Source organism: Numida meleagris, chromosome 17 (assembly GCF_002078875.1).
Source record: "Numida meleagris isolate 19003 breed g44 Domestic line chromosome 17, NumMel1.0, whole genome shotgun sequence".
Taxonomy (NCBI): Eukaryota; Metazoa; Chordata; class Aves; order Galliformes; family Numididae; genus Numida; species Numida meleagris.
The window spans coordinates 3,132,828-3,191,554 of NC_034425.1; the positions used below are offsets into that span (position 1 = coordinate 3,132,828).

General features: G+C 45.6%; 3 protein-coding genes and 1 long non-coding RNA gene across 8 annotated transcripts in view; 3 read left to right on the forward strand and 1 right to left on the reverse strand.

The window, feature by feature from the left end:
- On the forward strand, positions 685–8,700 carry LOC110407425. Of its 4 annotated transcripts, none has more exons than XM_021415133.1 (7): positions 685–1,094; positions 3,712–3,893; positions 4,702–5,013; positions 5,131–5,295; positions 5,985–6,122; positions 6,404–6,436; positions 6,915–8,700. In XM_021415133.1, the coding sequence occupies exons 2-7, from the start codon at positions 3,830–3,832 to the stop codon at positions 6,929–6,931; spliced, it is 729 nt and encodes a 242-aa protein (XP_021270808.1). In that variant the 5' UTR covers positions 685–1,094; positions 3,712–3,829; the 3' UTR covers positions 6,932–8,700. The 4 variants fall into 4 exon arrangements, with proteins under 4 accessions (XP_021270808.1, XP_021270810.1, XP_021270807.1 ...); XM_021415135.1 differs by having other exon boundaries at positions 3,760–3,893; positions 7,295–8,700; XM_021415132.1 differs by having other exon boundaries at positions 686–1,094; positions 3,760–3,893.
- LOC110407428 lies at positions 8,927–32,624 on the forward strand. Its single transcript, XM_021415140.1, has 6 exons — positions 8,927–9,954; positions 11,828–12,175; positions 13,406–13,750; positions 15,086–15,195; positions 16,044–18,932; positions 31,697–32,624. Exons 1-5 carry the CDS (start codon positions 9,882–9,884, stop codon positions 16,152–16,154), a joined length of 987 nt encoding a protein of 328 aa, XP_021270815.1. The 5' UTR covers positions 8,927–9,881; the 3' UTR covers positions 16,155–18,932; positions 31,697–32,624.
- On the reverse strand, positions 43,105–43,960 carry LOC110407170. Its single transcript, XR_002443762.1, has 2 exons — positions 43,848–43,960; positions 43,105–43,753 (listed from the first exon to the last, which is right to left on the reverse strand). It is a non-coding gene; the product is annotated as an uncharacterized LOC110407170 (long non-coding RNA).
- SEPT9 (septin 9) overlaps positions 44,021–58,727 on the forward strand; it is a 95,989-nt gene continuing 81,282 nt past the window's right edge. For both annotated transcript variants that reach the window (XM_021414531.1, XM_021414534.1), the window contains exon 1: positions 44,021–44,286. In XM_021414531.1, coding sequence (XP_021270206.1) covers positions 44,265–44,286 — 22 coding nt within the window. In that variant the 5' untranslated portion in view covers positions 44,021–44,264. The remainder of the gene's footprint in view (positions 44,287–58,727) is intronic.

Sequence of the window (58,727 nt, forward strand, 5' to 3'; positions counted from 1 at the left end):
ATTTAAAGATGCTGTATGGACTCTAGTCAAGCGCAAGTATATCGTGCTCTTCCTACTTATCTTCTATAAAAAACTTCTTCCTTATCTCCAATATAAACCTGCCCTTTTTTAGTTTGAAACCACTTCCCCTTGTCCTATCACACAGACCCTGCTCAAGAGTCTGTTCCTCTCTCTTACAGTCTCCCCTGAGGTACTGAGAGGCCGCTAATGTGGAGGGCATTGTCATATTTCTGCTTATTCCTCTTTGCAAGGACAACTGTGGCTGAGGCATTATACTGGACTCAATGTCATTCCCCTTTTCCAGTACACAGCAGATTGATTCACTGGACCTGTTCAAAAGTAAATTCTTGTCATGTCAAAACAAGAGAGGCTTTATGGAAACACAGTACAGTCTGTGCAGACAGAACGTGGGACATCACGTGGAGACTTATATCTGGCACGAGAAGGCAACTAAAATGGTTCACATGAGAGGAAGTCTGGAACAGCCTGGGCAAGAAAATTCTCCTGGTATTTGAGAGCAGGTCATGCTTTGCAAAGTGTAATGAGCCTTGTTTTACCTGAGTTGCAATGACTGGGAATTAGGGAGGTCTCTAATGGACAGAGGGCTGTGCAGACTCACTGCCCTCCCTCTGCTCCCAGCAGTGTGGCTGCAGTGCCTGGCAGTGTGACAACCACGAGCTGGGCACTGCATCAGGTGGGCTTTGCTGGGTGCCTTTCAGCCCTGACCCTGCCAGGGATGCACTGCCCCAGCCCAGCTCCGTGCATCGCTACTGCTGTGCACAGAGCCAGTGTGCAGGGGGCACACCTCACAGGCAGATTTTGGGCAGTGATTTGCCCTGCTGTGGGTGTTATCCCGTTTCTTTCATCTCACGATGCCTGCTGGCATCGCTCCCAGTAACCACGACCTTTTTCCTACAAGAGCGAAAGCGAAAATCGAGTTGCTTTTAAAGGCAAGGAAAGCCAGCAGCCCTGCCTCTGCCTCCCCGCTCTGATCGATGTCTCCTGCTGGGCTCTGGATGTGGAGCTGCATGTCCTGAGCACACAGACGCTGCTCAGGCACCGGAGGGCTTCCCTGGACTCTCACATCCTTCAAGGTACTTACGTGGTGCTCTTCTTTGAGAGGTCCTGTCCTACAGCTGCTCTTCTGCTCCTTTCCCTTACAAACTGTTGATTCCTTCCTTTTTAAGGAGGCATTCCAGAGCAGGCACTTAAAGCATTGAAGTGGGGGGGAAGCAATCAGTGTGGTTTGTGTGTTCTCTGTGCACGGCTCAGTGTATGAGACTTCAGCAACCGCATTGTTCTTGTCACTGCAAAAACATAACAGCTTCATTAACGAATGCAAAGTTGTGCAAGTGACTGCAGGAGTTACAGAATAAACCTACCACAGCATTTCTTTCTTTGCAGGACTCCCAGGTAATTTTTCCCATGTGCAGACAACCATTATTTCTTGTCCTCAAAGCTTCTTAGCGATTTTTTTCCTAATACTCATTTTCCAAAATTGCCATCCTGTTGCCTTTTGATGGGTGGGTTTTGCAGCAGACGCCTTTGCAACTCTGCCTCTTTTCAGCAAGAAGTGGCCACGAATGCTGCTGTCCCTGCACCCCAAAAGGGACATGGGGGACCCCGGTGGCTTTGGCCACTAAACAAAGCAGAACCAAAACAGAAAGCAGCAGGCGATAAGGATGTTGGTTTTAATTTTACAGAACTGAAAGCAGGGAGAGAGCTCATTCTGCTCATCCCCGTGTGCTGCATACAGTAGAAATTCTCAGTAGTGTTTCCCAGTGGTTGATTGTGAAAGAGTTTTGTAAGAGGGATTCCGAAGAAGTATCCTCATTGCTTGTTGGAGCTGAGGGGAGCAGATAGTACTTGCAGACTAGCTGTGGCAATAGCTGCTTTGCCTCTTTCCCTGATTTTCTCTTGTTTTTAATTTGTTGCAAAGGTTTGCTGGGAGTGGCATTCAGCAGATAAACCAATGAAGCTGGTACTGAAAGCAATACTGCAATTCTTTCGTGTAAAGTCAGCTCCTTTTCCAGGAAGGAGCTTCAAGTTAAAAGAAAAAACATATAGCATCTACGGAAGTCCTGTTTTTGCTGTGGTTGCTTTGCTTCTTTCAGCTCTATTGTTTTCTGCAAACTGCTGGAAACTTAAATCCTCTCTCATGGGATACTAAGAGAGCACATATGTCCTTTCTGATACTTCCAGTAACACATACATCTTTTCTATATTCCATTACATCACTAAAACAGTTCCACCTGACTGCATGACCATATAATCATTAAGCCATAAAACTCCGGGTTGTGTGCCCACGTGGAAGAGTGAGGAGAGGCAAGGACACAGTGTTTACTGCTGGAAGAGAGCACGGTGATGTAATCAGTTGCAGGGGGAAGCACGGGGCAGCAGACCTGCTTCTATGGGGAACATCCCTAGCCTTGTGAACGTACGGGAGAAGGAGAAGTGGGAGAGTTTCAGGTAGTGCATTGCAGTAGCTCCTTTCTGAAACAAAACCAGAATGCCTCGTTAGGGCTCTACTCACAGCAGATACTTGGCTCTTGAGGCTAAAACTGATACTGTAGTGCTTGGGGCTGTTCTGCATTTAGGATTTGTCATTGCTTTGTTACAGCTCTGCGGTCAACATGAGCAGTTCTTAAAGAGAGAATTCATACTGTCTTGAAAACAAAGGCGAGCAGAAAAAAAAAAAAACTCAATGAAAAATGTTTTCTGACCAAAGCAAATGTTTTGTTTTACATTTGAGTGATTTATTGCTGGCGAAGTTTAAAACTGATGGCAGGAGGTGGCCAAGAGAACTGCAAACTCTCAGCCAACTGCCAAAAGTGACACCAAGGGAGGAGGCAGAGAGAGCTGTGTGCTTTAGAAATAAAGAGAGGAGGAGAAGGAAGGAATCTTGCTGGAGGAAAAAGAATGGGAGACGTGCTGTGAGCAGCACAGGAGGAAAGGAGAAAGGAGGAGGCTACAAAGAGCGAGAGAAAACAGAATGAAGAACAGAATGCACAAACCTGGGACTGAAAACTTCTGGGGAGCTAAAATGTTGTTTGTTTTCAAATCTGCTGGCACATAACTGGTGGTCTGTGAGCTGAGTAAACATTCCAGGGACAAAGTTGGTGACAGCCCCGTGGAGCCTGCAGAGCAGGAGGAGGCAGCTGTAGCCAGTTCATGCTTTGCAGAAGGAGGACTCAGGGAGAGCTGTGTGAACTGGCTTTGAATGATCTGGTTTCTGTGCTTGTTTGGTGCTCTGGTGCTGGTACCTGTGGGGCCAAGAGCAGTCCCTGTAGATGGTGCAGTTGTGGAGCAGTGCTGTGTTACGTGGAGGATTTGGTTCCTTATGTTGTGTTGAGTGGGACTGGTTGGTCTGGTGGGGCTGCATTGTCTGCTGGCAGCTGTAGGGGCTCCTTTGGGGCTGGGATGTCTCTGGCCCCATCTGCTTGTGGGGTCGGAGCACCGCTCTGCGGCTCTCACCCAGCACAGGGCGAGGGAGGTGAGGGGTTATTAAGGAGGGATTTCTCCTCTTCTGCAGAAAGACCTTGTGGCTTCTGCTGCTGCAATGGATCCAGGGCTGCAAAGGAGTGTCTGTTCAGTGTTCCTTGCAGGGGGCAATAACAGCTGAGCAGCTCGAGCGTTCCTCTGCCTGAATTCCAGCTTTCTCAGCTTGAAGCTTCCCAGCCTTTATCTGGAGATTGTTTCCTTTTTGACTAGGGAAAGATAAAGAAGAGATGTAACAGCTGCTATTTGATGCCCACACAGGGAGATAACCCAGGGCAGGGTCTGGTGACCCTGGTTGGATCACGGAGGTCCACCAGCGCCCGGCAGCCAGATGGGTTCTGCCTGCGTCCCTTGGCTGTGCCTCCTGCTGCTGGCCCTGCCCACCTCACACGCAGGTGAGTGTCCTTGCTGGGGTCATTGCTCTTCACTGTGCTGTAGTAGCTAGCAGTTAGAAACATTCAAACTGTTGTTAGAAAGCTCAGCTGAAATTGAGACTGTGGAACAACTAAGATGAGGTAAGAAGTTAAGAAGGGGAAGGTGGCTCCCTGTTGCAATTGCTTAACGTGGGAAGAATGGGTCTTTGAATCCATCTGAAGTCAGATGAGATTAGTCCTTTCTTAAAGGACTGGTTCTTTACCAAGAGAGCCTGAAGGAATCAAACTCCTCTGCCAGCTCTCAATGCCCAGCACACTTCAGCACTTCAGCCAGGCTGCTGGTGTCTGCTGCTTGTCTGTGGAAGTGTTGCCTGTGGGAACGCCAAACTGAATCTGTAGCACTGACTGTGGGGCACCACATCCAGTCTGCCAGCTCAGCTGTCAGCATAGTCCTGGGACAATGATATCTGCTGGAGATAGATCTTGGCAAGGGTTTGTGGAAACAAAGAAAATAAGGGGTGACTCATCTGAGCCCTCCTGAGCAGACGACCTCTTAGCTTAGGAAGAGAGATGTCTCTCAACTCACTTCCCAAGCAACCAGCTTCCTACTTCAAACCCTAATGGCAGCAGGAGAGAGTAGTATCCTATCCCTACTCCAAAAATTATTTGGGGAACTGGATCCAGTGCCTCATAAAAATTTCCCATTGGCAGACAGTGTCTTCTAAGCCACAAGTGGGTTTGTCCACCAGAACTCAACTCCCATTCTCTAACTCTAGAAGTCTGGGAGAAAACTGGTAGGAAATGTCTTTTTCTTTGTTTTCTCCTGTAGGTATTGCTGTGCCCAGAGCTAACCTTGCTGAGGAGGCAAATGGCTCTTCCATCATCAAAACCACTGTGACAGTCTACTACTGTAAAAACTATGGAGGAGAAGAATGCAAAACATCTGATTACACAGGCTTTGAAATAATTGGCAAAACAGAAAATGAGACATTTTCGAATGAAAATATTAGTCTGGTGACCAGTGAAATGCACATTACTATGTGTTTTCAGCAAGAAAACATGTGTCGTGATGGAGCTTATGTCATTTTCTGGGAGAAGGCCGGGGGAGTAGGAGATCCGCGTGGCATCTTGAAGTGTGAAGGTAAACTCAGCTGGGAGCCTTTGTGGTACACCAAGAATCTCTGGTTTTGGCTTGTAACCCTTCATTAAAGATCTTAGAAATGACCCATATTTATAATTAACACTTCTTATCTTTCAGCTCCCCTTGAAGATAGGAGACATAGCATCATAGAGGAGGGGAAAATCTGCTGTGAGACAGAGACCGATCATGCAAACCCTCACAGTGTCCTGAAGTGCTACATTGGAAGGACAGATGAGAAAAATACAAACACAATGGATGGCATCAATTATTATGGGGATCTGGGTCAGTCTTTTCATCACGTTTGTCTGCCTTTAGTTTTGAGATAGTTTTGCTCAGACAGCTTGCTGTGACCAGTATTAAAATAACTGTTCCAGAGCAGCATATGCTTAGGTTCATATCTACTGAGGTGTTTGGAATACTGATCAAACTTCATGTCCTTAGTGGCCTTTGAACTCATTGTTGACGTAGCTGAACTTCTTGTCCTTATCAAATTCCTGTGTCTGAAACACACGCTATCCAGAACCACGCTGCTTTGAAAAATGTTTTTCCAGCGTTTGCTTTCTACATCTGTTTTTTAGCAAAACAACCAACCAACCAAACAAGCAAAACTGCCCAACAATAAGATCGCTGGAAGACTTCACAAAGCTCTTCCTCACATTTTCAGTGCACAAGCTCTTGTACCTATTGTGTTTGGTTGTTTTGGATGATAGACATATCTGTCCTGGCTGGAAGTCAAGAGTCTGTTTTGAATGCTGATAGTCATTCTTTTGTTACAAGTATCTTCGTTAAGGTATCCGAAGCCATGGGCTTTTTGTTCTCTCCTTCATCAGTTCCATTTCCCATACCAGCCCTTGTGGGCTGCATTTGCTGGAGCACTAGCCCCAGTTCCTCCCAGCAGATGCTTATGAGGCGGGTTCCTATCCTGGCACACTTGTCTAATTCGTTTGGATTCATTTTCTTCTGCTCCACAGGTAATCATCAATATTTAGTCGGTGAAAACAACCAAACCGGCCTCACTGCCACACTCCTCGTTGTCGGGATCTGTGCAGGAGCAGCAGCACTGCTGTCCATGTATTGTTATTACAAGAGGCGGACCCGGAAACATCAAGGTATGGTCTGACAAAACATTATGTTCCTGTGGGTAACAAGCCTTCAGAAGCAGCCCTGGGAGTGGAAAAGGAAGCATACAGGGTTTTATTTCTGGATCTTATTTTCAAAATAATTGTTTATGAAGTTGCCAAGTGATGCTCATCATGAAAGGGATGCTTGGTCAGCCAGTGGCACAAAAAATAGGGAATAAAAGGGGAAAAACAACTGCAAGCCTGTTAGTTTTAATTCTTCCAAGTACATCTTTGCTAATGCTGGTACTTAATTACTGTTGTTTTCCTAGGACCTATCATATTGCTCGCTCAGACTCATCCAGGTAAGCATTGGCTGTTTTTGGTTTAATTATGGTAACTGTTGAGATCCCATTGCTACAGTGGGAGGAGGGTGCTCAGTGAAGGACTAGGCGTGTTCACTAGGACCACATTCAGTGCGTGCCTGTTTCCTCCCTGTATCAAAGCTACATCAGTAGACTTTAATCCCATAGCTCTGACCCTATACCCTCATGTGTCCCTGCAGTGGTTTTAATACTCGTGTGTTGATCATTTACACAGTTCTGCAGACACACCTTTACCCTGACCTACATCCTGGACCCACCTTGGCTCCAGTGTTTGCGGGAGCCTATGTACTGCCAGCAGCTGACATGGCTCCTCTCAGTTACTGAACTGCCCCATCCTTCTTTAGAACCAAATGCTCCTGTTGGCATTGCCATGGTAGTTCGCAAGATATTTGTTTAAGGTTAACTCGGTTAGAAGGTATCTATAGCCTAAGCCTTTTATCTTGTGCTCCCTTTCTAGTGAGTGGAGAGAAATAGCTGTCTTGAAGGTGATCTGTCTTACCTGTGACGGTGCCTGTTTCTCTGACTACAAGGGCAGCCAATGATAACAAGCTGAGACTGTTGAATATCTGCAGATAGATAAAACACAAGTTGATCTGTGAAAAATGTGAGTTACACAAGTGCTTGCAAAACTTAGTAAGGATAGTGCAATGCTGGTATCACTGTAGTCATGTTACTAAGACATAGAAATAAACATACTGCTGGGATATGCAAAAAATATACACCTAGGGGCTCTCTTGAGGTCCTGCTGTCTGGTGTTACGCTCACTTATGATTCTCACTGAAATCAACCTGCGCCTTTGGCCTCACAGATATTTTTCCTTCAATTCTTACCTGCTAGATTAATCAAACAAGTTTCTGAAAGCAAAAACCTCACAGCTATTTGAAATACCATCTACGAAAGAGAAAAGCTGGGCCTTTAGGCCAGCAGCAAACCCCTCAGCAATGAAGCACAGCCATCAACTGAAGAAACACTTGTCATTTTCGTAAATGTGCTTCCATCACTCCCAAGCATTCCTTGAGGACTGAGATTGCCAAAGATGTCCAGCGCCAGGTCTTCACCAGCAATGCCAGAAGATTGCTGGAGCTCCTGTCCTCTCCTGGTGCTTGGCTGAGGGCCACCATCATCACAAAACCAGTGGCTGGCTCAGCAGCACAGGCCTAGAGCAGCCCACTCCTCTCGGTGGACGAACTGACAGAATCAACCACTCAAACCAAAGTTCTTCGGAGAACTGCATCTGTACTCAGGAGAAGTGTGTGTCGAACCCTGCGACAGACGTTCTATATAAGTTTTCCATGTCACAGTGCAGTAGCATGGCTGTGGTTCTTCATCCTTTAGCTCCCAGGTGGTCTCTGCATTTACACAGGAAGGCATTTAGTGAGGTGACTGATTTGTTTAGGGAAAGAGGCTTGGCCTTCAAAGCAGATGTCCAAAACCTAAATTGAAAAGTTAATTGTGTATGACAACAAAATATATGTTAATAATTAAATTTAGAAATACAGAAAAGTCTTTGTTCTTCTATTTCACTCTTATTTGACAGAACAGTCTAGTACTTCCCACAACCCCAGCCATAGCAGTGGGGGCTTTACCTTCCTGCTGACCTAAAGTAATCTTAACTCAGCTCTCTAATGTGGTCTTCTAATGGAAAAAAAAATGTCTGCATATATATATCTTCATGTTCTTATGTACAGTGTTCAAATTGATGGTTGATGCTGTGCTTTTTTTTTGGAGACTCTCTTTTTTGTATACCCTCAGGTTCTGCATTCTTTGGGAAAGGGACAAGAAGACATTTGAGAACTTACGTTGTATAAACTTGAGCGATTCAGATTTGATAATGAGCAGATTTAATTTCTAATCTTTAACACTAGTTGGAGCCAGAGAGCGGGTCAAGTCTCGAGAATCAAGGTTACCTGCACGATTCTGCCCAGTGGCAATTGTTCAGCTGTCACGAGATGCCATCACAAGCTGGTCTTTGTGGCTCACCCAGGCACCTTCCTTTCCATTTCTTCTGCCTTTCTGCTAGCTATTATGCAGCTGTGATACTGAGAGGTGTCACTACCAGTTTTGTGGCTCCTGGGCTCTTTTTTCCTGGTAACACCAATTATCCAATGTGTTGGAAAAAAATAGCTTTAATGATCTATGCTTCTTGCTCTGAGCAAATGATTTATGCTGCTTTATGTGAGCTTTTACAAATCAACATATGCATGCAAATATACATTTCTTAAATAAAGATTGATTGAAGATACCGGGCAGATTGACTCAGTAAATGGCATAATTTGAGAACTGTAATTTTATTTTCAAGAATGTTGTGTTCTTATAGAATTGTAAAGGTTGGAGAAGACCTCTAGATCATCTAGTCCAACCATCCACCTACCACCAGTATTGCCCACGAAACCACATCCCTCAGTGCCACATCTCCATGGTTCCTGAACACCTCCAGGGATGGTGACTCCACCTCCTCCCTGGGCAGCCTGTGCCAATGCCTGACCACTCTTTCAGAGAATAAGTTTTTCCTAATATCCAAGCTGAACCTCCTGTGGCTGAATACTCATGACAATACAATGTCAGCTTAAAAACTGGCTACTCACTGGTAACCCTGTGTTGATCATATTGCGTTTTGGCTTGTTCATCTCATTGCATTCCCACCTGAATCTGGGTTTCTTTATGATAACTGATGAAAATTTCTCAGTTTTTGAGCATTCAAGAATTCTTTGGGAACACATTTGTCCCCTATCCACTCGCAGAGACAACTGTACTGCAAGAAGCGCTTTTCATCATTATCAGGGACAGAGCAGGAGCAAGCTGTATCTGAGATTTCCTTTTGCTGATGGTTAGCAGCTACAGAATGACATTCAGTGGGAAGCCAGAGCCACATGAGAACGACATAGCGTAGAAGCATAGAATACCCTCAGATGGAAGAGACCCACAAGAATCATCAAGTGCCACCCTGGCTCCGCACACTACCACCAAAATTTAAACCCTGTGTCTGAGAGCAATGTCCCAATGCACCTTAGTCACACTGCTACGGCAGTGGGAGCACTGATTGTCTGTATCCATTGTGCTGAGTGCCCACGCTTCCAGCAAGGCTACCATGTGTGATAACATCCTTGACATGGCAGGGTGAGGAGCAGCTCTGAGAGCACCTTTCCTCAGTTGACTGCAGTGAGACGTGGGTGCTTCTATTCACAGGTTAGGGTTTGTTCAGCTGCAAGAAACTGTGGGCGTTACATGTGTGAAGTCAAAACCTCTGTTTATAAATCTTTCCCCCCTCCCTTAAGTTGCTGGGGAGAGGGAGCTACTTTCATTTAGTAAACTGCTGGTGTAGCTGGAAGACAACAGGCCAAGTTGAGGCACAAGGCACTTTCTTTGGGTCTTTAACTCATCAGTCAAGTTAAATTGAGAAGATCAGCTAAAAAGACCTTTGAAGATGCAGAAGACGTCCCCTCTCCCATTCGTGCATCTCTTTCTTCTGCTTCTCCCATTCTTCCCTGGCCAAAATGGTACGTACAACATAGCTGCTCTTACATTTTGCAAGATTAAGTATTTTCTTCTCCTTTCTTCCTTTCTTCCTTTCCTTCTTTCCTTTTCTCCTTAGTTTACCGTCTGGATAATTCACCACTAGCAAAACCAGGTGGAACTCTGAAAAAACAAGCTCTGAAATTTTAGAATACATTTTTAGAAAAAAAAGCAGAAAAATATTCTACTTTGAAGTTCGGTTTCCTAAACAGAAATAACCCTCCGTAGAAACAGTGGAAGTTGTTTTCCTAGTAATTCAGTGTGAATTGTATCTGTATTTCAAAGCTGACATGTAGAGCCTACTACTGGATAGAAATGAACATTGATATTTGGTATGGATGTGATCATGGAAAGTGTAATAAAGCCTTACTAGAAAAATCAGATGTTGTGTATTGTAGCTATTGAGAGCACAAGCTGGAGGCACACATGGGGAAAACAGGATGTCTGAGGGGAAGAGATGGAGGAAAAAGATGCCTCTAAACAGCCAGATAGCTCTTTTTTTTTCCCCCCATGATCTCAAGTCTGTTTTCATTGATAATAAGTGGAAAGGATGGTGACCTGCTAAAAAAATCTTTTCCGCAAATCAGCATATTTGAAACGAAGATGCTTTGAAACTGATGGTAATATTTAGAGTGGTTTTGTCATTCTTTAGCTGCCTGTTGTTAAGGAATTCATACTGATTTCTGCAAATATAATTTAATTCTTGAACTTCTTTTTTTAAAACTCTAATTTTTTAGAGAAAATGATTGATTGACTGTGGCTGCTGCCATTAACTACCTGGGTTATTACATCACATAAATGGGATTCAGCTTAGAAGTGCTGATTTTAGGCTGATGGGGATGAGTTCCTGAGCTTTCTTTCCCAGGTTGTTAAGTCGGAACACTCTGCATTTCTCCAGCCTTCTCCATTGCCCAGTTTCTCTGCTACTTTGGAAAGTAATTGCTGATGACTCATGGATTGCTTTAACTCTCTAAACATAGGATGCAGAATGTCCTTTGATCTGGGCAGATTGGATTAACTTAGTGTATCTAAATACAGATGATGGATGATGTCGTCTATCTGTGTTTGACTTCTGTGATTGTTCCCTTATTAAAGTAAGTTGTTTTAAGTATGTAGGGTACTTCAATCAGCTTATAAACACTGAACACTCAAGTCCTTCTATACAATATGCAATACACTCTATTTCATTTTTCTCTTCTTGCTTGTAATGCAACTTTCTTTACAAGTTTGCCATTTGACCTCTATTTCTCACTGTTCACTCTGTAAGCACTTCTTGTTCAGTTTCTTGTTATTTTCAGGTCATTAGAGAACTTAAATGGACTCCTTATGTGTATTTATACCTTTGTTTCTTAATATAGTCTGTAGTATTATACCTTCTGCTGCTCTCTTCCTGACAGGCTACATTATCGAGTTTCCTGATTTCCTGCTAAAGCTTAATTTTTCTTTGAAATCCAAAGTTTTCTTCTATTCTCTGCTATTTTGTCATCCCTTTGAACTCCAGATTTAGATCCTCAGCCACCTCCCATTACTGAGCTCAGTTCAATGCGCCTTGCATTTTAAGAGCTAATAGTGGGAACCTATATAAAAAAACTAATTTTTTTTGCATGAGTGACAGAAACCATTTTTTGGGGGGCCAAAGTCTTTTAAGCTTTGGGAAGATACTGAGTCGCGCAGGTCAATGGGAACAAAAGGCACTGTAGGGTTTAGGACAGCCAAAAGTCTATATATAGAGAATAGCAAGACTAAAGTTCAGGCTTACAGCTGTTCTGCTGAGAGATGTAGTTATATTTGCAAATTAATATATATGTACATCAATAAATCTGATATTACAATTTCCATTGCGTTTCTTATTTGTAGGTGAAGAAAATAAATATATTGAGTGGTCAACAGACATTATCAGTGTTTGGGAAGGAGACTCCGCTCATATAACTTGTTCAAAGAACAGTTCAGAAGTTGAAGTGGGAACATACTTGAGGACTAGAACGCCGCCAGCCAATATTGTATATGTTTCCAGCACGAATACATCATATATTCATCCGGATTTTGCTAATCGCACCAAGTATTTAAACGAAGAAACAAATCTCAAAATCACTGTGCACAGTGTAAAGAAATCTGATTCAAATATCTACCTATGCACGAACTATATTAAAAAAAATGGCTATCATGTCAGGCGTGAAGGGAAAACAATTATTATGGTCGTGAAAGGTATGATGGTTCACTCTATATTATGAATTAATAAACACAGAGATATATTTTAAATAAAAGATTGGGGAAAAAGCATAGACGGAGGGACAGTCTAACACAGTGTTACAGATGCTTGCTCAGATAATGTCTTGATTTGAAAGAAAGTGTAGATCTGTTCCTTGAAAAGATGAAGAAAACACATCAGATAGAACATTACCAAGAAAGCCCCTAAAACATCAATGTGTGATTAATTTAATCCTTGCTACAGATTTTCACATGAGTCAGAGGCATTACTGCAGAGGTTTGCAAACAGTGAGAACTCATAGCTGTTCTCACAACAGTCTGAAAAATCTGTATGAACAACTGGCAAAGCAATGAACCTTTTTCTGGTAGCAGCCTTTCCAAATCTTTTTTGTTTTTACTATTCCAGCTTGAATGACAAAGCAACAATCAAGAGAAAGCTGATGCTAGGTGCTGGGCAGAGTTTGTGAGCTGAACATCAGTGGATACAGGGATTTGTGTTTTATCTCTTTCTAGAGAAAACTTTCCTGTTCATAGTCATTTCTGGTTAGGAGAAGAATTTTTCTGTCTTTAGAACTTTCTTCTTTTCTTTTCTGCTCTTCTCTTCCCCTTCTCCCTTTTTAAATTTTTTTTTTCATTAAAAGAAATTTTTTTTTCATTAAAAGAGTGTTGAGACTACAATATTCTTCAGAAGATTATTCCCAGATATACCTACACTTCTGGTGAAACCCTCTGACCTGAAATATCTTTACCAAAAATGACAGAGTTTTCTTTCTTTCCAGTCCCCAAAGCATGCAAAAATTAACTTATTGCTGGATCAGTAATGGTCATTTAAATCTACTTATCATGTTCTTCCTTAGCTTCTCTTTTCAGACTTCTTCACTGTGTTTTCTCAAATGAATTCCATCTTGTTGGCTATATACTGTTTCTCCAAATTATGTTCTAAAATTATCTTTTATACCTTTTCGATTCTGAACCTCTTCTCTGAAATGATTGCAACCTTTCCAGAATTATCATTGCACAAAAGTGATGAGTTGTCTTTATTCTCTCATCTACATTGTTAACGATATCATCAAAAGGTGCAGAGTATACTGTAAGCGTGCAGAGATGTAGCCTTAAAAAAAAAACTTTTTATCAAAACTTCTGTGCTTTGTACTTTTCTCTATTTGTTCCCTAGTTAGAATGCAGTGTGTTGTATGTGGTAGCCATTAATCTCTCTTTTGTTTTCAGCTAAAACCAATGGGGTCATTGAACAGTCACCACTATCTGTCAGTACTCGACAAGGGGAGTCTATCAACATTACCTGTGTGCTGAAAAACTCGCAAGAAGATGAAGCGTTCATCTTGCTCAGGAATCACATGCAACATGAAAAAGTGTTGTATGTTTCAAGTCAGAACACTTCTACTATTTTTCCCACTTTTGCTAATCGCTTGGAGTATTCAAAGCAAGAAAAGAAACTAGTGATAACTCTCCACAACCTACAGAAAAATGACACCGACATATATGTATGTGCTGCAACACTGAAAAATTCCTCTGTCTCAGTGAGCGAAAGTGGCACCATGGTGCTGGTTAAAGGTACTGTTTGTTTAATCATAAATAACTGTTGACATGCTAGAAAAGAAAAGGTGGAGTAAAAGCTTGCAGAACTTCAGGCAAAGCTGGCAGAGCACTGCTCCTTGGCCTGACATTCTGGGAAGGTTTGAGGAGAGCACTCAGACTCCTCTGCACCATTGTACTCCAATTCCTAAATAAGCACTGTGCTTCTACCTGCCACTGAACCAAAAGGAGATTTTAAAAGGGGAAACTGACTATCATCACGTATCTTAGCAAAGAAAAACGTCAAAATCAGACAGTAATCACTTCACTGTGTGAAAAGTCTGTCTGTTTTAGAAAATGAATCAGTGCTTTTAGCATCAGTTCTATCACCTTAATGGGACATGAATGTCTTTTAGAAACCATTCACTACATGAAGTCTTTGTGTTTAAAAATAGGTAATGCTAGGAAGTACAGAACGAGCCCTCAGGCATTTACTTAGAGCACCAAAGATAACAAAGATGATCTTGTGCACCCTTATTATATACTGAGCAAACTGTAAGCGTATTTTACAGAGCCAGGTTTTTGATCTGCAGGTTAGTGTTGTAACTATTTTTAAGATGAAAACAGCAGTATAACACTTGATCTTGATGTTACTTGTGCAGTTTATCCCTGTGCACTGGACTTTGATGGGATCTTTGAGCAATTAAACTAAGGTTTACACAGATGCTATGAGTTGTGAAGGATCTATTTGCAGTCTGCAAAAAAAGATTGCGTTCTCATTCTTTGCTGCTGGTCACAATTGTGCAACAACTCAGTAACTCGAATTGGGGAAAATGACAGCTGCTCATCAAAGCAGTGAGATGACCACCAGATGAGATGTTAAGTTATTCTGATATGGATAAATTTAGGTTTTAGAGAACTGTAACCCTTCCCACTCGCACTGTTCTGCACATTGTAAATAATGCAAATCACAATAGCCTCTTTTGTCTGTACCGCTTGCATCTTTCCAAGCTAGCTGTTGTGTAATTCTTACCTACAGTGGTGGAGACCTCTGTATTACTGTGACACTGCAGTAAAACATTTTCTGTTTCCATTATGAGCATGTGGTTCTGCTTATGATCTGTGGTACAGAAGCCATCACCTTCACAGAGTGCTCCTCAGTTGTGGCTCACAGTTATCACTTGCCTCTGGGAGGGAATCAGAGGGAATGACAGTGAGACACTGACAGGGTGACAAATGTGGCTGTGTAGTATGCTGATCCCATCTGATTTCCTGCTGACCAGAGCCACCCCTAGACCTGAATAATTTTTCTATAATAAAAAAAATCTGCCTCTCCTCATATTTATACTACTACTAACACAATTTCACATGCAGGTGAGGAGCAGACAGAATGCAGTATAAGTTCCTTGGCCATCTATGTTCCTACCATCGCGGCAGTGCTGCTGTTATTTGCACTGATATGCTACATCTTGCAACATGTCGATGTAAGTATGCTGTTACCATGCAAAAGCAAAACTGAATCCGTGGTGAGTGAATAGGTGCCTTTTCAATTATAGTCAAAAGTACTGTATTAAATAGCAATTGAGTCAAGCAAACAGTTGATAAACCTAAGGCTTTGTATTGTCTCCTCCTTGCCCTTGTTTAACGTCTGCAAGCTGTAAGCTTTCGAAGGTAAAGAATGTCTTTTTATGTTTCTGCAGCATTTAGTAAACTATGAGATAGTGGTTGCTTTTCACTAGGGAAACTTGGGTAAGTTCTGCAGTCAACAACACAGCCATGCATTTTATGTATTTCCCCAAATGGGGCAACTCTTTATTCTGCTTTGCTTCTCTTTAATTTGTTGTCAGCCATGACAAGAAACTTCATTGGGATTTTTTTTCATCCATTTTTTTTGCAGAAAGTGCCCAGAATTTTACTTTGGTAGGTTCTTATATTCCATAAACAAACAATGTTATCAGAGTAGGATTCACAGGTCAGACTCTTGTCCTGTAGCTTCAGTACAGCTAAAAATGTTAGCATTATATCACTGTGGAAAAGCCAAGGCTGTGGGAACTGATATCTTGTGCAACAAACGTTAATTTACAGATAAGCATTATTTATGTTGGGGCTGCAGTTACATCGAAATCTTGAAGGAACTTTTAGTGGGATTGCATAAGACTGACAATGCAGGGTGAAATGATTAGGTCAGAAGTTTCCACCTAAATCTCTAAGACATCATTGTATTACAAGAGAAATTTAGCAGTATGTTTTTTCACAAGCAACTGGACTACTAGGAGGTAAGCTGGCTCCATTTCAAGCTCTCTTCTGAATGGCTGCTTGCTTTGTTTTGCAGATGAAGAAGTATTTCCAGAAAAAGAAAATAAATGTAGTGTATGAAGATATGTCTTTCAGTTCTAGAAGCAACACCTTAGTCAGAACTAACATGTATGCAACTGACAATTAAGCTGTTGTGAGCTGGGACCACGCGTGGATCGACTGTTACTTTTCAGGTGTCTCTGAGAGCTGCCTTGGCAACTTGATGTGGTAGTTGAACCAGAAATGCTATTAACTACCTTCTTGAGCGGAAGGAAAAAGCTGTCTTATTTCCGAAGCTGTTTTTACTTATTTTGACCACTTGTGATATACCTTTTACTTTTTTATGTATAGAAAAGATGGAGAAATGCATGTAACCTCCATAAGTATTTGCAGCATGGTGTCGAAAGCAGTATTTTTGGAGTGTACATTTGGCTATAGGCAATATATGAGATTGTTTCTTGGACTGATAGATAACCCTTACGGGGAAATTGGGATGGTTTGAGATGTCTGGTTCTGAGCTTTAGTAATTGCTCAGGAAGGCCATAACAGGCTTGATTAAATAATATGTAATAGATCCATGTACAAATGGAGTACATCTTCCTTGCAGATGTACTTCCTTCCATGTGGATCTGCTCAAGAGCTGTGATAGCTAACACTTCTCACAAGTTAAAGCAAATTCTGAAGAGAATTCGCAGACTTGGGAACAGAGTGCATTAGCAGTGAAGGGCTAGAAATGTATGGGTTTAGCTATTCCAAGTTTAGAATGGTCCAATAAAAATGCAATCAAATGTAGCTATTGAATTAGTGACCATGTCGGAGACATGGCATGGGTGGGGTCAGTATCAATATTGTTGACATGCAAAATGATTAGACTTGGCACATCATGGCATTGTAGTAAAGCAGAAATACGTGACAAGATGGTGTTGCCTCAAACTCGAGGTGTCTTAAAAACCACACAGCAGATTGTATTTCTCCAGGCAAGTGACTTTAGATGGTACAATACAGGGTTAACTAATCTGGGATAAAACTAATGCCTGCATTCCAGCCTGGGCATGGCTAAGCCTGATCCAAAATTTCTGTTAAGGGAGAGTTTAGCAAAAACTCTCATCAGCTGTACCTTTTAGTTGGTAATGATTTCAGGTGAGCACAAGTCTCCACAGCTGAGGAAAGGCAACAGCTGCCCCCAGGAGTGTTGGGTTTTGCAGAACTGGGTCAACAGTGGAAAGACAACACTTTACAATTTTGCACGCCCAGAAGAATATCAGTTTGCCTAGTTAAGAGGCAGGATTGACAGGAGTGGCTTATGGCATCTGAGGACACGCTAGAACTGGAGTCTTTCTTCATTGATGTGTCTGTTTATTTTTTGAGGGACTAAGGTTTGTTTGCCATCCATGTGTGTGCTTAGCTGGAGTTGAGCCAGGCACACGAGATCTTCCATGACAAGTCTGCTGCTTGGGAGAAGTCATTTCCTTTCAAACATCACTCGTAAAATGCTGTGCACCAGATCCGAGGGGGAATCTGTTCACCCAAATGGCTGGTGGGTCTGGATTTCCCTTGTCGCAGAGCAGTGTCTGTTGACTGCAGATCCTGCAATTGTCATGTGGCTTCACATGGATAAACTGATACCTGTGATCTGGGCTCTGGGGTTTTACGCAGTTACTTGCTACTTTTGTACGTGTATTAAAGACTGTTTCATGTATCTTGCAAATGAATGCTAGATATTTAATGGACGGTTTTGTGTAGATTATATTTTAAAATGGAGTGAAAAAAGGCTTTTTTTTTTTTTTTTTTTTTGCAAATTACACCTAGCAGCACTTCAAATAAAGCATTACAATCATTTTCCTCTTTACTTACAAAGTCTTTTTTTATTATTTGTTTTAAAAATCACTAAATCGCTCATCACTGAACTAAACACAGAAGAACACTCTGAACGTTGTGTACTCGCGCAGTCCTTTAGTGGCAGGTAAGACAAGGCTCCTAAAATGCCTGAAGAGTCAAATGGTGTTGGGGAGGAAGTGGCACATCCCTTGGACAGCCCGTTGTCATGATGGCCATGGGGCTTGCTAGATGGCTAGAACAGGAGATGGCACCCTGCCACTGTGGGCTCTGTTTAATGTTTGTCTTGTGCCTTTGCCTGCCTTGTTGCAGGATTGCTGAAGGAAATTTCAGAGGAAAACAGGCAAGGTTTGGGAATAAATTTGCTATTCGTGTTCCCACAGTAAGCACCTGAGATGGGTGGCCATTTTGTGAGCTGATGACAGCTGTGGATGAAGGGTGCACAGTGGCTGCCAGCACTGCGCTCGAGGTGGGCACGGCTGTGGGGTCGTGTGGCCAGGCAAGCGCAGCCCCAGTGGGGTCCCGTATCTCCTTGTGGGTTCTAGTGCCCCTCAGTACAATATTGTCCCCAGCCCTGCAGCAGGCCTCGTTTCCATGGCAACAGCACAGGGCCTTGTCCCAGGGACAACTGGAGCCAGGATAGAAAGCCCTGACTCAGGGCTGGAGCAAAGCAAACTCTGAAGGACGAGGGAGGCCTTACAGCCACTTCTTCTGAAAAGAGAGGAGCACCTTGGCGCACCCCAGAGCTGCTTGAAGAGAACCGTCATGGCTGTCAGAGAGGAATGGGTTCCTCCACTTTTGCCTGTCTCTGACAAGCTCAGCTCACATATGGGCGTACATGTTCTACAAATTAGATACTGTATGGGAATTGCTAAGACACGGCCTGAACCAATGATTGAGCACCTGGTGAAGGGACACAGCCAGTCCTGGGAGCACAGGTGAAAGCAATTCATCTGCATGACTGGAAGGAGTGGAACCAGGTTCCAGCCCTCCCTAACCTCATTTAAAAGCTGGCTGCCACAAGGGATGGGTTTCTACCTGAAGGTTCCCTCTTTCTGGAGTGTTTGGTGAGCCCTGATCCTTGGGACAGGTAAGCAAATTTTTCTTTCTTTGTCTGGATTTTGTCCATCACCCTTTTTTGGGGGGTAATACAGAACTGGTTATCTGCCATTGCCCTTTCCTACAGATGCCAATCTGCAAACTAAAGTGCCTATGGTCTGTCATGTTTTGTCACAAAATCTGCAAGCTGTTTTAGGCTGCTTCCTCTAGCTAAGAGTCAAACTAGTGAAATGCCTGAGAATATTCAGAGGGTCTAGTTGATAAGATCTCCAAAATTGCACATGTGAAATGGGATCTAACAGGGCCCTGCTGGAGCCAATGTTAGGGTTATAGAAGAGGCTTTCCTCCAGAGCGTGCCTGCCTGGGAAGGATAATAATGCCTTACCCTGCTGAAGTTTTGAACCCATCTTTGTCTTGTGTGAATGAAAGGCTTTGTACTTCAGGGAAAAAAAAAAAAAGGTAGGGGTTTAGAAGAAAAAGACATTTTGCAGGGCACATTTACAGAAAGGTGCTGTATGAAATTTCAAGATAAACAAAGTGGCATTTAACACCAGGTTTCTGTAGCAATGCTGTAGTGCAAACGTGACCACAAATGTGGAGTGGAAAAAAAGAGCTGTGAAAGAAAACATTGGAGGTGGTTTCTTTGGTTTAGTGTACATAAAACTAAGCAAACCATAGCTGAAGGAAATGAGTGTGATACATAGTGTGACATTTCTTTAGTTCTACTAATGTGAAGAGGTAGAAAAACAAAACACTCAACTTTAACTCAAGCAGTAGTGAATGAAGTGCTCAGAAAGGCCTGCTGGGGAAATAAGCTCAGCAGCAGTCGGAGGACAGGGTTGAGTGTTTGGGTGTTTGAGAGGGTGCCAGGAAGGTGTGCAGATACAGCAAGGACTCAGAGCTTCCCTGGAAGGCAAGAAAAGTATATTTTCCATCTCCAAAGCAGATAACAGTATTCTGGGGTTATCCTGTTGCCTTTATTGTTGTTCAGTATTCTGTCTCTGCTCTGGAGAGGTATATATTTATCAAGGAGAGGCAGCAGATGTGTTACAGAGCTCTGAGACTGTGCCAGTAGCTGCAACATTGAGAATAGTATCAGATTATTAGAGCACTTCTCTGCCACCTTTCTAGGGCTGAAGGACAGAAAGTGCAACTGGGAGCAAAGGAGTTCCAAGAGGCAGAGCAGAGAGCTGCCGGTCTAGTTTGAGTTTACCAAACAGGAATGGAGAAAACAGAGGCAGCTGAGGAAGGTCAGTACATGAGAGGCAGAGAAAACATGACAGGCAAGGCACAGGCCATGTCAGAAGTGACTCAGGGAACTCCATAAGTATGGAGTTGACTGGGCCGAGCTCTCAGGAAGGGGAGGGCTTATCAGAAATAATCCCTGGTTACTCACAAAACTGGAGAGAGCAGCCAGCATGTGTGAATTACTTGTGGAGTTCATAGATTCAGTGAAATTTAACAAAGGAAAGAATTTTAACCTTTTCACTAAAGCTCCTCTGACACACACTTGCTTGAAATCAGATGCCAAGCAAGAGCACGAGGAGGCTGTTAAGCAGGATGAGTGATCTGTGATGGAGAAAAGAGTTGGCTGTCCATATGGCAGAGTCCTGCTCTGTGCTGGGAGCTGATGGATCACCTGCCACTTCCAGGCAACCACAAGGACAAGTAAAGGCCAGCACTGTGCTTTATTACTCCTTTCTGTTAGAAAAGAAGCAGGAGAGCTTTGCTTTTCAGACATACTCTTTCTCTACATATACGGCCTTACAACTCTCAGACAAGCCTTGTGAGACACCACAAAGACCAGTTTAATTGTCTTGGTTTGCATTTGCATTATGTTATCCATGATCAGAGACATGATTGACAGCAAGTTTGTAGGTAAATGACATTTAAAGTATACAAGTATGTTCTTATGTGTTTTTTAAGGATAGATGGTGAGATCATGTGATGTCCAAATGTCCATGAAATAAATGTATTAAGAAATGTGATCTCTGTAGATATCTCTGCTACTCTAATTTGCGTGCATTAGTATGCTCGTAGTGCAAGCTCTTCTAGAGAGCCTCCTAGAAGTGGAAACAGTCGGTGACCAAACTCTTAACAGCCTTTGGGCTATAGCTCCTAATTTGTCAGAGCTAAAATGAAAGCCAGAGGCCTTCCTCAGAGGGGCATTTGTTTCTTCCTTGCAGGAGCTGTTTAGTAAATTTAAGTGTTGCATGCAGAAATAGATGGGAAATAGTGCTACTTCTTTCTTAGCCAAAACAGGAAATAGAGGAGAGTTTCCAGGAAGTTTTCAGCTCACAGAAAACTAAATGCCAAACCAAGGCTTTGCAGCTTGGACTTGTTCAGAATTAGGCAAGCTTGGAGGTATCCATCCTTGAAAGCATCATTTTTTTTAATCATGTTGTCTCTGTTGTCCTGGCTCTTCTTTGTTGGGAAATCTTACTGCTATGATCATGGCAAGTTAACAAATTGTCTTTGTTCGTGTGGCTGGAGGCTGAGATGGGCTGTTCTCCCAGTGCTATTATTCAGTGGCAAGCTCTAACACTTGGACCTGAGGGCAGAATTTTGGTGGGAAAAAAAAAAAGAGGCATAACTGGTTGTAATTAATTATATTCAATAGTGACTTGTCTTCTTCAGCTAGATTCTCTGAAACAACTGTAATGCCTCAAGATAAAGATTGTGGTCTTTGTGGTAAAAATGCAGAAGTCTGGGTGCTGCAGAGATGCTCAAGCTGTTATATTTTACCTGCTGCTTATCGCTGCTACTGGGTGGGCTCTCAGCAGTCTGGCTTGTAATCATCCAGACAGAGAGACTGAATGTTCTGGCCGGACATTGTGGTTCCTGTATATTAGAAAGCTCTCCCATGCTGCTGCAGTGGAACAGAAAAACTGCCCCGCTGACCCCTCTCTGGACTGGGATTGCATCAGTGCTGCCACTGTCTGTGTTCTGCTCTGTGTTACAGCTGGCTGTGGCCATTAGGCTAGTTGATGGAAACAGCCACTTGGAGGGCCAAGGTGTTGCAGACCAGCGCACGTAGAAGATGTTCTCTGTGGCTTAGTGGTGAGCATATGTCACATAATAAAAAAGAACCACATATACACACCTTGATAGGCCTCCCAGGCTTACCATGGCCCCATTCATCTCTACAGCTATTGCAAGCTGGGAACAACTGCAGTCCTACTGGCAGTGGTCAGTGTTTGATCTGCTTGATCTGCTCAGAGTGTTATGCATTCACTAATTAAACTCATTTTCTGTCTTTTCAATTTAAAGAGAAGTTGAGGCACTAGGTAGCTGATGCAACTGGACCCAGGTCCCAAGGCAAGTAAAGTCAGGTGTTAAAGTAGTTTTAATTCCTGCATGTCATGCAAATCTACCAACATAAATAGGCCTTTAATATTTCTTTTCTGTTATTATGTGGAATGATGTAGAGAAGGGTGGTCATAAAGCCACCAAATATTAAGGTTTGATCACCACTGACTGTCCTGTCCAACAATCAACCCATCACTACCATACCACTGAATTGTGTCACTCAATGCCACATCTACCTTTTTCTTGAACACTTCCAGGGACAGTGACTCCACTGCTTTTCTGGACAGCGTGTGCCTGTGCCTCACCACTCTTTCTGAGAATAAATCATCCTAATATCCAACCTGAACATCCTCTAATGCAACTGAAAGCCTCTCTCAGCCTATCAATGTTACCTGGGAGCAGACGCCGACCCTCACCTTGCCACAACCTCCTGTCAGGGAGATGTAGAGAGGAATGAGGTCTCCCCTGAGCCTCCTCTTCTCCAGATTGAACCAGCCCAGTTCCCTCAACCGTTGCCCATAAGACTTGTGCTTCAGATCCTGAACGGCTCCGCTGCCCTTCTCTGGACATGCTCTAGGGCCTCAATGTCTTTTCTGAAGTGAGGGGCCCCACACTGAACACAGCACTGAGGTGCAGCCTCACCAGAGCTGAGTACAGAGGAATGATCCCCTCCTGCTCTGCTGGCTGCACTATTTCTGATACAAGCCAGGATGCCATTGGCCTTTTTGGCCACCTGGGCACAGTGCTGGCTCATGTTCAGCCAGCGTCAGCTAACACCCCCAGATCCTTTTCCTCCACACAGCTTTCCAGCCTCTCTGCCCCAAGCCTGAAGCAATGCCTGCAGCTGTGACAAAATGCAGGGTCCAGCACTCAGTCTTGTTAGTCTTCATCCCATTGTCCTCAGTGCATTGATCCAGCCTGTCCAGATCCCTCTGTAAAGCCTTCCCACCCTCAGACAGATTGACACTTCTTCCTGGCTTGGTGTCATCTGCAAACTTACTGAGGGTGCACTCCATCCCCTCGTCCAGGTTATTAATAGAGATATTAAACTGGGTCAGTGTGATGTGGCAACCAAATTTTTCAGCTGTAAGTTGGCATCACTTCAAGTCCTTTTCATGAAGAAGTTCAGATTTTTAGATTGTTCATCTACCTCCTAGTACGTGACTTAAAGAACCTCCTGAGTTTGCACCGTGCCTTATTTTCTGTGCAGCAGAACTTCTGGCATGTGCCGGTGGAAATGTTTGTGGGTGGCTGTGCTCTGTTCTCAATGGCTGGTGACTGGAACATTTCTGTTCCAGAAACAGGACCTTTGATATTAGAGCAGGGATTTTGCATATGATATTTATCACCACTTGTTACCTCTCCTGTTTAGAGGAAGAGCCTTTCAGTGCTCAGGCTGCAGCACTTTATAAGGGCATTTCTACACTATGCCTGTATGCCTTTCCTCTGCATGTTGCTGGATGGCTGTGGCAGCTTTAACTACCTTCTGAGCTTTGCACTCTGACCACAGTTAGACCACTTCTTAGGTGTCATTATGCTTAGGTCTGGCCTGCATATTGTGAGCGAGGTATTGAAGGGTATCTCAGTATGGAGTTCATGTATGAATGAGCACTGCCCAAAGATTGAGGCAACAGTGTGACCTTTCACAGGGCTATGCATCTGCATAATGTGTTTGATCCTGAGTAAATCCAGAGGCCTCTGCCAGGCACTGAGCACCAGCATGCCCCAGTTACACTGTTGTCAGTGCCTGAGCTTACTTAAAACCATGTGCCTTAACTGCTAAGTAGATGCACTTGCATGACTGAGCTCCCAGTCTGACTGTCGAAAAAGTACAGAGAGGGAAACACCACAGCCTGGAGTACTGAAAATGAAGCTGCTGAAGAAAGAGATTAAATACGAAATCATTATTGCCTGCTCATTTTAAGCAGAGCTATTTTAGTAATTGAAAACTGGTAGCTGGGTGGGAAAAATCATGTTCCTACGTAAATTGCTATCTGCCTGCTAGGATTAAGGAGCTTCAATGGTCATGTTTCCAATGTATTGCTCATACGGGGATATAGCAAAAAGGATATTTGTTGCAGTACTGGGTACTTCCAGGTATGAGCCCATGACTCCATAAACCAATAATTTGAAATGGGAAGGGTTTTCAAATGCTCAGTTGATTTAAAAGCTGTGCAATTACTTTTTGAAGCCACTCGTGCATGGTTCTGCTGTGCATTCTGCCTGCTGGCCCTGGGCTTCTTAACTGAGAGCACACCAGGCACTCTGAGCTGTGATGTGATGGTCGTGCTCTGCTGCTGCGGAATGGCCTGGCTGCCTGAGCATCCCAAGGTTCATGCTATTATGCATTAAAACCATATGAAAGAGGTTGTTCGACTTGAGTCATGTATGAGCCACCGTACAAATTATTTGTATCTGCCTGGGCAATGTACTGCCAGCTCTGAAAAATTCTCTATTGGTGGAAGTTGCTTTTTCAAAATAAATTTTAGGCGTGCTCAGCTATATATCCCATTTCAGAGACTCAGATTTACTTGCATTATACAGCTAGTTATAGAGAACATTTCAGACCAGCAGCAGGCAAGAAATTAATTCCCTACTTAAGGTTCCTTGCAGTTTAAGTGGACAGGCTTTGAGGCACAGCTGAAGCTTCCTAGAGTTCCCAGGGATTCACAATATAAAAGGGAGGCATGGAAGGAAGCAAAGCTGATTTGTTTGAACTGATAGCCATGATTTCCAGTTAAGTATCGCATTTCTCTTGGTGGCTCAAAAGCTGGATAATGCAAGTAATAGAAAAATGTCTTCTGGTTTTGTCCAATACTTCTTTCTTTGCTTTTGGGAGCCTTTCTGGCTATCAAATGCTAGAAGTCCTGGTAGAAATAGCTGCCTTACTGCCTCCTTACAGCAGGCTGTGGTGTTCAGTGGCAGAACTCAATCAGAGAAGTTCATGAAGCTCTGCCATATTCCGGCTGTGGCTTGGACTCAGGAAAACAGTTCAGCTCTGTAAGCTAACCTGCTACACTGAGTCATATACAGAACATGAGCTTGTGCAAGCATCTATACAGAGAATTTTTGGAGCTGAATCAATTGTGATGCATTGTCAATGCAAGGAGGCTCTGGAAAAAGAGGGGATTTTAATAACCTTGAGATGTTTGGAAAAAGCAGCAAGTGAAAGTGCTGCCATGCACCGAGGAAGATTCATCATAGTAGTGCTGAGTGCTAAATAGTGCTGTGCTCATTCACTTGTCAACAGTAAATCCAGCAGCTAGCATTGCTCAGAGCCTATATCATGTGTAACCTGGAAGTGGTCTCAAACCGAACTAGCAAGAGAAGAAGGTGACAGTATCATCTCTTGCAGCTCTGTTTTGTTTTTGATAAAACCTGGCACCCTGCATCTTGCATGACAAGATGTAGCATTCTCTTTATGACTTTCATTTGTTGAACAGGTGTCTGAATTAGCCCCTAAGGTCATTTTATCCCTTTCAATTATACTGCAAAGCCTGGAATCAAAATGGCAGGTAGATGCAGCACTGGGACAGTTCTACATTGTAGAATAAAGTGCTCTGTGAAGCTTATCTTAGCAGTGAGGTGAGTTTGTGGGAGTCAATAGTTGGATCTTTCTCTAGTTGCATCTAGTTTTCCTCTGCCTGCTTTTTTATGTTACCTATTTCCTTTGCAACAAAACAGGAGGTGTCACTAAGAACCACAGCAACAAGAAGTGTTATCTCTGAGCTTCTTCAGTTTGCTACTTGGAACTGAAGTCAGAGCTGCCCTGAGTGCTACCAAAAAGCCTGGCCAACTGGGGAGAAAGGGAAGGAGCATTGTTATGGTGAGATCCCTTACAGCTGGAGGAAAAGGAAATACCAGAGGCTCTTAGAAGGAAATCTGTACTTAATACTCTGTGGTTTCAAATGGTTTAACTGCTTTCACAGATGGGGGGGAAAAAAGCAAGAAAGTTTAAAAGATTTTAAATAAGGAATGCTATAGTAGCTGGCACCACTATTTAACAGGAAAAGCCTTGTTCACATATTGGTGTTTGATTGTGTAAGATTATACATGCTTTTACTCTATCTACACCGCTTGCCACTCCTCCTGGCTTCCTAATTAATGAGGGAGGGAACTGTCTGTGCTTAAAAAAAAAAAGGAAATGGAGAAAGAGACATTAGAACATCACCAAAGACATTTTCAAGGATGCTAGAGCAGTAGTAATAGGCTAGGGCCAGCAAGGAAGGTCATAATGTGGATTTTGAAATGTAGAGCTAGAAAGGAATCAGAGGTGATTCTATCAATGTGTCTGCTATGGAAAATAATTAGAGATACCTAATACCAGGTTTGTCTAACCTGTTCCTGCAGGCTTTGGCTGCTGGTGTAATCCACACAGTCCGTTCTAGAGTTGAATTGTCCCTGTAACTTCTCTGACCTGGCTCTGTGCTGAAAATGTAGTGTGGTTGGATGTGACAGGCAGTGCAGCTATTCTGCAATGTCAGCCGTAGGGTTTGGTGCAGAACAGGGCACTTTGCAGGTGCTGCTGCCTGAGAAGAGACAAACCTGTAACAAAACTTGCGGAGAACTGGTGGGAATGCAAGAGCGGTTGTACGAGTTGAATTAGAGATGTGCAGCTTTCATTTAATAAGACAACATAATTCCTGAAATAATCTAGGATAAAGCAGATAAATGCATTGTGTGGGGGGGGTGATATGCAAATAGGGTTGGGGACAGACCCATCCACCTGCAGGGGACATCACAGTGAGGAGGATGTGCTCCCATGGTTGGACAGTGACAAACAGAAGCTGACATTTGTGCTTTGCCATGTCAATGGCAGTGTTTGAATCTCTGGAGCTTTCCTCATGTACATATAGACACACGTGGATGTGAAGACATGCTCTTCACCTTCCATCCTGCGCCCATTCCTATCAAATATTCATCAGAGGAAGATTTCCATCTGTGCATTTCACATTATTCAGGCTCAGAAGTATTTCAGTGGCTTTCATGTTGCCTACAGGATTTAGATAGCAGGGATAAAACAGAAGTTTCTTTAATTTTGTGCATTTAGGATTTCCGCTTCATTAAAATTCTTCTGAAGATTAGTCTCCATGATAGATCTTTAACTTGCAGTCTTCCTCCCAGGAAAATAATGCCCACAGCAGAAAGCAGATGAACCCACTCCAGAGAAATCTCTGCAGTTCTACCATCGGCCACGGGTAGATAATGTTGGTGGCTGTATTTCTTTTCAATGCTTGCCTTACCCCACAGGGACTGCATTGAACCCCACTGTGCAGTGGAAGCGTGCTGCTTCTGCGTGCTCCTCCAGGATCAAAATATGAGCGCTCTTTTTTGAGTAATTTTCTGAGGTACTGTACAAAAAAAAACCCAGAATATTGAGCAGATTTGACCTGAGTTTTAAACTGCTAGTACTCAGCACTTGTTTTTACATGCAAAACTTTGGTTTATATGTTAGGGGCCTGATTTTTCAGAGACTGCAAAGCACCTGAGTTCTTGCTTAGAGACCAAGGATACTTCTGAAAGGCAGGTGTGTGCTATTTGCTTCCATAGAACTTGAATTCTGATTTGGGGCCAGAAAATATGGCCTCAAACTTACTGAGCAATATGATGATACTGCTACTCTTACTATCATAGAACTACTTGAGTAGGAAGGGACCTTTAAGGTCATCACGTCTAACTCCTCTGCAATGAACAGGGACATCTACAGCCTTCTAGGGGAAAAAAATCTGTAGCACATCATTCTCTGATAGGAAACAGATGGGTGATGAAGTGACTGCATTTTCAAAGCTGCCTTGCTCTGAGGAGCCCCCCTGGCAAAGGCAGGTGGGCTCTCATTGCAGGCTGCTCTGAGGAGCTCTTGGGTTATTTTGTTAGTGCTTAGCAGAATTTTCTTACTCTATCTGCTTATGCTGGATTCTGCTGTGATTGTGTCCTACTGGTTTTGCATTCTCAAATCTTACACTCATTTATCAAAAGTGTAAAAAAAAAAAAGAGCTACTCAAGTGCTTTTAACACTCAGTAGATAATGCAGGTTGTGTTTTTTGATCTGAAGGAAGCAGAAAACTATTAGAGCAATGTTTGTTTTCAAACCACAGGCGAAAGATAGCAGCTTTGTAGGCTGAACTGCGCAGCTTGTGGGCGAGCACCAGACACCAGAGCCTCAGTGACTGTCATTAAATCTCCCCTCACAATGTTCCTAGTCTACCTATGTATTTGCGTGCAGGTTTGGAAGATGGTGTTATGAATATCTGTGTGGATGCAGTAAGATTTTGTCCGTGTTCCTTCAGCCAGGCTGATTTTTTTGGAGCCTGCAGGAGTAGCAGGGTGCTTGCTCCCAATCCCTAGGAGCTGCATGTTGGCTATGGAAGAGCACAGCACTTCCTGCCTGGGCAGCAGTCCCTTTTCCAAGCATTGTTGGAGGAGCTGGAAGCTCCCCAGCAACACTGATGTGTGTGGGAGGGGGTGAAAACAATGCAGCAGCTTCCAATGGCTTGTTCCTATTAGCCTTTTCATGAAAGGACTTCAGTATTCTTTATGCTGAGATTGGAAGAGACTGTTGTTAATTAAACAATTAGCTGTTTAAAATGTATTTATTAAGGCTTAACAGCCAGGCCACAGATATGCATCAGTTACAGAGCCACAATATCTGCAGTAAATGTTTTTCACCCCATAATCAAGTATGGCTTATTAGGCAATGCTGGGAGAACAGTCATAATAAATAGAGTGGGTAAGACTTGCCTTTATAATTGAGATTTAATCAGCCAACTCTTGTATGTTCATTGAGTAATTGATTATTCTACACATTCATCAAGGATTAAAAACGCAGTGGTAGATACGCAAATCCCCTTGCATTAAACACATCTGAAATTCTTGAATAGCATTTAATGCTTATTAGCATTCTGATTCAATCTAAATGACAAACACATTGGAGATCTCACTTCTGGTAGGCTGCTTTATTGCTGTTTATCCTTTTTTTTTTATTTCCCAAGCTAAATTGCTTGTGTTGTTGCTTTGGAAGGAGATGCTTTGTAGGAGATGGACAGAAACATGCCAAAGGGGATCGAACCAGGTAGCTCACTCATTCTGGGAATGTGCAAGATGTCATCCTGGATTGGCTATCAGGAAATGTTTCTGTGCTGGCTGCTAGTGAGCAGACTAAACCGGATGGAGCAGCCAAACAGGCTGGAAGAAGTGGTAAACTCTCCCTAGGTGTCTTAGTGCTCTTCATGATCAAGCAAGCAAGCGAACAAGTCCATGACTTGTCTCTGTAGTTTCTACAAATGTGCATGTGTGCAGCAGGCTCAGGGTTTGCAAGAATCAGCACAAGATGTCCCACTGGCTGCAGTGGTTGCTAGAGAGAAACAACCCTGTGCATACTGGGGGGGACATCTATCTGAGGAAATCAGGTTTCCCTTACTCAAGGCATGCTAGTAGACAGGTTATTTTTGCGAAGGGTTAAATAAGCATGGCATGAGAATGAGAACATGAAACTGTGGGTAGTGATGACAGCTCATTTCTGAAGTGAGAAATATGCCAGACTAATATTCCAATTTAAAGTGAAAGCAAAACTTAAAAAAGCACCCAGGGCTGCACCTTGGTAAATCCACTTTTGCAGCTCATGTAGTGTCACAGGCAGTGCTGGAAGGAAAGTGTAGGGCTGTCACAGGTGGGGAGCACACTGAGCTAGTAGGTTTCTGTAAGAGTTTAGCTGTGTGTAGCAGAGCAATGGTAACAACAGAAATATCAGTATTTCACTTCTATGCCCTGATAGACATCAGTGATGCTTGCTAGATGGTGATGGCAGGAGCCAAGCCTGAATCTCTCAGTGCTAGGCCAATATGCAAAGTTAATTTCTGTACTACCAGAAGTGGTTGTGGAAACAGTACTTTCCAGTTTTTACAACTCGCTGCAGGGCAGGTCCTCTACATCTGCCCTCTGAGCCCCTTGTCCATATCCTGAAAGCCACTTTTCCAAATTCCAAGAGTAGTGAGCCAAATGGCTGCTGTGCAGCTTTTGCAATGCAGGCCGCTTGCTGTATTTTCCTTGTCATGATGAATTTCTTGCTAATTTCAGCTTGGACACAAGAGGGTGATGTTTCTTCAGGAATTTGTTTGCTGTAAGATGTGCAGGCTTCTAGGAGAGCATGGTTCTAGACAGAAAATAACCTCTGCAATTTATTTTTGCAAGTGGTAGGGCTAGCTTTGCACTTGTTTGACATTCATGATTTGCAGCAGGGCTGTGGTGCACCACTGGTGGGTGCTCCAGAGCTGGGTGGACACTAGGACTTGCTGTCCAAGCTGCTGCTCATCTCCAAGTGAATGTGCTTGGGAAGCTGCGAAACCATTAAATTTGATTGCAGTTTTTCCAGGTTTTCCTCATGTGACAGAAACCCTACTGAGGACACCTTTCTTCACATATTGTCGGAGATGTGAGCTGTTGCCATGTTTCTGTGGATTGTGGCAGTTCCCACCTTGTGCACTGCAAGTGAGACACAAGAGCCTGGGTGCTCACAGCTGACTGCTTCTCACATTTAGAGGCAGCACAGTGCCAAATAAACTGTTTCTGCCCCGGGCTGGGATTACAGTTCCTGATTTAGAATGGAGCAATGCTGAGAGAAAAGTTGTCATCAGGATGAGCACATCCTGTTCCTGCACATCCAGTCTCACTTGCAGCCTGCTGGTTTGGGGAGGTAAGGCTGGGGCTGGGGGTAGTGGTGGCTCTGCTGCTCAACTCCAGCCCATTCGTAGGCCTAACTTAGAGAGAGGACTTATGTTCATCTTTGGAAGTGCATATAAATTCCATCTGCTGCCATGAAGCGTATAGGAAGCAAATGGCAAACACCTCTGCCACCCACTTAACTCTTGTTGGCCTGCTCTCAAGCCTTGGATCACATCTCTGTGCTGTTGCTGCAGGTGATCCTTCAAGACTGGTTTGGTTTGGTCCAGCAGGTCTACCTCTGTGCTTAGATTGGAGACCCTGCTTGGCTCAGGAGTAAAAAATAAAAACCTGAGCTTCCCTGGGAGTAACTGAGAGATGCTCAGTTATGGCTGGCTTCTGGACCCTATGTGCATGAACAAATGGAAGGGATGGGATTTCTTAAAAGAAGGTCTGGCATCAGTGACAGCTGTTTGCCTCCCACCATATTTTGCTAAACCATGTGCCTAAAGCCAAACCAACCTTTCCTTATAAACCAGTGGCAGTGAAGGATTCTGAGCTGGAAAAGTGATTTTGGGGTAAATTCTTTAGCCATTTTAAGGACTCTGCAGCATCTCAGATCCTGTACTACAAAGTTCCTCTCATTGTGTCCTGTTCAGGGCATTCATTTTGAAGGATGCAGAAGGACTGCCAGGGGTCCTTGCTGTGCCCACAGAATTGTTCCTCCCTATGTGAACAAGGGTAATGCTAACTCTCACCCAACTCTTCCAGCACAGGCAAACATGGATCTGGGCTGTCTCAGAGTTGCTCTTTGCCTCCTCTGTCCCACAGTTGTGCCCAGGACCAGTAGTGTCTCATCCTCTGACAACAGCATCATGATGAGCTGAATCTCTGAAGCTAGGGACTGCTGGATGCCTCTCTGGATATGTAATCCCTGCACTTGGAACCCGCATGAGCCTATGCAAAGCAAATTACTGCAGACTAAATATATGTTCAGGATGTGTTGGAAGTTGGCAGTTTAGCTGCCTGGGGTAGCCAGGGGAGGAGGAGGGAAATGGTCAGCTTTCTCTTTCTGTTGCACTGGATGATGCACGGAGTCCTTTAAAAGACTTTAACATGGTTTTGGAAAGGAAGAGCTGGAGGAGATTCAGCTGTAAAAAGCTGGATGGAGGCTGAAGGGTGCAACGTGCCTGGGAATTGTGAGACGGGATCAGCAGCCAGCTTTGATCAGAGAAGATGAATTTGAGAGCAGATTCTTTCATAGCAACTCAGAATGGGGATTTGGCACCTCCTGATGAATTGGGAGAGACGGACTTCTGCTGTGACCCGTTCCACGATCACAGTTCACTTGTGATCCTTTGTATGAGTTATGCTGCGTGTTGGCAGCAGTTCGTGTCCTCAGAAGAACACAACCAAAATAAAGATCAGTTGCCTTGCCTTTTTTTACTGTAACTAATTGCTAATGTTGTTACAGTGGAAAGAATACTTTAAAACTGAGTTGGACCTTTGTATTTTAATTGACTTACTTTTGTGTTTCACCTGGCTTGCTCAGAAATTAGAATTGACTTTGCTTACTTTTTCTGTTCAGAATCACTTTCTGGCCCTTTGCCCAGACCAGAAAAGCCCCAGGCTCTCCAATACTGAATGCAGACTAGAAGTGGGGCCAAACTATTCTCTAAAATGTTCTGCTTTGGATAAGGAGATGGCTGTAATTGATTGAACTTTTCTTTTACTCTTCCATAAGCTCAAAAATCTAACCTGATGTCACTGGGGAATCTTGAATTTTTGTCAGTGGGCAGTGATTTTAATGGTGAGTCATGATTAAAAAAAGGGGAATTAAGAATTCTTGTTGGTATTTTGAAAGCAAATGCCCACCTGAACATTTTGTTTCTGCAAAGTTGAGTATGAGCCTCCCATGTTGGGTCTCAAGGTTGAAGTAACTTTTCCAGCTGAGCGCTCTGCCCATGCACAGTGCATTAGAATCACAGAATCATTACAGTGGGGAAAGACCACTCAGATCACCAAGTCCAATCCCAGCCCACCCCCACCATGCCCACCAACCATGTCCCCCAGTGCTACATCTCCACATTTCTTGAACACCACCAGGGACAGTGACTCCACCACCTCCCTGGGCAGCCTGTGTTTGCTTCAACACTCCTTCAGAGAAGAAATCTTTCCCAGTGTTCAAACTGAAAATCATTTCTTTGATGAATCACACTGGTTGTACTCGGCTTTCTCCTGTTACATGAAGAGAGGGTGCTTTGGCTCAGAGCTCATTCATGGAAGAGAAATGTTTGATCACATTTGTCCTCACCCTGTAGGTAGAGAGGGTATGTCAATAGATCTTATTTGAGGGCTTCAAAGATAACGCGCAGCTTCTGGAGCGCTGCTCAGGCTGCCTGCTATGTTCCCTGTAAAGACCACTCTGCAGTTGTACAAAGATCACTTTTGGGCTGTGCTTGTTGGGTATCCTGGAAAAAGGCATCTCGATCACCCCCACCCACTCAAAGCCATACCATCCATAGGCATGGCAACTCCACTGCTAAACCCTCTCTAGAGAGCAGGCATCCAATCATGCTTTGCTGAGTGCAGTGAGAATGTGGAAGCAGCTGTGTATGCTCAACAGACAAATCATGGAGATAGTCTTAAAATACTGTGGGTCAGATGGTATAAATCTTGCAATGTCACAAGAGCTGTTCAGGCTTTATCATCTGAGTCTTGATTTCTGTGTTCACCTGCAAAGTTCCCCAAGGTGACCCTGCTCTGGCTCTGCTGCTGGCTGACCAGGTCTTGTTCCACAGAATATCATGCTGTCTCCATCAATGCACGTATATGCTGGGTTCTGAGGGCACTGTCACATCTGTGCTGTCAGCTTGTCCCCATGCCCTTGCAGAGATGCAGTCCTGGGGCATGGAGGATGCTGTGTGCTGGTCCATGGGGTGGATTTGTGCTGTGCTGCAGGCACGTGGCTCAGCACACTGCAGTAGGCTGGGTCAAGTGTGCTGTAGGTGGTGGTAACAGCAGAGATTGCAATGCTCCTTATGTTACAGCTTTCCTTAGGCTATCAGCCAATTTATCTATAGCTGAATTTATCTGCCTGCTGGAACGCATTGAGCAACTAGTTATAAATGATAGACTTTGCTGATGTTGGCATTTCTTGTGTTGAAATCTTATGCTAGTGCTGTTTTGCTCATGTTGTTGCATGCTCACATATGTGGTTTGGTCTCCTTCATATACGCAAGTTTAACTTCTGAGGGAGGGACACCTCCTGTGTAAATACACACTGCGTTTAAAATGAATGTGTTTTTACAGGGTTAGTTCCCTTTCATAAGTGAACAGGACCACGCTTGCAGCCATAAATAATTTTAGACTTTACTTTGCTTGCACTGTGTAGGATAGAAATAGTAAACTGATATCACACAGTATCTCCCCAGATGGCTAAGGGAGCAACAAGAAACTTTCAAAACCTTAAAAAAAAAAAAAAAATCGTGGTCTTTTAAGAACAGAGCGAAATGGTTAAATAACAAGAGTTCCCCTTGCTCTGAGTGGTGTAGTAACCTAGACACACCACCATGCAGTTCCACCTTCGGCCAGTAGTTTGGGGTGTATAACAGCTTACTAACTTATTTTCTGATTTATCTGGCAGCAATGGATCAATCAGGAAAACTAGAGGGTGGGGGAAGGGCATGAAGATCCCATAGTTGCCGCGTCCCCTGGGTTTTGTTCCCAAGGGCAAGTGCTGATGAGTGTTCCCCATTTTGTTTCTTCCCTGATTAAACTCCAAAATCAAACCAAAGGATGCAGGAGAAAAGGGTTAAAGGATTAGGAGGTGGTCTTTGAACTGCCATGTGGCAAGGTAATGAGGTATGAATTATTAAAATGATTTCAATTATAACTGGCAGCCGCATGCACTGCTTTCTTCCTCTATTTAATAAGATAGGTTTGCAAGTGCTTGTGGCTTCTTGGAAGAGGCATATCCTTCCAGAAATGTTAGGTGTGTGTGTGTGGTGTAATTTGTCATGGGGCAAGCTGCTTCTGTGGTTAGATAAGTTGAAGTGTCAATGAAATGGGCATGGTTCAGCAGCAAGACAAATGTGCTGCTTGAAAACCTACGGGGATGGATTGCTATCATGTTGCTAAAAGGCCACAGGTATTAGCAGCCTCTAAATCAGCATGGTGAGGCACTGGTCATACATTATTATTAATTAAAAAAAAAGTTTTGGCATTAATAGAAGAAGCAGTATTTTCATTTTATGGTTGGGTTGTTGTATTTTTTTTTTTTACTTGTGCATACCTTGCTCTGCTCCTGAGCGCTGGGTGCATTGAATTCAGATTTGTAGGCAGTGACTGGGCTGATTTATGCTCAGCCCTTGTGAAGACAGGCACCACGCTGCTAGCTGCCTTTTCCGTATTTCTTTGTGATCGAAGTGCCTTCAGAAATAGGTGTATTGCCAGCAAGAGCTCCATCTGGCGACTGCTAAAAACTGTGCACTGAAGCCTGTGTTGGAGATGAGAGCGAGCAATCTTAGGCCTGGTGCCTTGGGAGGACCCAGGCAGCCACAGGGCCCAGCCACCACAGGTCAGGTTGCAGGGTTTGCTGCAGCTGGGGGCTGAAGAGATGATAAAACCAGAACTTGCTGAATGTTTCAGAATGATTGATTTACCAGATCTGAAATTGCCTTTGGTACTCATGGATTGCTGGGTGGGAGGGCAGGGAAGAACTGAATCCATGTGAGGCTCAGATCGGCAAGTAGATAGTGAAATCCTGAAGCTGCATCTCTGTGAGCAGTTCAGGTAAACCATTCCTTCCACCACTTCTCTCCGTACCAAGTCTGCTTCTCCTTAGAGTTCAGCTGTACTCTGTCCTGAAAGCTGGCTGCTGAAGACTGTTGCCACATGAACGTATCTCTTGTTACTTTGTGTACTCTCTATCTTAATGGAGAAAGAAAAGTGAAAGCAAGAAAGTAGCGTTTCTACTTTGACTTTGATACACGTGGATCAGGGATCTGAACCCAGTTGGAATCATAGAATGATCTGAGTTGGAAGGGACTCTTAAAGCCATCTGATCCACTTCCCTGCAATGAACATGTACAGCTCAGCCAGGTGCTCAGAGCCCTGGCCGGCCTGACCTTGGGTGTCTCCAGGGATGGGGCATCCTTTGCTCATTACAGAGACTCTGAAGTTCAGTAGTGGCTGTGTTAGTGCATTTCCCTCTGGGGGTCCTTCTGATCTGTAGAGCAGCCTGGAGAGGGCAAGATGACAATGAAATCCTGAGCAAAACTGAATCCTTTGGGCAGGGAAACAATAATAGGAGGCAGCACCGTGCCCGCTGCCAAGGCTGGGAGCAGTATGGGGCTGCAGCCAGGCTGAGCTGGCTGGGCACACCATGAATGAGAGCCCTCTGCGGGCCTGGCTGGTGCCATTGTTCGCAGTCACAGCAGGCAGCCTCCAGCCTGCTCCGCTCGGAAGTATGAGTTATTAAAATGTAACAACAGCAGGAAGGCTTTTGCACTAGCACTTACACAATATTCCTTTTATAGTTCCTGCTCTTTTCCCCTCCTTGGAGCAGAGCTGTTTTCCTTAGCCCCTGGGTGAGATGCGGGCTTGCTGGTGCCATGACCCTGCCGGCAGGTGACCATTTATTTCTGCAGCCTGGGTGGAAATGGAGGCTGGAGCCCCCCAGGGTTCCTGGATGACAACTGACTTTTTCCAACCCGGTTCAGCACAGCCTTGCTTGGAGCTGATGGAGGCACAGAGGGAGAGGAGGGAGCAGCATTCCTTGCTGCTACATTCACGTAGTTCCTGGCAGCAGTGAGCTCCGAGCTCCTCCTGAAACCGCTCCAGACTCTGAAATCATCTCTATTAGGAAACCATTCATGCTCTAGCTGGATGGAGCCCTATGTGACTCTTTAAAGCCCGAAACCCACTGAAATGCTGGTGGTGGTCAGAAGCCTCTGCTGCAAGGCTGCAGGGTCAGGGTTTAGGGCCAGGCCTGCAGCGAGAGCAGAGCCCTCTGTTGTGCTCAGGCAATGGTTTCCCTGCATAAGCCTGTACTTCCTAATGGTTAGTACAGAACTGGAAGCAATCTCCAGCTCTATTTGCTTAGTTACCCTTAATGCTGTCCCTTTCTTGGCTGTGCTTGTTCACTTTATCACTAATGCTGCCATACAGCTCTGAAAGATAAGAATTGCCTGCAAATTATAAGCATCGATGCTCCAAAAATAATTATAATAAAAAGCCAGTTTGTAATGTTTAGGATATTTTCCAAAAATGTAGAAGGTGAAAATAGATATTTAGGCTCCAAGGGGACCTCCTGCAACAGGACTGGGACTGCCAATTGTGGAACTTGGAGGGCCTGGTGCATGATGAGTCTCCTGCTACCCGCAGCCCTGGTATGTGCTCCCTCCTTCTCGAGTCTGTTTCTGAGTCCCTTTGAGAAGGATACGTTATCCCAGTCATGCTGTTACCTGCTGAGCAGCAGCAGGCTTGTTTCAGTGCTAAATTACCTCTCAGCTTGTCTCTCGCAGTGATGATTCACTTTGATTGATCAGCTCAAAGCTGGGTGTGCAGGCAGCCCTTGTGCTTCAGCACTGGCACCACTGTGCTTTGGGTGAAGCTGATTTTCACCCTTAAAGCTACTGCATGTTGCAGCTCTTCTGCCTGTGAGATTTGTTCCTGCCACTGTGACTGGGGAAAATCCCTTAGGCCCTTCTGGGGCTTTCCACGTGTCTTTGTACCCTGCTAGTTTGGAAATCTTGGACTAAGCATGAGCTTAGGGCTTGTTCATGTATGGCTGGAAATGAGTGAACTCGTTTTGAGAGGTTGGTCTGTCCACTGCCTGAAGACTTGTGTGGCTATTTTAGTCACTCATTGCAAAATCAAAATTGTCCTTTTTAATACTGAACTAAAAGACATAGATGGAAGATAAAGAGCAATGGGAAAGAAAGCAATGTCAGTGTAAGAACAGAAAATAACAGTGAAATAGTCCTTAGCAAACATGGAAGAGAAAAGATGTCATTGATAGATAACGCGGGGTGACTGTATCACAGATAAGCCTGCACCGGGTTTCCAGGAATACTGAGTACTATATGATATAATAGTCTAGGACTATCACCATAGGTCTGGGCTAAGCAAGCTGCTTTCTGTAGCTCTTTTCTGCCTCTGTTTTCCCACCTGTGAAGTTGGATAATAGTAATTTCCTCCCAAAAGAGCTGCAAACACTAGCTAGAAGTTGCAGCGCCTTATGGCATCAAGGAAACAGTGGCTATTATTACTCCTTATATTTTTTCAACATTCTGCATAAATAATATTTGTTTGTTTTCATTTTTAAAACTTGGAATCGATGCCTGGACCAAACTAGAGCTGGAAGCTGAGAGGTACGAGGAAAGACATCCAAAAAGCTCAGCTTGCTTTGTATGGGACAGAACTGCTGAGGCTGCATCACTTGCAGCTCTCGAGCTTGGTGCCAGCATACAGAATTCCCTCCTTACAGCTTTTCCATGTTGTGTGCCAAGTATCCCGCTCTTCAGTCTGTTATAAATCTTCCCTAATTCTGTAATTGCTTTGGTAGCGATTATAGGCAGGCTCTTGTTGATCCTTCTGTGGTTTTCCTTTATCCACGTTTTCTGTGGGCTTTTATTTGTTGTTGATTCTCTTTTCCAGTTCCTTTTCTCCCCTTTTCCAGTTCTAGCAGGCCCCATGGCTTTGGTTAAGTGCTTCCCTCCAAGCAACAGGCAGAGCCCCTCTGCATCTGGATCTGCCTCTCCAGAGCAGGGGAAGGGGCACCTTGTGCCTTTACTGCATTTGCAAATATGGAAAGCAAATGTGTGAGTTCATGCACTGAAGAATATGCTGTGAATCAAACTGGGAATTGCATTCAGGGATGGATTTATAAACGATGGCAAGCAGACGATTAAGCACAGCTTTAAGCGTAACTGTACTGTTCTCTAATTGTCTATGGGTGTCTCTAAGCAAAAGCAGTTATGAGAACAGTAAAATGATTGTGCCTCTTTGCTTAGCACAGGCTCGCGTTGGTTACTGCTCTGAGGACAGGTTACAGTAGGTGCTGTGTGGTCCCCTCCCCCTGCAGCAGATTTGCTCCGTGCTTTGTGCCTCCGTGCAGCACAGTGGGAAGAGTCAGCCCAACTCTTCAGAGCTCAGCACTCTGCCTCTGCTCCACTTCTCCCTCCCCAGGGATGCAGGCTCACTTCTGTAAAATGCACTTGTGCAAACAGAGCTGAATTATCCAGCCTGACCCAGTGTAGGCACCGGGCTGAGCCCTTGCCCTTGGGCCAAGCCCCTGCTTTGATTAAAAACCAGTGGTGTTCTCAGTTGGTGGCAAGCGAGATCCAGATCTTTTGTGGGCACGACTGATGCAAAGCTCGGTTCCTGCTTCATTCCTGTAGTTTCAGCTAGAACGCAGACCATAAGAGCCATAAAACTGGGTTGTACATTTGTGACAAATGGATTAAGCTTTGAGGGGTTTGAGAGTTTGACTTTGACCTGTTTTTGTTTTTCAGACTTCCAGCTTGTTCCAGAAGTGCTCAGCTGGCATTTCTGAAAGCAGCCAAGGGATTTCAGAGATCCTTAGGGGGGATGTTCCTGTACGTCAGCTCATGAAGCACTTTCAGGAGCTTTATTTTCAGAGGTGGCTGCTATTCAGAATGCAAAACTCTTATGACCTCTCACTCAGGCTACCAGAGACTTTTCTTCCACTGTATGGGTGCTGACTTCTGCTCCTTTTTGTCTGTTAATAGACCCTTCAGCTTTAATGTGAACCTGAAGTGTTCCCTTCCCTACCCATGGGAGGGGCTGTTCTATGAAATATCCATCTGATGTACCTTGCGGTTGAGCAGATGTTATCTTAGTCAAGGCAGAATTTCATTACCAAGTAATTGGACATTCTTCCTGGTTCCTCATAATTGTGGCAGGAGAAAAGAACAAAACCTGCTGATTTGATATGAGTAATTGCTTCATTAAGTTATTTGCTTCCTCACCATAACCGTCAGCCCAAAGAAGAGAGCAGCATGACTGCCAGACCACATATGACTGTACTGTGACACTGGGGCTTTGTGCTATATTGTCAGATGGAATCACAGGGAAAGGAGTTGGGAAATACCCTGCTAAGTTATATACCTCTCATCCCCGTGCATTTCAGACTGCAGAGAATCTAGCTGTGTCCTAATGGAGTGAATCAGTCCCTAGAAACAGCAGAAAGCTAATGTGTGAGGCTTTAAATCAGCACACTTGCCTTGCTTCCTGTGTCTGAGCACTGTGAATTGATGTTTAGGAGCTGAGCATCTGTGTCCTCTTACTGTGGAGCAGGCAGAAAGAGAGCTGCATTAAACCCTGGTGAAAGTGGCTCAGAACTGGAATATGGCAATATCTGAGCTGTGTTCCCCAGCAGTGGCTCACGTCCCATCTGTTCTTTGCATTTATTCTCCCTAGGCCAATTGATGAACACTGTACCCTGTTCCACAGGACAGGTAGATGGGCTTTGGTCACTTCTTCAGTTACATGGATTTAGCTGAAATGCCAGACGTAGTTTTAACTAAGAGATTCTCCATCCGTGTGGACCTGAGCTCCTCTCAGGCACATCTGGCTGCCCTATCCTCATTATTCATCACCCCAAACACACTTCATAACCCTTTCCCTTAATTTCCTCCTTGCAAGCTTGAGAACCAGGCTTCTGAATGGAGCAGGCACAGGATTTGTGCGTGCCTATGCTTGAAGCCATGGCTCAGAGGTTCTGTGGAAGTGAACTGTGTTGGATTACACCCAGGTGTGGGAGAAGCGAGCAGGGCAGTTCCAGGTCACTGCCCATCAGTCCTTGAGACCTTTGCATGCTGTGCTCTGCAGAGCCCGTATTTTCCAGGAGCGCTATCAGAAACTTTGCTTGTGGAGCTGATTTCTATCACCTCCTCAAAGATCTGGGGAGGTGTGTTGTTGAAGGAGACCAACTCAAAGCTTGGAGCTGACAGGCCCCATTTTCCTCCAGCTGTAATGCTGAATAGTAACAAGTCAGTCCTGAGCTGTAACTCCTGCTTAGATAACCTGAATGCTGTGCTGCTGCCTCCCTGTGCTGGGGAGGATGGGATGCTGGCAGAGAGCAGGGTGGAAAACTTTGCATCCCCTCTCCTAGTCATGCAGCCAGAAAAGAGCAATTGGGCAGGAGAACGTTGCTGGGAGGATCATATATAAAACAAACAGAGCTGGAGGAGATGTGGGTGGTTTATAGCCCTAGCACCTGAGTTTCCACCTCTAAATCACTCAGATACTGTTCCCCAAAGAGAGGCCTCAGCCCTGCTCTGCGCTCACCGCAGGTCTCTGCAGCATAAATTCTGCCTTCTTGTTGCTGGTCACCTGGGGAGCTCTGCTCTGCTGTAGCAGTGCCTTTTGCCTACCAGCAATGCCTGGGAGCCCCAGGGCAGCACTGAGCAATGCTCAGCCTCCCCACACCCTGGGAAAACTCAGCTTTCCTCCCCTTTTGCAAGATGGGAAACTTGATTGAATGAGTCAGTGGGAGAAGTGGCAGTTGCACAGCTCAGCATGCCCTTATGTCTAACTTCATTCTAGTCCACAGGATTCTAATTTTTTTCCCCCAGATGCCCGCTCTTTTCTTCTTTCCGTGCTCCTGGTTGCACTATGCATTGCTTGGTGCTGCTGCCTCCCCCATCTCTCCCTCTCTCTGAATCTTTGCTGAGCTCCTGGCTCGTTGCCCCAGCCCCACCGGCCGGAGCTGGCGGTGCTCGGCTCTCGCTCCTCTGCTCGCTGCATGATGTTTAGCTTGGGAGATTGCATATCTCAGTGCAGGACCCCCACGTGCTGGGGAACGTGCTTGCCTGGAGGATGCTACTGGGGGAGAGGCAGCACATTCTGCTCACAGAAAATGCCTTTTGTGCCTGCTGTGAAGCTACAAACATGTGCTGCAGGCAAAGCCATGAGATGTATCAGCTGGGGAGGGCATCACAGCTGGGGTAGGCTCAGCAGCTGCAGCCTCAGTGGGCAGGGATAGCACATGTGCATGAAGTAGGACATTGCCAGACAGAAATGAATGAGGCTGGTGCATCCTCTGACAACCAGCACCAGCACTGTGCAGTGCAGGAGTGCCAGGGTGGGATGCGTGATCCAGAGCAGGTTCCCACAGAGGCTGGGGCAGGACAGAGGGTGTGAGTTGGCATGTACACCAGCTCAGAGCGGGGTTGTCTTGCAGGGCTGGTGCAGGAGGCTCAGCAGTGCCTGTCTGTGCTGTGGCTGGGCTGAGCCAGCAGCCTGAATCCCTTGCTTTCAGGAACAATAAATTCCCTCACTAATCTTATGAAACAGAAGAAAAGCTACAAATGCCTTACCTATTTGAAGCCTGTGGGCTCTGCATTGTATTAAACATTAACCTGCCCTTCTGAGCTAAGTACTGACTCTCTTGGTAATTCTGGGGCCCAGGCAGCCAAAGAAAAGGATTCTTTGTTGGGCAATATTTCAGGAAAAATCCCTTCAGCCATTTTCTGTCTCATCATGTTTGTTTGGCCCCGCAGCAGAAGGCCGGCTGCACAATTTGCTGTTTGTGTTTGTGCAGCCAGGCTGATCAGATGGCTGTGCCCGCGCTGCAGCTCTGATAGTGGCGCTCGGCAGCGGGCACACGTGTGTGATCATGCACTGAGTTGCTGCATGTGTGCACACATAATCAGACACACATGTGCATACATCCCTATGAAAGAAGAGCAGAAACACTGTCTTTTGGCTTTTTGTAAAATACATCTCCATGAGCACTGAGCGTTAGAAGTAATCACGGTCATCAGAGAGATGTGGGCAACAACAGAGCAGCAGGGTTAGTGCTGGGAGTGGGTTCTGCTCCTGGCTCTGCCCTCGCTTGGTGTGTGAGGTGGGGCAAACTATTGTGCATTGTTTCTCCTCCATAGATTGTGACTAACAATTTCAAAAGAACTTGTGGGAAGAATCATATATTGTTACTATGGGCTTGGATATATGTTTACTTCAGCAACAAAGCTTTGGTTCAAAAGTATTCTTGATGAGAAAGAATTTTCTTAAAATCTCCTTGCTGGACACCACAGTGTTGCAGTGATAAAACAGAATCGCTGCTGTGAAGCCAGGACCAGATGGGTGCTCCTGAGCAGTGTCAGTGCAAAGACTGGGTGCTCAGCACTGATTGCCCTGGTGATTTCAGTTAGTCTTCAAATATTTATTTAAATGACCAAGAGAGGTTCAGATAATCTTTTTTTATGTTGTTTATTTTTTTTGTATGTATTGTAGAGGTGATGATCTACAGGTGAGAATGCTAACAAATACAGATGGGACCATGCCCTCACAGTCCTCCTCACCTGCTCTGTTCCTCTGTCCCTGTGGGATACCAGCATTAGGGCTGGGGCATGAAATGGTTTTTCTCCAACTGCAGAGAAGTCCAGAACCCCAAAAGCAAACAGAAATCCCTTTGTACTGAAATCCTGCCTGAGTCTGGTGAAGTTTCTCATGTGGACGGGACCTGTGCCCGGCACCTTTGTGTGGGTGAGTCATCGAGCAGGCAGTGGAAATCTTGGTTCCAATTGCTCAGTCCTTCCTTCTGCACTTTGGTGTGCTTTCAGTCACAGCAGCTCTTTGCTTTCTCTTCCTGTCTGTGTTCATGATGCCCCCAGCTTTATTGCATTTATGTAACTAGTTGTCTGAGGGGCATTTCCCAGGGGAGTGACCCGGCACATTCCTGCTCTGCTGACAGAGCCACGTGCTGAGCCCCCTCCCCAGTAACAGCCAGGTGACAGGGGGATGCCAGATCCTGGGGCCTTGGGAACAGCCTATTCCAAATGGGGCTCCCATGTAGCTCTCCCCACGAGAGTTTCACTCAACTTGCAGCCTTAAAATGAGTCGTTTACGTCTGGACTGAAAGAGGAAAGAGATGTTTACACTGCCGGGTGCTGCCGGGCCAATAATGCACTTTGAACTAGAATCAGCCAGGCTGCAGAGCGGCACTGACAGGAGCTGTTTTGGCAGCGAAGGGCCGAGTCAAAGCCGTGGGGTGTGCCGGGCTGGAAGCACGAAATTCCCTTTCCTTCCATTGCTGCACTGACTGACAGCAGCGGCTTTTCCAGGGCTGGAGGTTGGCAGCAGTAGCCCACAGCTCCCATTTGTTTTCTGAGGTGATAATGTGCAGCTGCCAGGGAGGCTGTGCCCTGCTCTACCCCTGTCCATGCCAGGAGAGTTGGAACAGCCCAGAACTGTGAGCGAGATTAGGAAAGGTGTGCGCTAATTAATGGGAGTGCTGAGCTGCCCCTCGGCTGCACCCGCACGTGTGGATGTGGCACTGCGTGTCCCCTCCCTGTCCGTGCCCGCACCGACACAAGGACTGAGCTGTGACCACGCTACGTTCCTATGAGCAGCCTGGAGGGACAGCATGAGGAAATCCATGTACTCAGGTGAGCTGCGGCTCTCTCCTCTCGGCTCTCTCCTTTTGTGTCTGGACTGGGAAAAGAACAAGGTTTCAAAATAGAAGTACGACTTGAACCAGCCCATCTCCCTCTGAGCGGTTCTGTAGTGGACAATGGAGCTGGTTTGCTGTATATAAACAGAACCTGCTGACCGGTGGAAAAGGCTTAAAGAGTAGAACAAATCCAGGGTGGCAGCTTGTGCCAGCCTTGGTGGCCTGCAGCTTGTTCGGAGGATACCTGTGCCAGCACAGGGCTGACTCAGTGCTGGGCTGCAGCTTGGAATTAGAACAGGACAGTGGCACTGCTTTGTGACACCAGCTGTGTTCAGGGCAAATCGCCATGCAGAAGAGTCCGGGCCCCAAGCGCTGTGCAGTTCTCCTCTCCCTGCTCCCTGCCCCGGCTTTGCGGTCTTGCCCTGCAGGGTGAGGGCTCCGTGCCTTTGGATTCCACAGGCTCAGGTGGGCTCCTTCCTCCCTAGCTGCTTGGGATTGAGTAACCACAGCTGATAGCTTTTCTCTGAGCTTTTTTTGAAACCTTGCTGGTAGCCTCGAGAGTTGGCTGCTGCATGATGGTGTGAACCCATGCCCTGTGACAGATCCTTCACCCCATGCACTTTGGTGCCCACCGGTGGCTCTCCCAGGTGCAGGATTTGGCTGTGCTTTTTGGCTCCAGCTTCCAGCCCATGACTGCTCCTTAGGTCTGCTTCTGCCCTGGCTCCACTCTGGAAGCTTTGGGGACATGGTGACACCATACTGGCCTCTGTCCTGAGTCACGTGTCTGGGCAGCCTCTGTGCTGAGAGCCCCTGCAGCCATGCAGCAGCCAGTAGGGCTCAGCAGGAGCTGGTGGTTTTCTGTGCTCAGAGAATCCCCCTGCGACGCCAACTGCTTGCTGTTAAATGCATCAGGGGCATCTCTCTTGGGTACACTTCTATTACTAGAGTCACTGACTGGACTGCCAGGGAGGTTTTGTTAGGATGTATATGCTGGGAACAACAGAAGACTTAAAGACATTTTATTAACACATTGTAATAAAGTTGGTGTTAATGGAATTGTGCATAGGGAAGCACATAGTGGCTAAAGAGGCCCTGGAGCAGGCAGAAGCTGTGCAAGAAGAGGTGTGGGATAACTGTGGGCCCTAAGGATCTGAAATTAAGGCTCCCTGCAGATGAGGCTGTGTTGTGTGGTCCTGAAGTGTTCTGTTTGCTTTGGGCGACTGCTGGGGTGAAGGTGTGGCACTGCAAAGCTCCTGAGGTGACTGATGATCTCTGGTCAGTGTCCATCTCCATGTCAGTACAGTGTTGCAGAATTAAGATTGATCAGCGTCTGATCAGTACCTTTAACTCAAAAGGGACTGCAGTTATATTTTGGAAACTCTGTATGGGTTTTGACTGTTATGTAGCAGCCATTTATGGAAAAAATGAAGGGAAGAATTGCATCATTGCACCGTGGCCACCACTAATCTTGGAAAAAGCACACGCAGCCCTTGTGTGCGCTGTGAAGGCTCTGCCTTCAGTCATGCTGAACTGGGCCCTCACCTCTCCTGACTCACAGGGAAGGCAGGCACTGGGTGAGTCACTTACCGCACTGGGAAGGCCTTGGAGAGCAGCCAGTGGCTTGCTGGGCAGAGCCAGCCCTGAGCGTCCTATGCATCTGATGGGGTCTTACTTGGGGGATCAGCAGTGGTGACTTCCTTTGGGAAATTTCATTGGAACCCAAACTACTTTTCTAAGAGATGAGCGTAAAGTGCTGCAGAGCCTCTAGGCTTTCTGCTGATAGAGAAATCCTTGAGGTGACAAATGAGTAACTTGTCAGTTAAAGCCTGCGCTGCTGACAGCCCTTGACAAGCTGGAAGTACAGTGCTTTGCTGAGAAGCTTGTTGCAGTTGGGATAATTAGCTGCTTCTAAACCCTTTTTGAGGGTAGGGAGAGCATCTCTCACATCTTTCATATATTCCAATTTAATATAGAATCGTAGATTGGAAAGGACCCTAAAGGCCACTCCCGGCACTGAGCAGGGACACCCACAGCTCCATCAGTGCTCAGAGCCCATCCCCTGACCTTGGCTGTCTGCAGGGATGGGGCACCACCACCTCTCTGGGCAAAGTATGGTGGAGCAGGTCCCACTGAACCCAGCTGGAAGACTTCACAGGGCTGAAGCCCCAGCTCTGTCCTCTGTTAGCACAACATCACTCTGTTACCGGGTTGTTCCCCACTCCAGGCAAGTTTTCACTTTTCTGAAGACCATTGGAGGAAGTCATTTCCCATCTGCTACAGCTCTTCAGCACATGCCACATAGGCGTGGTTGGGCTGCAGCTTGCCTGCAGATGCCTTACCTCTTCCCAATAAAGGGAGGTTCAGACCTTTGTGCCATAGCTGCAGGCATTGCAGCTCAGCCCGGCAGTGCTGTTTTCCTGGAACTTCCTGGCAGGAGGAGGGCAAAAAGATTTTACATAGCAAGTTAAAAATGAGAAATAACCACTGTTAAAGCCAACTCTTAAATGTTTTCTTTTGGAATGTCTATTATTTCAGATCCTCAAGGAAAGGAGAGTTTCTTCAGAGATATGTTTGTTGTCCTGGAATGCTATTTTAAAAGGCTTTTTGGATTCTCATTTTCCACTTCTTAAGCACGATTATGATGCCAGAGAAGAAACAGTCAGTCAGGATTCATGACATGATTGGTTTATAGGTGTTTTCAAGGGTGGTACAAATTGTTTTGGCCAAAGACTGCTTACAGTTTCAGGTTTGTAAGTTGTTGGCACACGTTGAAATAGGGATTACAGTAATTAGGGTACCTCCAGAGCCATCACGTGTGGTTGTGCCTCGCCTCAACTATGGAATCCTCATGTAGTGCTAAGGCACATACAGAGAAATGACTCGGCATAGATGAGCTAAGCTTATAGGGGAAAAAACTCAAGAGTAGCAGAATGGTGACCTGATTGTTGGATTAGGATCTTTGCCAGGCTGATACCCCTTGAGAGAGGCCCTGCATCATTCCCTCTGTGGCTTTTAACCTCACTGTCATAAAAGCTGTGAGGTGTGGCTGTAGATGACACGGTGTTTGCAGAGCCCCATTGTTGTCCCCTGAGCTGCCTGGCACTCTGTCTGAGCCCTGGTGGAACGTGCAGAGTTGTTCAGGCGGAGTTTTTCCTTAGTTCCCCGGTAAAATGTCAAGAAGAAAAAAACAGAGTTTCAATCCAACAAAAGCATTCATTTAATTAAAATTGTCATTTTTAATGGAAATATGAAATATTTTGTTTTGAGATATGGAAAAATAAAAGAGCTGTTTCCTTGAGCTTGACTCACAGATAGCTCCTGGTCCTCACAACCTGCGTTGCTGGGCGAAGAAGCATCATAAAAATAAATGATTGTCCTGAGGACTCCCAGTGAGTCCCCGGAGCCGGATCCTCAGGCTGTGCCCATTCAAACTTAGTGCTCAAAACCTGCATTCAGCGTGAGCGATGCCTCCACCAGCTCAGAGGCTCTCCCTAAGACTCTGCAAATTCTGCGTTACTTGGTTTTGAGTGGGCATTGTGATTCCTCGTGTTATTGAAGTAACAGGAAGGAAAATAAGGATTACAGAATGAACGTGTTTATTGATAACCCAAGAATAGCAGGAGGCTGGTGCACAAAGGGCTTTGTACCCTATTTCAGGATGCAGGTTGGCTTGCTCAGCTGCGTGGATTAGAAGCCATAAATGTGACCCACATGAAAGCTAGTTGATACCCAATGGCCACAGCCTCCCATCCTTGTATAAATCCCCAAACAAAAGAGAAAACAGGCACGATCCAGTTTCTGTATGGCAAACACTTGCTTATTGTTTCAGGAACTGCATCACCAATTAGTCTATGCCTCACGCTCACATTTTCCAACGAGTAAACAACAGCCCTGGTGCCAGTCATATTTACACATTCTGCCTGCTGGGTTTTCTTTCCCCAGCATCCTTCACTTATTTTTTTGCCACTCGATCCATCACACTGTACCAGTGCCTTCTCTGTCCCTGCTGAGTCACTTTGCTGCATGGCAGTCACGTTTCTGATAGCCCCGGTGACTGACGTAATATCTTCAGGAGGAAGGTTCTCCAGTGGCAGTGCTATGCTGTGGGGGGTGGCAGGATGGGTTGGGTTGGGCGCTCTGCCACTGCCAAATCTGGCTGGCATGTGCAGGCAGTGGCAGAATGTTGCTTCAGGTAGAAAAACATCCCCACATCTAGTAGGAAATCTTCCCATGCCCAATTGGGGTAAGCAAGGCCGAGACATGCAATGTGGTGTGAGGAAACCTTGCGCTCCCCAACTCCCCATCTGCTCCAAGCACAGCTGGGCCATTATCTCCTCCTGGCCATGGGGTTCCAGCTCTGACTGTGCCACCTCTTTCCCTACAGAAGTTGTGTGCTGAGAATAGTGGTGCAGCGGGAGGGAGGTAGTGCTGTTCTGGTGAGTCAGCCTGTTCCCACTCTGCAGTGGCTTTGCAATTACGGCGATGGCTCCAAGCACCCTTTAGAGATGTTATGTTTTAGAGAGGGGATCAGTGCTGCATGGGGCATCTGGATCCTGCACAGGCCCAAAAGGGGGTCCTGGCTTTGTGCTTTTAATGCAATTTTCATGATCACGTACATGAGATAGCCTCTCCCAGAGCTCAGTGGGGTTCCAGACATCTGGAGATGCTTCTAGAGCAGAGGACAGCATCGGTGTATGATGGCACCAGGAGGAGGGGAAAAGTGACTTTGTCTAATGGTGGGAAAGTGGCTGAAGGCTGAGCAGAAGGGGCTTGTTGGGAACTTATTGTTCACCCTTTAATGCTGACCATTTTGTTACAGCAGTCTGAAGTGTGGAACAAACTACCCCTGTGACTTGAACTTTTTGGGGAAGGGCAGCTTCAAATCTGATGCCCAGAGCATGGAATCGTTAAGTTTGGAAAGACCCCTGAGATCATCTAGTCCAACCATCAGCCCGTCCCCACCATAGCACTAAACCACATTGCTCAGTGCAATATGTACCCTATTTGTCAGCACCTCCAGGGATGGTGACCCCACCACCTCCCTGTGCAAATCGTGCCAGTGCTGCATGCAGCTGTTCCCTCTGTTCCCCTCAAGCACTGCGCTGCCTTCAGGGCTCCCTGGTGGAAGTTGAGCTGCAGGGGCTGTTGCAAGCTGGAACCGGCAGCAAAAGGTTTTTCTTATTATGTTTTTTCCTTGTCCATGTCAGATGAGTATTATTTACAGGAAACGGTTTGTGCAGCTTAGAGATTTGTTTAGAGAAGGAGTGCGGAGGGAGGAGTCAAAAGCGTAATGGAAATGAAAAAGGTCACAGTAATGCTGCAGAAAGTCCATAGTTTCCTGGTGTGGGAGTGCTGCTGTTCTGGAGATAGGGGACACAGCAGAACAGACTTGTTCCTCTGGTTCCCAATGGGAATGAGGCTGATCTCAATGGGTGCTGGAGGCTGCGGCCTCCTCAGCATGCCTAGAGCCACGTCCCTTTGCAGGCTGCAGTGGTGATGCCAGGGAACACTGAGTACATACGCTTGGGGAGCAAGTGGGAGTCCTATCCTCCTGAGCAGCCCCTGGGTGCGAGTTTGTTTTTGATGTTATCGAGGGAAATGGGGATCGCCTGTAGCTTTATATAATGCACAGAATAAACAAAGGAAATGAGTACACGGTGCCCTCAGCCATTACTGCTGAATGACTCAGTGGCTGAGCTGCAATGCCTGGACACGTACAGAGGGAGAAGAATAACACATCTTGTAGGGTTACAAGTCAGGACAAGGGACATGCACGCGATAGACCATGGGAGGTTGTGGGGATTTATTCAGGTGGGTTTAAGGCTGATGAAAAGCTGTGAGCCAGCACGGCTGCAGGCTTTGGTTTGCCTACAGGAGAGGTGCATGTGTGGGCATGCAGAGCAAGTGTCCTGCACCAGCACAGCCATGCAGCATTGCCCCCAGTGTCCCCAGGATGCCATGCTCTGGGGCTTTGCTTCCTGATGCTCCGTTTCCATTTTCCTTCCAAGACAATTTCCCATTTTTGAAATTAAACGCAATGTTTTTTTTATTATTTTAAATTAAAGAGAGGATGACACGTTATTCATTGCCCTCATTGAATTTCACTTGCAGCTTGGAAATGTGACGGTCCTCAATTGCCCTCATCCTCTGTGCTCTCTGTTTTGCTTTGGGGAATCTTTCTGTCCTCACTGTTCTTCTGTGCTTTGAGAGTAAAAGGAGTCACGTGTGGTGTATTGCTTTTATCTAAGCTCAATTGCTAGAAGCACCAGGAAACCCTTAAAATCCAACCTCTATGTACTCTTACAGCTCTGTTTGCCATATTGAAGGGGTTTTGCCTTTGGTATCCTGCCTCCATGTGTTTAAGAGGGCAAGTTCTATCAAGCTGGGCATAATACTGACATGTGAGGTTGAGTTGTGCCCAAGCAGCACCAAGCCCACTGCATTCTGCCCTTGGATTTCAAGCACCTATTTTTTGTATTTTTTTCAGTTGATAGCTTACGACTCTTAGAACTGCTGACTATTTACTGAATAGTTCAAGCTCACGCAGCCTGAAGGGCTGACATTACCGGAGCTAATTGTCCCTTGACGCTAATTGTCATTCAGCTACATCTGCATCTGTAAACGATTTCTCAAATTGTTGCACTGACAAGTGAGATGCTTTGGTTGGCAGGTCCCACATCTGGGCAGGGGAAGGTTGCCGGTGCAGTGCGGTTGCGGGGGGATGTCATGGCTTGGGTGGTCTTCCTCTTCCTGCTTGGCAGCTGCAGCACAAGGCTGTGATTTATTTCCTGGAGTGGATTTTTGTCAGATAAACCTCTGAACAGTGATGTGAAGTAAACTGACAGCTGATTTTTGCAGCTCATGTGGGGAGGGATGAGCTCAGCCATTGCGTGTTCGATGCATCTGCAAAGGTTTCAGCCCTCACCATGGGCTCCAGCACGTGCCAGCTGCTGTCCTGGATAGTGGCATTAGCCAGTCAGGCTTTGATATTGATGTAATGCTTTTGAGGACAAGTAATGCTGTTGGGGCAATGTGGGTATGCAGGGAGAGAGGAGAATGACAGAACTATGTTTTTTTGTTTGGTTTTGTTAAATTTATAAGGGTAATAATGGGAAAACAAAAGCCCCTGTGCTTTCTTTGTAGGGGAGAAGCAATAGTAAAAAGTTGTTTCATAATCTGTCTGGAGCCTGGATTAATGCTCAGATCTTACTGAGCCTTTAGTGCCCTTTGGGCCATGATTATAAATACAGGAGTGCCATGGCCTATGGCAAAGTACAGGTGCTTATTATGACAAGCATCTGTTTTAGACCCTTTTACAAACTGCTTCTATTCCCCGGTGGAAAGTTTGCGGGCTGCTGTTGGCACAGTTTGTAACAAAGGAGGGAGAGCTATAGCAGCTCCGTGCACTGGGAGGAAAGGAGCAGTAAGGTTGATCTAAAATGCAGCCACAGCCCCAGGAGGAAAACCCAGCCTTAGTCCTAGATGAAAGTGAAGTGTCCCCATTCTCTGCCCTGTGTAAATATTTGTGTGAAGCCCCCCCATCTATTGTTCTGCAGCGTGCTCTCAACTTGCACTGGAGATAGAGGAGATGGGGTCAGGAACTGAACCGTGGGTTCTGGGGACTTCTGGGCCAAACCTGGTCAGCTCTGCAGCAGGAAAAAGAAGAAGCATGAAATCCTGTAAGGATGCAGGAGAAAACACTGACAGCAAAGGTGAACGATGTCTTCAGAGAGGTGTGCTAGAAATAATGAGAGTAGTCAGAAGTTGTACTGGATCGTACTGAGTGGATGCAGGAAGGGCGGTGGGATTCCCTCTGAGAAGGTTGGGCTGGCAGTTGAACTCAGTGATCTTAGTGATCTTTTCCAACCTTGATGATTCAATGATTCTAAGGTAAGAGCTGTTCAGGTAGCACCCGAATCGTTTTACAGTTTTTTCTTTTTTGTTACAAGTATTACAGATATGCGGGTGGGGTCATTTGTGTTCTCTGGAGCAGCAAAGCATTTATGGATTTCTGCTCTTTGAACTCACTTCACACGGGGTTAAACATCTGCCCAGGAATTCACCTTTCCCACAGATAGCATGGGAGCCGTGAGTGGTTTGTAGGGTTGTCCTCAGAGCTTCCCTTGTGTGGTCAGGTACAGGTAGAGGACACAGGGCTCTTTGTGCTCATCAGCCAGACACCAGCCCCTCTGCATGCTAGCTCTGGTCAGTGGGGGATGCTTACCTAGATGCTTCCATAGGACCTGTGCTAAGGGATGGTGCAGGCTCCAGAAGCATCATCTGGTGGGAGCAATCCAGCGTACTGGGATTAAGTTGAATTCTAATATTGTCTAACCTAGAGGCATTTCATCCCAGCATGGGATCGTCTTCATCCTTTAGAGCACTTGTATTTCACATTTCAGATGGTGAATGAATGTTGTATCCCTAGGTCAAAACACAGCTGGGACATCAAGCTTTAGATTAAAAACCGCCTTGGCAGAGTCCCATGAAGCATCCTGGAAGCGTCCAAGCCCTGATGCCTATAGATTATGGGCAAAATAAGACAACCAAACAAAGCTCAGTGTTCTGGAGGCTCTGCTTTTCAAATCATGTAATAATAATCTTTGCAAGATTAAACACCGGTTCAGCTGGTTTTCTGTTTGTTTTTAATTCCACTTCTTATGGAATAAGCTGCTGGTGGCAGATGCCCATTGCCCTGGAGGTTACAGACAGAAACTTGGGATCTGATTCGTGACGTTAGCCCCAGGCAGGGATGGGGCTGCCCTGGCAGAGGCTGCGCTCACTGGGGCTGGAGCACTGTGGCTGAGCATTGCCTTTTCCCAGTGCTCTGCAGGCTGGGGGAGGCACCTCACAGATTCTGAGTAAGAAATATGATTATACCCACTCTATTGCTGAGAAAAATGAGCTGCAGGGAAATAAGTTGTTTCATGCAGTTTGTGGGGTTGCATCCGGGTATAATCAGATCTCCTGCCTCCTGCTCCTTGGCTAATGACTGTGCAGATAACCCAAGGTGTGCTTATTACTGTAAATGTAAGTCCTCAGTCTTTCATATATTGATTTAAAGCCAGAAAGGAGCTAATATCCCATGTTACAGAGGACTGAGACCAGGAAAATCCAAGATGGAATTAACTTTTGCCTTAGTTCAAAGAAGTATCTAAAAGCAGCTCTGAGCCAGAGCTGTCCCCTGCAGCTCTCCAGGCAGGGGCTGTCAGATAAACCACCCCATCTTCTACAGCATCTTGGGACAGAGGTGAATCACCCTCTGTAGTGCCTCATTCTCCCTATGAGGGATGTCTGAGGCTCTTAAATGTGTTATGTCTAAGTGCTCAGCAGGTGCTGCCTGAGGCTCAGATCCTGGCCTTGAATCCTCTGCTTGCCATCCTAATCCTAGGGGGCATCCTTCCTGCATAGGCAATCCCCAGCCCAAAGCACGTGGCTACAAACCCTGTGGGAGGTGACAGCTTTGTGTCACCTGAGGCAGCAGCATCCCTCAGGGCTGGGTGCTGGGGCCACTCCCATGGACCTGGCTGTGATGGAGCTGTTTGGGGAACACCTGTGTCACGTTAAGGATAGGTACCATTCCAGGGCCAGTGCCTCAAAAGTGGTCAATGTGTTTAGTCTGTACCAATGAACATCATTCTCTGGCTCCAAAACTCTTCACAAAGAGGTACTTTTGTGGAGAGGGATGCCAACAGGAAACAGGCTGAGACCACACAGAAATATTTTCCACCCATGATCTCAGCCCCTGGAGATAAAGGTGGAATTCCAACCCCTGAGCATCCTCCCTTGGCCCCTTGTTGGTCCCTCAGCCATGGCTGGTGGGGAGGTCCCACCTGGCAGTGAGCAGTGAACTGGGGCAGCTCTGGGCAGGAGGGATGGGGCTGTGCCACACAGCGCCTGCAGAGAGGGGCTCCTGGTGTCATCTCCACAGATGCTAGTGCTGTGCTGCTGGGAATCACTGATCTCCTGCCTTTCAGCTCTTCTCTTCCACTTAATCTCGTTGCTGTTAGGCAAAGGAGAGGAAAATGAAGCACATTTTCCTGTCCCTAAAGGTGAAGGGGGATCAGACTGGATCACACCTGCGTCTCCTCTCCAACCCTACTTGATGTCTCAAAATACCTGAAAACCATCCAGACGGATCCATGGCAGGTTACACAGCATGTTTTGTGACTCGTGGTGCAAGTCCGCACGCCTGGAAGCCTCTCTCATGCTGCTGGGGGGCCTGGCAAGTGCCCACGTCATGATGCTATGGGGTGTGCATGGGCTGGGATGTTCCATAGCTGCAAATGGGCCCAGGGAGAACCCAGCGCAACTCAGAGACCATCTCCATCCTGGGTGAACATGTATATCTGTGTTACATAGAAAGCAGCAGTTGCATTTTTGGTGAGGGATTTCATAGTGGAGACTGAACGTTTCTATCTCTGCGGTGAGCGACTCGTGGAAGGAATTTTGGTTTCTGCCCCGACCTCTGCCGCCTGGCTCCGATGCACCGAGCTGGCCCTGCACAATGCTGCCTTTCAGCAAGACCCACAGAATGGGCTTTGTGCCTCTTTGTGTGAGCCCTCTTTTAAGAGAGAAAAGCTTCCTTGGAGGCTGCAGGCTGCGCTCCATGCCTTGAAACGGCTTCCACCTGTGCCAGGAGTGATTTCACTGCCTCTCACCAGGACTGAGCCACATTGGGGTGTCAGGTGCTCTACCTTTCCCTGTAGGATCCTGCTCCATGCTGACAGCTGCAGGAGCCCACACAGCCCTGAGCTGCTCGAGAGCTGGCTTTGGGGATGCTCTGTCCTTCCACAAGTCCCTCTGACTTGGAAGAGGGAACTGTAAATTTAGGATTAGTGTTTTAGGATGCACTCAGGGTAGAGATGGAGTCACACTACAGTTTGTAAAGGAACCTTTGCAAACTCCAGTGTAAGCTGATCCGCAACATTAGGCACTCCAGTACTTCCTAAAAATTGGCTGAAGTTCTCTTCTAGTCCAATTTCCCCACTACAGACACTATTAAATGTAATTGTAAGATGCAAGGGAAAATATTGAAAGAATGTTACTAGCTTATGAAATTGGATTGCCTTGGCTACTTCTGGATGGATTTTATAGGGGAAAAAAACCCTCAATTATATGGATGTAGGGCTCCATGGTAGTTTCAAATTGTAATTTCCCTCTTTCCCTGACATTTAAGGACAGTGGACATTACTTCTGCAGGCTATAGATAGCTGTACCATGAAGAATGACTCAAGCGCTAAAATGTAAAACCATTATATAATATATCCTTCCTGCTCCTGTGAGCAGAGGGACGTGTTTGACACCTCGTTTTGCAGGCAGAGAGAAGGATGTGCGGAGGAGGAGAGTTACGTGCAGCAAGTCATGGCCCAGGGGTCCCTGGCTCCTCGTGGTGCTGGTGGCTGTCCTCCTGCCCACTGCTTCCAGGGGCAACTCCTTGCAAAGGGGAAGGATGTCAGGGTGCAGTGGGGTTGCTGGTAAGGATCAGTGGAAGCACGTAGATGCTTGATGTTCCAAGCTACAATCGGAGCTTAAATTTCTTACCCAGGAAGCTGGTTTTCTTCGTCAGGGTGTTACAGAGGCTGCCCCTCATCTCCTCCAGCTGTGATCCAGCAGATGTTGGTTAAGGTTGGGCAATGCAAGCTCTGCTTTGGGTGTCCCTCTGGCCCAGCAGCCCGGTGGGTCACTTCTGCCCCATGTTGGCAGCAGCACTTTGGTGAGCCGCCACCTCTTTGTTCTTGCCTTTTCTCCTTTATACACTACCATCACTCTCTGGGAAAAATCAACATTTGCCTTTCAGAGCCTGGCAAACAGAAGGGGTCTGTATTACATCCTGATGGCAGCCCCAGGCTTGCAGGGCTGCGACGATGAACCCAAGGATGCTCGTTGTGGGAGCACCCTCTGAAGCAGAACCTTCTGAGGGATTTCTGAGTGTCTAAAATAAGAGAAAGAAAGCAGAGCGCACAGTGAAAAAATTGACGTTGCTCTGAGGTTGCGAAGAGGTGGCAAGGAAGGGATTTAAAATCTAAGTAAGGATGATTTTCTTTTCCCCCCCCTCTGAAATAACACATTGCTACTTGGTGTGATAAAGCTGTGCAGAGTGTCAGGGCACAGCAGAGAGCCAGATGCTGGATTGGGAAGCTTGCACCAAGAGTCCTGCGTGGTCAGAGCCTGCGGGAGCAGGGAGGAGAGCAGCGGGGCATCTGGGGAGTATTTGTTCCATATGGAAATACCACATTGCAGTTTTAAAATTCCTTTCCCCTCTTTTAAATCTGACAGTGGTTTTCTCCAGCTAATCCATGGCTATTGCCAGATGAACCTGGGAAGGTTTGGTGCACGCGTGGGTCTGAATGCTGTAAATGCTTGGGGTTTTTTGGAATGTGAAGGGAAAGGGCTGAGCAGCGATCATTTGTTTTATTCTCTGTTTGCACAGTGCTTTGCATGCCATGCCCTATCCCTAGCCCATTCAGGCACTTGGGTACTCTTGTGCTATTAATGCTAATCATTAACTAACACATATTTAGCTTGCAGAAGCTCTGGTGGCAGCTGGTTAATGTAGGAGTTTGATTATTTCCTTCTTTGAGCAAAGCCACAGCTTGGATGAGTTGTGGTGCCTTCCCCCTTTCCTGTCTCTGCAGGGATGCTGCAGGTTCTGCAGAAATGAGTGGGACCAGATCCAAGCTGCTCTTGTGATGGCTTTGCAAGCCCTGAGCCAGCCTTACAAAATCCACTCGTTTAGCAAAAAGACCACGAGGACAGTGTGTTGCTCCTTAGGTCCTGCCGCTTCAATCTGTTGGGTTTCAGAAGCTTAATGCTGTTTGCACATGAAGATAGTGGTGAAGACAGGTTAAATTTAGAGGAACATCTCTTTGGAAATCTGGTTAACCTCAACAGTGAACTGGAAGTGATTTTAGACTTGTCAGTGAATACAAGGTCCCTTCCCAGTCAGTGTGGCTTCACAAGAATGCTTTTCTGCTCCATCCTTCTTCTACAGAAAAGAACTGCCTAAACCAGCAAAACGGACAGCACACATAACTGACCCATTTTTGCCTGTCCCTTCTGATGTGTGGGTTCTTGCATTATAAATATGCATCTGTACAAATTATCTGATATGTCAGCGTGGTGACGTGGCATCCTTTCCGCTGCCCCGTTGGATTACTGGAACACTCCAGCCAGAAGGACCACAGATGATGACTAACATGCTTTTTTCATAAGAAAAAACTGCTTCTGCTAATTATTCTGTGCTTTCATGGTTGTCCAGCATATCTTTCAATGACTATCAGCTGTTTAGGAATTTGTGGGAAGCGAAAAACAGGCCATTGCACACAGCAGTGAAATGATCTTGATATTTCTATCAACTGAGTACCCAGAGATGAGGTTGCTCACTTTGGAATAAAGACCCATGGTCCCTGTGCTGTTGGAAGGCTGTTTTAACCATCAAGCAACCAAAGCAGCTTGGGTTGTTCCAGTGATTCCGTCTTGACATACAAGTTTAATATCTCTGAAAAGCCAACCCTTGGTTGAAGCACGGTCAGCTGGGCACGATTCAGGAAGGGAGGGTATGTTGTGGGTTTTGTGGGTCAGTCAAGGTGATTTTAAGCTCTTCTTTTCCGGCCTTGATCTCTATGGATGTGTCAGTTGATTTCCTGAGAACGACTGTGGTTGGGACTAAAAACTTGAATCCAGGCCTGAGTTTGGTCAAAGGCTGATGTGCTATCTCCCACTGCATACAGGACCTTCCCCCTGACCCTTGCTGAGCTCTGGGCAGGCCACTTGTTGGCTTGGGGAAACCATTCTGATTTTGGAAAAACTGAGGCTTAATTACTGCTGCCTCTTATCATTAGAACAAGATTTTGGAGCATTTTTTTAGTGTTAGAATGTGTTTGGCTTCTGCTAGGAGTATAATATTGTGGTAGGAATAGCTGCATCTTGCTAATGTTGCTAATGCCAATTTCCCTGCGGTTTCCTTGAGGATTATCTGTAATCCTTGGGCCAGATTCTCTCTGTGTGTGAACTCACCACTCCACTTGTGTTAATTAGCAGTGCTGTGCCAGTTAGCAGTGCTGGCTTGCCTAGCCCAGCTCTGTCCAGCTCCCACGACAGGCTGGTGATGGCACAGGCCATTTGGCAGTGCTCAGCCTTGGTGCACCCAGGTGCTGGTAGCTGCACTGGAGAAGGATCTGATCTCTTCCCTGTCTGTAACCTTCACCCTTGGGTGCAGCTGTGTTCCATCCCTGTGAAGCTCAAATTGCTTCTGAAGACATTTGATTCAGAATGAAGCCATGCGCATGGGATGAAGTCTTTGTCTAGCTGTGCTCCGCTTCTTTGGAAAGAGGCTCCAATACAGAGAAACTAGAAAAGTGTCTTTTATTCTTTGGTGTATGTTTCTGCTTAGTGTTGGACATAAGCATGAATTTCTTTCCTTCTTTCCTTCTT

Excerpts from the sequence above, each read along its gene's own strand:
- LOC110407425 (XM_021415133.1), top strand. The coding sequence starts at position 3,830 with ATGGGTTCTGCCTGCGTCCCTTGGCTGTGCCTCCTGCTGCTGGCCCTG. Across the intron at positions 5,014-5,130 it reads TGGCATCTTGAAGTGTGAAG|CTCCCCTTGAAGATAGGAGA; the intron begins GTAAACTCAGCT and ends CTTATCTTTCAG. Across the intron at positions 6,123-6,403 it reads GCGGACCCGGAAACATCAAG|GACCTATCATATTGCTCGCT; the intron begins GTATGGTCTGAC and ends TTGTTTTCCTAG.
- LOC110407428 (XM_021415140.1), top strand. The coding sequence starts at position 9,882 with ATGCAGAAGACGTCCCCTCTCCCATTCGTGCATCTCTTTCTTCTGCTT. Across the intron at positions 12,176-13,405 it reads AATTATTATGGTCGTGAAAG|CTAAAACCAATGGGGTCATT; the intron begins GTATGATGGTTC and ends TTTTGTTTTCAG. Across the intron at positions 13,751-15,085 it reads CACCATGGTGCTGGTTAAAG|GTGAGGAGCAGACAGAATGC; the intron begins GTACTGTTTGTT and ends TTTCACATGCAG.